We start from the raw sequence: 72089 nt of genomic DNA, 5'->3' as shown, positions 1-72089 counted from the left end.
ATTACACAATTGAGGCAGCCTCAAAATGGTATGTTCTTTTTGATTAGAAACCAGTTAATTATTCTAATATATTCATAATATAGGCATTCTTTTTGAGACTGTGTCAATTGTATTATAAGACTAGTATTTCTATAACAGGGCTAGAAAGCATAATTAAAATTATGATGTCAAAATGTTCGTTTTTCAATTAGATGCATAATGTATTGAAACGTGATTTATAAACTATTTAGCAACAAATTCAGACCACAGTCAAGAAAATCATAGAAAAGAATGAACTAATGATACATACAACAACATGGATAAATTTTATAAACATCATGTTGAGTAAAAGTAGTGAGACACAAAAGACTACATACTATATGATTCCATATATACAAAAATCGTTGTGAGAAAAATGGATCCATGGTCATGGATGTCAGGATAATTTTTCTGTGAGTACTGACTAGAAGAAGGCATAAGGGAGCCTTTGAGGAGCTTCAAATCTTTTCTGCCTTTATCTGAGTGGTTTCATATATAAATGTTCATTGAGCTATAAATCTGAGATCTGCCTACATTTATTTTTGGATGTCATGCCTCAAAAAACTTTAGGAAAATAAAACTATTATTTAAGAGTAAAGTAGTAAAGGAAGTAGTATATAAGCCAAAGAGTGGTGTTGCGCAGTGTATAGTGTACTTATTATTTTGGACTCATTTTGGTAATATACTGAAATAATTTCAGTTAGGGTAAATTCCACAGGTCTTAAATAACTACTCATTTATGCTTCTTTATTGCTTCTCCATCATATGTTTTTAGAATAAACCTAAACAATCGCATCCATGGATTACTGCAGTTTAACATGAATGGAATTTTGGAGCTCAGAGAGACAATTTGAAATGCTGAGCAGGACACTGAGACTCCTATTCCCTTCTACATAGAAATTGTTTTAGAACTGAGATTATATAGCCATATATTCATTAGTCAGTATATTATAAAGAGAGGAGAAGGAGTTAAAAAAGCTTGCAGACCTCTTCTGGTCGTGGTTTTCTTGATTGACCATGCTGTGTCATGAGATATTTGAAGTATAGATGTCTGAGGGAATAAAAACTGCATGTTCGGATATGTCAAAAAGATAATTTGGGAAGGAATAGAAAAATTTTAACATTGAATAGAAAAATTTTAACCTTTCAATGTATCATATTATCAAAGCAAAGACTCGAATAGCCAAATAAATGGTAGTAAAGGAAAATTACCCTCTCTCTTCTCCTGTATTTATTTGAAGAGTTCTTAAGCCATGGCCACTGGAAAGGTTGGGCCAAGATAAGCCAAAAATAAAGATATAATTGTGCATTGCTTTTTGTAAATATATGTGTACAAATAATAGCATAAAATAATTCTTTTAAATTTTTTACTATTCAAGCTTTATCTTTTTATTAAGGTTGGCAAGTGAGAGTGGACTCCTGGCATATGTCATACCTTATTCTATGAATAAAGTATTCTGTTGTTTTATACTGATATCTTATCCAGCTTTACCCTTCTGCATAATTTTATGAAAATCAAGGTCTCTTTGAAGTCAAGAGAGACCATTCAGGAAACAAGATGAAAATCTGGCTGCCAGTCTGTTTGCCTGTATAAACAAATATCTTCTGTTTTATTGTGTCTCTGTAAATTCTTGCTTAGAATAGAAACACCCAAAGCAAAGCAGAAAGGTACTATGATTTCAGTTTGACCTTGAATTGTAATCTATATAAAAAACTTTGGAGATGAAATTAAAGAGTCTTTTCTAGTTTTGGAAAAGTGAAACCTAAAATAAGAGGAAGTTCGTAAGGAGAGAATATTACAATGCACATACAGAACTGTTCTGAACACAAATCCCTGAATTAAATTTCCCCATGCAGTCTCCATAGAGAAGAGATTACTGACCCTTGGCTATGAATTCAAAAAGTTTACATCAAATTCAATTGTAGTAAAGCAAAGAAGTTTCATCTTGTAACAGGGGATGTTTTTAATTGCATTTTATAACCAACCAAAACAATTTTACCCAGATAGAATATGATATAACTTAGTTATTTCCAAGGAACATTTTATTCATTAGAAATTGACTTTCTCAAAATTACTGCCACCAGTCTTTCTATACTAGAGAAAAATAAACAGCAAGTATGTGTCAGTCTCAGTAATAAACTATAGTGGCAGCAAGCTTAATCTGGTGTTAATTAGGCTTGTAGAAAACTAAATCAAGCATCAAAAACCACAGATTATTTTAGGCTTCCTCTAGCATAAACAGAAAGCCTTGAGGGTCCATAACATATTATTTTGGTTGACAGTTTTCCACCTTTGGTCAATTGATTTCATGTTTCTGATAGATTCTGTCTTGACTTCCCTTAGCTCTGTCTTCTCTTGGACTGCAAACAGCAGTTTGTTAATTCTTCCTATTTTATCATATTTAATCAGAATTACAAACTTCAAATATATTGTAAAATGAGCCTGTATACAACATATCAAAACCTCTTAAGTGATACAGTGATAGAAATACTAGCCTCAAAAGTAAATACAGAACATTTCAAAAATCATTGCAAGTGTTTATTTACAAGCCATTTGTAATTACTAAGCAAGAATGAATGAAAGCTCTGGAAAATGTAAAACAGCAGAGCCTTTTACATTAAATTACAATTTACCCAAAACAAGGAAAAAAGAATACTGTTTTCATAAAGTCTGTTGTAATTGAGGAGTGTGATTATGTACTACAAGTTCACTCACAAGCAAATGAAGACTTAAACTGTAGAAACTTTAGCAGACGTGTAAAAGAAAAGAAAAACCACCACAAAAAGCAAGTAAACAGATATAAGCAATAATCATAGTTCACCATAACATTTTTTATAGTTTTATGTACCTAGATGATAAATACTCATGTAATAAACTTTTAATTTTGTCTCTGTTTTTTGAAGATTCCAACAGAAACTGCTTCCTCAGGAATTTCTTTATTTCTTCCTTTCTCCCTCCCTCCCTTTCTTTTTTCCTCTCCTCTGTCCCTCTTCTTGCCTGCTTTTCTTTCTGCTTTCTTTCCTCCCTATCTTCATCTACATTTTTCTACTCTTCAGCTTACTTGCTTTTTCTCTCCCTTCCTTTATTTATTCTCTTCCACGCCTCCTCTCCACATACCCATGGACATTTCTTAAGCAACTACTTTGTACCAGATCTTGAATATACAATGTCAAGTGAAACAAAGTTCCAGCCCTCGTGGAAGTCACAACTTGGAGAGAGAAATGAACATCAAATCAAAAAGTATAATATAGAGAAAGTCCCATAAGACACACAACAAAAGAAACCCTATACAGTAAGTGGTATAACAAAGATATTTACTAAGTGCTATAATAACAGAGAATGGACATATAAATCAGACTGGAAGAAGCAATCAGGAAGACTTTTTAGAAATGTTGATGCTTATTATATATTTCTAAAAACAGATAGAAATGTATAAATGAAAAATGAAAGGCACCATAAGAAGTAAAAAGGTCTTACGTAAAAGCACAATGACATCAAGAATCAAGATGCAGTCTAGAACCTACATGTCTGATTTAAGAGAGGAGTATGTGAAGTATGTCAGGGGATGAGAGCATAGAAATAGATATTAGTCAAAATATGAAATATTTTATATGCTAAATTAAGAAAGTTGAATTGTATTCTGGAAAGTATGAACAGTAATTTTAAGGATGTTAAGCAAAAACATGGCTGAAACAAACTTTTGTTTGAAAAAGATTACTTTAGAATTAACATGAAAGAAGAAGGAGTGAGCTAACTCTGGGCAGAAAGCCAGGTTGGGGGTTAAAGCTGCAACTAGGCAAAAATGAATGAGAGATTTAACTAAGTAAATGACTTTTGGACAAGAAAGGAAGGAATAGATTTGGCAGTTATTCAGAATGAGTTCTCATCAGAATGTAGTTATATTCTGTAACTAGCCTGATTTGGTTACATCCTGTACTTTTTAAATCGCATGTATGAAAGTTGTAACTGTTATTCACTGTACCTTCAGGGTCTAGAAAAACAGATTTACATAGAAAGAACCCAATAAATATTTTTGAATAAATTAAAGTGTTCTAGAACTACAGGAAGTTGTGGTTCAAAGAATGAGATACTGGAGGTTTTTATTATTAGTAGTATTTTAGAGATGCGATGATGCTATATTACTGTGAAGTCCACAGTGAGTGCCCGAAAGTAGGTGGCTGAAGTGAACAGTGGTTGAAAATCAAGTAACTGTGAGACAAACACACTCAATGGATTATCTAGATAGATATTAGGCTGATTCTCTTGAGTGTGGATTAAAGATCCTGTGCCCCTGGTAGCTTCCAAAGAGCCATAATCTTGATGGAATAAAATGTCTTGATTTGTGGCCTCTACAAAATTGATTTCTAGTGAGGTATTCATTCATAACAACCATGAGTAAATATACATCAACAGAAGTGACTATTAATATGATTAAAAGTAATATTATTCTGAGATGTGAAAAATTACTGAGAATTGTTTGAAAGTTAAAACTTAGTAATAGAGAAAACAAGCTTATAGTGATATTGGCCAGATCTTGATGGTGTGAGATTTATATAAACATATGAATGTAATGAAAACTATCTTGTCCTAAGTAAACAATCATTTTATATAGATTAAATGCACCTTTTAAAATAGATAACATTCCACACTTACATGTTTCTTTGTCAAACCTCAGTAATTCAAATCACAAGAAAAACTATTTTTAAGTCTGAATTTTTGAATATTTTGCAGTATATTCAGTAAGCTGAATTAACCAAGTGTTCCCTTCTAGTGCACTGATTCTCATGGTTTTTATGTCTGGGGGATACATAGAAAATAATAATATTTGAACATCACATTGGGGGAAACAGATAAGGCTATTTGTATTAGTTCACTATAACACTGCTAATAAAGACATACCCAAGACTGGATAATATATGTAGAAAAGAATTTAACTGACTCAGAGTTCAGCATGACTGGGGAGGCCTCAGGAAACTTACAAACATGGCAGAAGGGGAAACAAATACATACTTCTTCACGTGGCAATAGCAAGGAGAACTGTTGAGTGAAAAAGGGAGAAACCCCTTATAAAACCATCAGATCTCAGGAAAACTAATTAACTATCCTGAGAACAGCATGGAGGTAACTGCCCCTGGTGATTCAATTATCTCCTATCAGGTCCCTAATATGATATGTGGAAATTATGGGAACTACAATTCAAATGATATTTAGGTGGAGACATAGCCAAATCATATCATTTCATCCCTGGCCTCTCCCAAATCTTCTGTCCTCACATTTCAAAATACAATCATGCCTTCCCAACAAAGTCTTAATTCTTTCTAGCATTAACTAAAAAGTCCAAGTCCAAAGTCTCATTTGAGACAAGGTAAGTTTCTTCTGCCTATAAGTCTATACAATCAAAAGCAAGTTAGCTACCTCCTAGATACAATGGGGGTACAGGAATAAATATACCCATTCCAAATGGAATAAATCAGCCAAAATGAAGGGGCTACAGGTCCTATGCAAGTCCAAAATCCAATAGGGCAGTAATTAAATCTTGAAGCTCCAAAATAATCTTCTCTGACTCTATGTCTTACATCCAGGTCATGTGATGTAAGAGGTGGGCTTCCATAACCTTGAACAGCTCTGCCCCTGTGGCTTGGCAGGGTACAACCCTTCTCCATGCTGCTTCCATGAGCTGGTGTTGAGTGTCTATGGCTTTTCCAGGCACATGGTGCAAGCTGTTTGTGGATCTGCCATTCAGGGGTCTGAAGGATAGTGACCCTCTTTGCATAGCTCCACTAGGCAGTGTCCCAGTGGAGACACTGTGTGGGGGCTCCAACCCCACATTTCCTTTCCACATTGCCCTAGAATAGGTTTTCCATGAGGGCTCTCCTCTGGCAGCAAAATTCTGCCTGGACATCCAAATGTTTCCATACATCCTCTGAAGTCTAGGTGGAGGTTCTGAAACCTCACTTGCTGACTTCTGTGCACCCACAAGCTCAGCACCATGTGGAAGTTGCCAAGGCTTGTGCCCTCTGAAGCCACAGCCTGAACTGTACCTTGGTTACTTTTAGTCAGAGCTGGAGCAGCTGGGATGCAGGACACAAAGCCCCTAGGATGCACACAGCAGGGGGAACCTGAGCCTAGCCCACAAAATCTTTCTTTCTCCTAGGCCTCTGGGCCTGTGATGAGAGGTGCTGCTACAAAGTTCTCTAACATGCCTTGGAAACATTTTTTTCTATTGCTTTGGTGATTAACATTAGGCTCTTTGTTATTTATGCAAATTTCTTCAGCAGGCTTGAATTTCTTCTTAGAAAATGAGTTTTTATTTTTTAGTGCATTGTCCGGCTGCAAATTTTCCAAATTTTTGTTCTCTGTTTCCTATTGAATACTTTGCTGCTTAGAAATTTCTTCCATCAGATACGCTAAATCATCCCTCTCAAGCTTAAAGTTTCACAGATCCCTAGGGCAGTGGCAAAATGCTGCCAGTCTCTTTAATAAAGCATAGAAAGAGTCACCTTTATATCTTATATTTCAGAAGATCATAAAATTGGAATTCCAGGTCCCAAAAAGTTCCTCATCTCCATCTGAGACCACCTCAGCCTGGACTTCACTACCCATATCACTCTCAGCATCTTGGTCAAAACCATTCAAGTCTCTAGGAAATTCCAACCTTTCCCTAATTTTCTTGTCTTCTTTTGAGCCCTTCAAACTGTTCCAACCTTTGCCTGTTTTCTAGTTCCAAAGTTGCTTACACATTTTCAGGTATCCATATAAGCAACATCCCACTCTCTGCAGTACAAATTTATTGTATTAGTTAATTATCACACTGTTATAAAGACACATCCAAGACTGGGTAATTTATAAAGGAAAGAGCTTTAATTAACTCATAATTTAGCATGGCTGAGGAGGCCTCAGAAAACTTGCAATCATAGCAGAAGGGAAAGCAAACAAGTCCTTCTTCACATGTTGGAGGCAAGGAAAAGTGCTGAGCAAATAAAGGGAAGGTCCCTTATAAAACCATAAGATCTCATGAGAACTCACTCACTATCATGAGAAGAGCATGGAGGTAACCAACCCCATTATTCAATTATCTCCCACTGGGTCCCTCCCATGACACGTGAGGATTATGGGAACTACAGATGCAATTTGGGTGAGAACTCAGCCAAACCATATCACTATTCATGGTCAGAGAATATAGTGCTAGGTTGCCCTGACTCTGTAGCACCATGTTGACTGCTGAGGAGATCAGTGTCTTAGCACTTTATTAACCCATTTTTGGCATACTATTTGGGAATCTCTGCACTAAAATTCTTGGCTTTTAGAATGAAGAAAAATATGTGTGATTAACAATGAAAGTTCAATTCAATGCTGGAGAATATACAAGTACTGTACTTAAAGAATTGGTGTGAGTAGTACTGGGCTTTGACTTATGTTACAACTCTAGTAGTTCTATGTAAAAGAGAGATGTCTAAAATGTTTTAAAACCATTTGGCTAAAAACTCTCTTTTTTGCACTATCACTCTGCTTAAAACTCACTTCATTTTCTATTGACAAAAGAGCTCCAGATAAATTTTCCCAAATGTCAAATAATTTTGCTTCGAGGTAACAATATTTGACACCAAAAAACTCGCAAATTTTCTGTTAAGAGGCACAGATAGGGTATTAACATCTTAGGGTGCATAATTGCTTCTAATCACTTTTGATTATCAGTCCTTTATTCTTGAAAAATTGTTCTTGAACTCAAATTAAAATTTAATGAATATTCATGTCTGCAATTATTTATTTTTACAAATTTTTCTGTTACAGCTATGAAAAATATGTGAAAGAAATTTTAAAATACAGACTCTGCCATTAACAGTATGATGTGAAGCAGTGTGGCTATTGGAAAGGGTCATGTAGTAGAAATTAGAAAACTTAGGCCCAAGTGCATTTACGCCACTGTCTAGAAACTTGAGTCATTCACTAAAGCACGGGATTAAAAAATAGTGATGTGTGTAAAATAATTTGTAAAAGTTAATATGCTAAACGAATAAACTTAGGAACAAAAATCCAGTGAGAAATAGACACATGCATATAATTAGATGTAGAGGAGGGCTAATGTGACATATGTTATAATAGAGACAGAAACAAAATGGCAGAGAGATATGACTTGAAAAGACTTAGACATAAGAAATACCTTTCAAAAGAAACAAAAAAAAATTGAAATCTTTGAGGCAAAAGAATACACTGAAAGGTCTTTCCTAAAACTTTATATTCATTAAAGTGGTGATTAGTAAAATCTGTTTCCAGTGCTATCAAGCCTCAACTAGTTAGAACACAGCTTTAATGCAGAGATTTTCTTGTTGTTATATTATTTTATTGTGTTTAAATAAAACAAATAAGTCATAGAAAAACACATTTATATTGAAAAATTTTTAATAAAATTTCCTGGTTCATTTTCTGGGGTATAGTACATGTAAAACTTACCCTCTGGTGTGTTATCCATATCTGTAATCCTTGACAATTATTTTTCAGGCAGGTGAAACTCAAGACTTATCCTCAGTCAAAAAATGTTGTTTTATAAAAGACATTCAGTTATGATCATTAAACTACATGATATCCAGAAATGGGGCTCCAGAAATTTGTTAAAATCTTCAGAATTTTTTTTTAATTCTAAAGCTCCATCTAACCGGATCATTTAGTTATACAGAAATGCCTACATCAGACATTCAAGTTAATTGAAATTGTGTTGTATTTCAAAGAGGTGCTCTGATCTTTTCTATAAGATAAAGAAAGTATTATATATTTTAAAGGACAATAGTTATGAGAACCTATTGAATGAAATCATTTTCCTTCCAACTATCTGGAATGAATTAAGTGTGGTACAGTGAATTAGACATAGCTATTGGCCCAAACAAGAACAGAAAAAAAAAATCCTATATGGTAAGTATAAGGAGTAGGCACTTGTGAAAACTGAGATAAATACAGAGAGCTGTATTAGAAGTGTGTGTGTGTGTGTGTGTGTGTGTGTGTCTGTGTGTGTGGGTAGTAGTGCAAAAAAGTGGTGAAATAATTGAACTAAGTTCTAGTCCCAGTTCTGCTAATAGCAATTTTGAGCATTTCATTTCTCTGGATCCCAATTTCATTATGTAGAAAATGAATATTTATATTAGATGATGTCTAAGATTCCTTACAGACCTCATTTTATATGAGAATTATTTTCTAATACTTTCTATTAGGCGTGATTTTCAAATATCATTAAATTGAAGAACTGAATAAAAGAATATATTTTAATTTTCTTGTTTTGATATTATTATACCTCTAATCATGTATTTAGTCCTTTTCTTAACATAGTTATATATTATTTCTCTTAATAATGAATATTATATTTTATATATAATCTCAGAATTTAAAAGATGGTCACAAAATTTTCATGTTTTGGAGCATTTCTAATATTGCAGAACTTATCATAAACTCTAAATTTTTGAGTCATGCATTTTTATATATGCGTGTTCTTATTTTAGCCATTAGTCACATATCAATGATTACAAGAGATTAGTTTTACGATCAACTCACTGGAGGAAAGAAGCCACAAAAGTGATTGCTAAAAAAAAAATGAGCATTCATGTTTAGTCAATTTGTAGCGAGGTGATGTTCCTGCCAGACTTACTACATTTATTTATTCATATATCATTATATCTATCAAACACTGGTTAAAAACATCTTCCACCCTACACAAAGGAAACACTGGAGCTAAGCACATTCCAAATACAGGACAGATTGTGTGTCTGTGTGTGTGTGTGTGTGTGTGTGTGTGTGTGTGTGTGTGTGTAAGGGAATAGGAAGAGAGAAAAGGGCTGGAAGAAGCTAAAATAGAAGATTGTGAGTGATTGTGTTTTGCTTTCTTCTTTTTCATTTTTTCCACATTTTATGCATTTTTTTTTGTTATAAGCAGGTAGTGAATAGAAAGGACAATATTGTTCCCAGAAAAAAAATTATAAATGCAGATATGCTATCAACTTGCATCAATTATGTCTCATAAATGGCTCTATCCTCTTTCTAATTTGATTAACAGTCTCCTAACTGTTCTTCCTATCTTTGCACTTGGCCCTATGCCAATCTATTATTTACATAACAGATTTTTATAAAATCAAAATTAAATAGTCGCTAATAACTATTAACTAATAGTTAATATTTCTGGGGCTACTGGGGTAGAATAAATTTATTTTGCATGTGAGAAGGACACATTTGGGGTCTAGGAGCAAATAAAATTTGGGGTCTAGGAGCAAATAAAATGATTTGAATGTGTACCCTCCAAAATTCAGGTGCTCATGAAACATCAGGGTTTGTTGCCCAACGTTGTCTCATCTCTGTTTCCCCACATCGTGGCACAATGCTCTTGAGCTGCCCCAGCTGTAGTTCAAGCAGGCATACATGAGCCTCAGGCCACCACTTTCCTAGGGTACAAAATAGGGCCCTTGGCAGTGTCCATGTAGTCCTAATTCTGCAGATGTACAGAGTGCATGAGCTGCAGAGGCATGATTAACTCTACCTAGATTTTACAGTATGCCATAGACAGTCTTGGGGCCCAGGCAGGGAACTATTTCAGGGATGGGCATGCTAAAGGAAGTCCCCATTTAGAAAATAACCAGCAGATCTGTGGGACTGGAGTCACTGCTGAGAGCCATCACCAGAGCATTGCCTAGTAGAACTCTGGGGCTGGAGCTCTGCAGAGATTTCTCACTAGGCCAATACTTAGTGCAGCTTTCCTGGCAGGACCATTCCCAAGACCCCAGTTCTGTAAAGTGATCAGCATGCAGCATCAGCATTGGAGAATCATAGGCTAAGTCTTCAACCCATGAAAGTTGCATCATGGGCTATTCCTAGAATATCCACGATGGTGTGGTCACCAAGAGCCTGGGTGCTCAACTCCTATCTTAGTTTGTGCAAAAGGAAAGACATGGTGTCAGGGAGGTCTATTCTTAGGATTCACTATATGGTGTTATTTACCTTGTATCAGTACTTGCTTTGGACCTTTTACATTTTTTAACCTATTTCTCACCTTTGAAATTGAAATGCATATTCTAAAACTGTCCCAGAATTTTCTTTTGCAAGTACATAACTGCTTTAACTTCACAGGCTCACCAACAGAGGGAAATTTTTCTCATGATGAATAATGTCTTGAATCTCACCCAAATATGATTTAGATGAGACTCTGAACTTCAGACTTTTGAGTTGATGCTGAAATAAACTAAGAATTTTTGGGGTACTAAAGTGGAATAAATGTATTTTCCATGTGAGAAGAACATGAATTTTGGATAACCAAAGGCAAATGCTATAGTTTGAGTATGTCCCCTTAAAAATACAGGTGTTGAAAGATAATGGTCAATAGTATAATATTACAAGATAGGACTTTTAATAGTTGATTAGGTCAGGAGGGTCCCTCTCCTTGTAAATTTTATTAGGATCATTATAAAAGAGACTTCACTCAGGACGTGGCTAGCTTGCCCTTGCTCCGTCCACCGTATGAAGACACAGCAGAGAACAGTTCTTACCAGACAGTGAAACCTATCTGCTCTAACTTTTTGTTGCCAGTTCCCAGAATGGTAACAAATATATTTATATTCTTTATGAATTATCCAGTATAAGGTATTTTGTAAGGACAATACAAGCACACTAAGACATCACCAAAAGGACACAGTAACCTTCCAGTAGTTGAGCCCTAAAATGGAGACATACAAACTGCCTGAAAAATAATTAAATAGTTATCTTAAGAAAAACTTCAAAACTTCAAGAAAATAAAAAGAAACAATAAAATTAGGAAAAATAATAAATGAACAAACCCAGAAATTTAACAGAGAATAAAATTATTTTAAAAACTCAAACAAAATCTAAAACTGAAAAATACAAAAAATAAAATCACTAACTTAGTACACCACTATCAAAAATTGATATATCATGGAGACAGAAAATCAATAAGGGAGCATTGGAATTAAGCTACACTTTAAATCAAATGGACTTGACATATACATAACATTCCATTCAGAATATGCACCAGCATATGCATTCTTCCTAAGTGCACATGGAACATTCTCCAAGTTGGATCAAATTTTAGTCTGTGAAAAAATTAGCAAATTTTAAATGATTGAAACTATATCAACTAACATTTCTGATAACAATGAAATAAAACTAGAAATGAAATACAGAATAAATTTTGAAAAATTATAAATTTGGAAAATTTACAAATTTATGAAAATTGAACAATGCTTCTGGACAACCAATGAATCAATTAAGAAATTTAAAAAGAAATTTACACACCTGGATGGAAAAGCAATCCTAAGTCAAGACAACAAAGCCAAGGACATCACATTACCTAACCTCCAACTATGCTCTAAGCCTACAGTGACCAAAACATCATAGTTCTGGTACAAAAACAGACACATAAGCCAATAGAACAGAATATAAAACTTTAAAATACAGCCAAACATCTACAATCATTTAATCTTCAACAAAGTAAAAAAATAAGAAACAAGAAAAAGACTCCCCATTTTCATAAATGGTGCTGGGATAGATATGCAGAAGAATAAAACTGAACACCTACCTTTCACCATATGCAAAAGTTAATTCAAGATGAATTAAAGTATTAAATCTAAAACCTAAAAGTATAAGAATCTTAAAGAAAAGTCTTAGAAACACCATTCTGGACATGGGCCTCTGGGAAAGATTTTATGACTAAGTCCTCAAAAGTAATTGCAACAAAAGCTAAAATTGACAAGTGAGGCCAAATTAAAATAAAATCTTCAGCACAGCAAAAGAAATAATCAACAGAGTAAACAGACAACTTGAAGAATGAGAGAAAACTTTTCAAACTATGCATCCAACAAAGATTTAATATCCAATAGCTATAAGAAACGTAAATCAAGGATAAAGCAAACAACAATATTAAAAACTGGGTGAAGGACATAAACATATATTCCACAAAAGAAGACATACAACCAGCCCACAAACCTATGAAAAAAATGTTCATCATCACTAATCATCAGAGAAATGCAAGTCAAAACCACAAGGAGATACAATCATGCCAACCAGATTGCCTGTTATTAAAATGTCAGAAAGCAACAGATATTGATGAGGCTTTAAAGAAATGGGGATGCTTATATATTGTTAGTGAGAATGTAAATTAGTTCAGCCACTGTGGAAAGCAGTTTGGAGATTTCTCAAAGAACTTAAAACTGAACTATATTGTTTGACCCAGCAATCCCGTTACTGAGTGTATATCCAAAAGAAAATAAGTTATTCTACCAAAGAGACACATGCACGTGTATGTTTTTATCCATGCTATTCACAATAGCAATGAAATGGACTCAAATTAGGTGTCCCTCAGTGGTGTATTGGATAAGCAAATATGGTATATATTCACCATGGAATATTATTCGGCCATAAAAAGAATGAAATTACGGTGTTTACAGCAACATGGGTGGAGCTGAAGGCCATTATTCTAAGTGAATTCATGCAGGAACAGAAAATGAAATACCACATGATCTCACTTTTAAGTGGAATATAAATATCAAGTGCTCATGGACATAGAGATGGCAACAATAGAAACAGGGGACTGCTAGAGAAGGGAGGGAGGGAAAGAGGAAGGGAGAGGTGCAATGGTTGACAAACAAACTGGTGGATACTATGCTCAGTACTTAAGTAACAAAATCGTTCATATCCCAAACCTCACCATTACACAATATATCTAGGTAATAAACTTATACATGTACCTTCTGAATGTAAAATTTAAAAAGTGAAAGTATCTGGAGGAAACAAAATAAAACATAACATATCAAGACATGTGGGATGCAACAAATACAATTCTAAGATGGAAATTTATAGCAGTTACCATCTATTTCAAAAAAACCAAAAAGATATAAAATGAACAGCCTAATGTTATATCTCAATAAACTAGACAACAAAGAACACCTAAGCCCAAAGTTAGCAGAAATAAACAACTAATAAAGATTGGAACAGAAATAAGTAAAATAAACACTACAAAAAGAATAGAAAGAAATCAACAAAATTGAGTTGTTTCTTTTAGAAAATTTAAACAAAATCGACAAGATTTTAGCTAGACTAAGAAACCAACAGAAAATGCTCAAGTAAACTCAGCAATAAAAGAAGATATATTACAATTGCTATGACAGAAATACAATGAATAATGCAAAATTATTAAAAATTATATGCTAACAAACTAGATAACTTAGAAGAAATAGAAACATTACTAAGAATATAACCTGATTCACGGAGAGAGATCCAAGATGGCTGATCACTAGCAGCTCGGGATTGTAGCTCCCACTGAAAGCGCAAAGAACAAGAGGACGCCACACTTTCAGACCAATTTTTGTTGCTCACTCACAAGGAGATTCCCAGCGGAGGAGCCCCACGTGTGTCTCCAGCGCGACTCTTGAGGCTGGTGAGGCAGTTTTGCCGCTGCCTTGGAGCGATGGTTCTTGGTGTAGAGTCAGAAAAGCACCATCAATGTTAAAGCCGCTGTTTTGGCCGGCACAGTGGGTTGCTTAGATTCTAGTGCCGGGAATCAACAAGTTGGACGTCCATTCAGAAACCCAACTATAAAGACGGTAATTATAAAGACCACAGATGGATAAATCTATAAAGAAAGGAAGAAAACAGCCTAAAAAGGCTGAGAATACCCAAACTCAGAACGCCTCTCCCTCCACAGGGGATCACAGTTCCTCATCAGCAACAGAACAAGGCCTGATGGAGAAAGCCTGTGTTCCATTAGCAGAAGCAGACTTTAAAAAGTGGGTGATAAGAAACTTCTGGGAATTAAAAGAACTTGTTCTAACCCAATGCAAAGAAACTAAGAACTTTGAAAAAAGGTTTGAAGAAATGTTAAAAATAACACATAATTTAGAGAGGAATATAAGTGAATTAATGGAGCTGAAAAATACAACACGAGAACTTCGCGAACTATGCACAAGTTTTAACAGCCGAATTGATCAAGCAGAAGAAAAGATATTAGAGGTCCAAGACCAACTTCATGAAATAAAACAAAAAGACAAGATTAGAGAAAAAAGGATAAAAAAGAACGAGCAAAGTCTCCAAGAAATATGGGACTATGTGAAAAGACCTAATCTACGTTTGATAGGTGTACCTGAATGTGACGAAGAGAATCAATCCAAACTGGAAAATACGCTTCAGGATATTGTTCAGGAAAACTTTCCCAACCTAGTAAGGCAGGACAATATTCAACTCCAGGAAATACAGAGAACACCACAAAGATATTCCTCAAGAAGACCAACCTCAAGGCACATAATCGCCAGATTCACCAGGGTTGAAATGAAAGAGAAAATACTGAGGGCAGCCAGAGAGAAAGGTCAGGTTACCCATAAAGGGAAGCCCATCAGACTCACAGCAGATCTCTCAGCAGAAACCCTACAAGACAGAAGAGAGTGGGGGCCAATATTCAACATCCTTAAAGAAAAGAACTTTCAACCCAGAATTTTACATCCAGCCAAACTAAGCTTCATAAGCGAAGGAAAAATAAAATCTTTTGTGAACAAGCAAGCACTCAGAGATTTCATCACCACCAGGCCTGCTTTACAAGAGCTTCTGAAAGAACCACTACAAATAGAAAGGAACAACCAGTATCAGCCTTTCTAAAAAATGCCAAAAAATAAAGAACATCAACATAATCAAGAAATTGCATCAATTAACTGGCAAAACAGCCAGCCAACATTAAATGACAGCATAAAACTCATATATATTGATATTAATTCTAAATTTAAATCGACTAAATTCCCCTATCCAAAGACACAGACAGGCAAAAAAAGCCAAGACCCATTGGTATGCTACATCCAGATCCATCTTACATGCAAGGATACGCAAAGACTCAAAGGGATGGAGAAAAATTTACCAACAAAATGGAGAGCAAAAATAAATAAATAGAAAGTAGGAGTTGCAATTTTTGCTGATAAAATAGACTTCAAAGCAACAAAGATCAAAAGAAGCAAAGAAGGATATTACATAAAAGGATCAATGTAACAAGAAGAGCTAAAGATCCCAAATATATATGCACCCAATACAGGAATACCCAGATATATAAGACTTATAAAGAGACTTGGACTCCCACGCAATAATAGTGGGAGACTTACAGATCAATGAGACAGAAAGTTAACATCGATATTTAGGACTTGAACTCAGATCCGGAACAAGTAGACTTAATTAACATTCATAGAACTCTCCACTTTAAATACACAAAACATACACTCTTATCAGTACTACATCACACGTATTTACAGGTTTAAATGAAATATTGGTTGGCTGCTTGTTAATTATTTTCTTCCTGTCTCTATTATTAAACATAATTACAGGCATATCCATTTTTAGACTGCATTTTAGCCCGGGCAAAAAAGCAACACCCCTGTTCTCTCTCCCTCTTCCTCTTCCTCTTTCTTTCTTTCCTTTATTCTTTTTTTTCTTTTTCTTTTATTTTTAATTCTTTTTCTTTCTTTCTTTCTTCCTCAAAAAAAAAAAAAAAAGAATATAACCTAAGAAGAATGAATCACAAAGAAATAGAAATTGTGAAAATAACAATAATTGATAAAGAAATTGACACATTAATAATATATTTCTCATGAAAGAAAAACCTAAAACCTGCAGAGGCCTCTATTAATTTTGACCAAACATTGAATAACTGATGCCAATTCTTAACTGTTCTAAAAAATAAAAAAAGAAAATACTTTCGAACTCATTTTACAAGGCCAGCATGACTCAGATACCAAAGCCAGACACAAACACTACAAGAAAAAAAAAAAAAAAAAAGAAAACACTACAGGCTAATGACACTGATAAACATCTTTTAAAAAACTCAAAAAAATGTGAGCAAACCAAATTTAACAGCGCATTAAAATAATATTTCACCATCTCATGTGGGATTTATCCCAGGAATGCAATAATGTTTTAGCATACACAAATTAATAATTTTGAAACATCAGATTAACACATTATTAAGAAAGCTCATTTTTCACAGTTTTTGAAGTCTCATGTCCTACGAAGAGAAAATAGGGGAAGAAAGAACAAATACATTGTTTGAACAATATCTTGAGCAATCTTGAAAAATCAGTATAGATCATATTGCTCTGAAGTTTATACATTAGTAGGAAGGTAGGAAGGTGGTTTGTGTATGTTAATAGGTTGCTGTTATTTTCTTTTGAAGTTTAAGTTGTTTAGTTTCAGTTCACAGAACGTTAAAGGCACATGCACATGTATGTTCATTGCGGCACTGTTTACAATAGCAAAGACTTGGAACCAACCCAAATGCCCATCAATGATAGACTGGATAAAGAAAATGTGGCACATACACCCCATGGAATACTATGCAGCCATAAAAAAGGAATAGTTCATGTCCTTTGCAGTGACATGGATGAAGCTGGAAACCATCATTCTCGGCAAACTAACACAAGAACAGTAAACCAAACACTGTATGTTCTCACTCATAAGTGGGTGTTGAACAATGAGAACACATGGACACAGGGAGGAGAACATCACACACTGGGGCCTGTTGTGGGGTGGGAGGGGAGCAAGAGGAGGGAGAGCAGGGGGTAACATTAGGAGAAATACCTAATGTAGATGACCAGGGGATAGATGCAGCAAACCACCACGGCATGTGCATACATATGTAACAATCCCGTACAATCTGCACATGTACCCCAGAACCTAAAGTATAATTTTAAAAAAAGAAAACAACCACAAATAAAAGAAAGCACAATTTCATTTTATTGTGATTTTAAATCAAAAACAAATGGTGGAAATAAAGGAAAGAAGGAAAAAATTGAAAACATTATTTTGGAGACATAGACATGAAAATTTTAGAATTTAGTCTAAACTGTAGAAAATAACAAAAATGAAAAAAATAGGCAAGAAAAAATCTAATAAAATGTGTACTGTTGTTTATTTTGAAACATAATTTTCTCTCTCTGGACCCTGTTTTCACCAAAGACATGTCATGGAACAAATTTATTTGTAAAATAAGTGTTAATTGTATTATACTTTGCCTAAATCGTTGCATAAAATCAGCAAGAGTCATCTACCATATAGGCTTTCTTTCTTTTTTTACAATTTTTTTTTAGTTTTTCTGTTTTTTATTTCAATAGCTTTTTGGGTGCAAGTGGCTTTTTGTTTCATAGATGAATTATACTCTAGTATATACTTTACCCAAGTAGTGTCAGTTGTATCTAATGTGCAGTTTTTTGCCCCTAGTCCCCTTCCAACTTTCCCTTTTCTGGGTCTCTAAAATCCATTATATCACTCTGTATGCATCTGAATACTCAGAGCTTACCTCCCACTTATAAGTGAGAACATATAATTTTTGATTTTCTACTCTGTATTACTTCACTTAGGACAATTGCCTTTAGCTCCATCCAAGTTGCTACAAAGGACATTATTTCATTCCTTTCATGGGTAAGTAGTATTCTCTGGTGCATATATAAAACATTTTCTTTTTCACTCATTAGTTTATAGACATTAAAGTTGGTTCCACATCTTTGCAATTGTAAATTGTACTGCTATAGACATATGTGTGCCTGTGTCTTTTGCACATAATGATTTATTTTCTTTGGGGTGGATTCCCAGTATTAGGATTGCTGGATCAATTGGTAGATATATTTTAGCTCTTTAAGGAATCTCCATACTGTTTTCCATACAGGCTGTACTAATTTACATTCCCACAAGCAGTGTATAAGAATTACCTTTTCCTCACACCCACACCAAAATCTATTTTTTTTTTTTTTTACTTTTTAATAATGGTAATTCTTGCAGGAGTAAAGTGGTATCTGTTCTCATTGTGGTTTTAATTTTCATTTCTCTAATGATTAATAATGTTGAACTTTTTTATATGTTTGTTGGGCATTTGTATACCTTCTTCTGAGAAATGTCTGTTTATGTCCTTTGACTACTTTTTAAATGGGATTATTTGGTTTTACTCTTGGTGATTTGTTTGAATATTTGCAGATTCTGGACACTACCTTTGTCAGAATGCATAGTTTACAAAATTTTTCTTCCATTCTGCAGGTTGTCTGTTTACTCTGTTGATTATTTCTTTTACTGTCCAGAACGAAGCTTTTTAGATTAATTAGGTCTCATTCATTTATTTTTGTTTTTGTTGCATTTGCTTTTAGGGTCTAAGTTATGAATTCCTTGCCTAGGCTGATGTCTAGAAGATTTTTTTCAACATTAATTTCTAGAATTTTTATAGTTTCAGGTCTTATATTTAAGTCTCTGATTCATCTTGAGTTGGGTTTTTATAATGGTGAGAGATAGGCATTACATTTCATTCTTTTATATGTGGCTTGCCAGTTTTCTCAGCACCATTTATTAAATAGGGTGTCCATTCCCTAATTTATGTTTTTGTTTGCTTGGTCAAAGATCAGTTGGCTGTACGTATTCAGCTTGATTTCTGGGTTCTCTAGTCTGTTCCATTGCTCTACGTGTCTACTTTTTTACCAATTCCATGTTGGGTTGGTAACTATAGCCTTGTTGCATACTTTAAAGTCAGTAATGTGATTCCTCTAGATTTGTTCTTTTTGCTTAACATTGCTTTGGCCATCTGGGTTCTGTTTTGGCTCCATACAAATTTTAAATTTTTTTCTAATTCTGTGAAAAATGATGTTGATATTTTGATGGCAATAGAATTGAATCTGGAGATTGTTTGGGGCAATATGATCATTTTCACAATATTGATTCTTCTGATTTATAAACATGGACTGTATTTATATTTGTTTGTGTCATCTGTGTTTTCTTTCAGCAGTGTTTTGTAGTTCTCCTTTCAGAAATCTTCTACTTCTTTGGTTATGTATATTACTAGGTATTTCATTTTTGTGCAGCTGTTGTAAAAGATATTGAATTCTTGGTTTGTTTCTCAACTTGGTCTTTGTTAGTATATAGCAGTGCTACTAATTTGTGTGCATTTATTTTGTAACCTGAAACTACTGAATTTGTTTATCAAATCTAAGAGTCTTTGGGAGCAGTATTTAGGATTTTCTAGAAATACAATCATATCATCAGCAAATAGTGATTGTTTGACTTCTTCTTTTCCGAGTTTGATGCCCTTAACTTTTTTTTTCTTGCCTAATTGCTCTGGCTTACTGTTCTTCCCAAACTATGTTGAATAGAAGTAGAGAAAGTGGGCATCCTTGCTTTGTTCCTTTTCTCAGGGGGAATGGTTTAAGCTTTTCCCTAGTTAGCATAATGTTGACTGTGGGTTTGTCATATATGCCTTTTATTACTTTGACCTAGATCTCTTCTATCCTAGTTATTTGAGAGATCTTATTATAAAGGAGTGTTGGGTTTTGTTGAATGCTTTTCTGAATCTATTGAGATGATCATATGGTTTTTAGTTTTACTTCTGTTTAGATGTTTGTATCACATTTATTACTTGAATATGTTAAACCATCCCTACATCCTTGGGATAAAATCCACTTGATCATAATGAATTATCTTTTTGATGTGCTGTTGAATTTTATTGGCTAGTGTTTTGTTTAGGATTTTTGCACCTATGTTCATCAGGGAAAGTGGTCTGTAGTTTTCTTTTTTGTTGTGCCCACTTCTGCTTTGGGTATCAAAGTGCTACTACCTTCATAAAATAATTGAGGAAGGATTCATTCTTTCTCAATCTTTAGGATTAGTTTCAGGAGGCTTGGTGCCAATTCTTCTTTAAATGTCTGGTGGAATTCTACTGTGAATCTATGCAGTTCTGAGCCTTATGGTTGTTGGCAATTTTTAAATAACTGATTTGATCTCAATGCGTGTTATTAGTCTATTCAAGGTTTCTATTTCTTCCTAATTTAATACAGGAATTTATCCATTTTTATTTTTTTATTTTACTTTAGGTTCTGGGATATATGTGCAGAACATGCAGGTTTGTTACATAGGTATACATGTGCCCTGGTGGTTTGCTGCACCTATCAACCAATCATCTAGGTTTTAAGTTCGGCATGCATTAGGTATTTGTCCTAATGCTCTCCCTCAATTTGCTCCACTGCCACAGCCCAACAGGCCCTGGTGTGTGATGTTCTCCCCTCTGTGTCCATGTGTTCTCATTGTTCAACATTCACTTATGAGTGAGAAGATGTGGTGTTTGTTTTTCTGTTCATGTGTTAGTGTGCTGAGAATGATGGCTTCCAGCTTCATCCATGTTCCTGCAGAGGACATGAACTCATTCTTTTTTATGGCTGCATAGTATTCCGTGATGTATATGTGCTAGGTTTACTAGTTTGTGTGCATAAAGGTGTTCATAGTAGTGTTGAATGATCTTTTGTCTTTCTGTGGTGTCAGTTGTAATGTCTTCAGTTTTATTTCTATTGAGCTTATCTGCATCTTCTCTCTTCTTGACAAATCTAGTTAATGGTCTACCAATTTTGTTTATTTTTTCAAAGAATCAGATTTTTGTTTCATTGATCTTTTATAATTTTGTTTGGATTTTATTTAGTTCTGTTCTGATCTTTATTTCTTCCTTTCTTCTAGTTTTAAGTCTAGTTTGTTTTTGTTTCTGTGGTTCCTTGAAGTATGACATTAGATTTCAATTTTGCTCTTTCAGACTTTTTGATATAGGCATTTAGTGCTATAAACTTCTCTCTTAGTACTTATTTTGCTGTATACCAGAGGTTTGATAACTCGTGTCATTATTATTCAATTCAAAAACATTTTTAATTTTCATCACAATTTTGTTTTCTTTTCTCCAAATTCCTGGTTTAGTAAGGACTTGTTTAGTTTGAGGAAAAAAGGTCCCAAACACAAGGCTGTTCACAAAAACAACCCACAGTATCTTTAGAAAACAAATATTAAGACTCTAACACTAATTATTTTTCTAGAGGATTCATGTGACATGCCAACTCTCATTCATAAAAATACATTGTTACATTTGTGTTGAACTGCCCCACACAGCACACTAATGTTGGGGTGTAACACACAAACTTCTAACTCAAAGCTGCTTTCAGGAGCTACTCAATGAGATTGCCTTTGCAGTTAGGGAAGCAACTACTGAACTTATGTATGAATTAAAAGAATTGTACTCCCTGCATAACAAGAGATTATTTTGGAGACAGTTGATAAAAACCATACAACCTTTTGATGATTAAGTCATAAAGAGGTATAAAAATTAAAAGCAAAAATTATAGGCTAAGACTTAACAAAAGTACTAGAGTGTCAAAGGAAGTGAAAATGGGACTAGATGCAGGGAAATATGAATTAATGAACATGGAAAGGGCAAGGATGGGGAGAACAGTGAGCATGTGCTGAAGATACTAGGGGAGAGGATCTGGTGAAAATTTTGATCTTAGACAAGTGCCTAGGTAAAGAAATAATGGTAAAAGATTTCTAAACCCCACTATGTACTTAAGAGTCATCCTCACCATTGGGTACTGTCTCTGTCATCCTCTCCTTCCTCAGTCTCTTTTTCATCATCCTTGATCAACTTCGGTTGTGAAAAACAGGCACAAATAAAGTGGAGTTAGAGGCATTCCATGTGTCCGTGAGCCCCCTTCCACCACCTTTTTCTTCCCTTTCCCTTGGTTTTCACCTGTTCATCCCCCTGATCTTCATTATTGTTATTATCCATTAGGTTTTCCTCCTCAGCAGAGATATTTGCACCCCCTTCAGACTGCATCTTCACATTAGTCTTATCTTTCTTCATGGAGCTGCTGCTCTGCTCCTCTTCTGACTTATCATTCTTCATCTCTACTGCTTTTTTACTCTGTTCCTTTTTAAAATTTTCCAGGTTTTCCAGGAGAGAATCCACTTTTTGTTTTATCTGGGTCAACTCCTTTTTAATGGCCTGAAGGTCATCTCCTTTCAATCTTCCAGACTTGGAAGATCCCTGCTGTCCACTCTTAAAATTGAAGCCACTTTTGCCCCTTCATGAGGTGTTTCCTGATACATGCTGATGTTTCAAGGGCACTACAGCCCAAGCAATAGGAGGAGGAGGTACATGTGCTAGGCAACTGTACAACCTATCGTAATAATCCCATTGAAAGTCATAGTCCAAGTCAAAAGAGGAGCTGTACATCTCCGCTGCAGATCGTTTCACACCTGCTTTTCCTCGGTTCACTTTTGGCTCTGCAGCCAGGTTAATATCTAAAACCTGGCCAGCAATCATTCTGCCAACCTCTCCTGCTACAGCAGCCCGGGCATTTCTCTCATTAACATACTGAACGAAGGCAAAGCCCTTATGAATAGAGCAGCCCACAATTTTCCCATGCTTCGAAAAGATTGCCTCCACATCAGATTTCTTGACCACAAGAGTGTTGAGATTTCTTATGAACACACGGGAGTTCATGGAGCGAGGATCTGTCTTGTTGGTAACGTTGCTGGCCATAGAGTTTGATAAGAAGGTTTCTCACAAAGCAGAAAACAGGAGGAGGGAAGTAGAAAAGATTTGATTCTGAGTCTTCTACTCCCTAGTTCTACATGGAGAAGCCAACTACTGCTCGAGGTGGGAGATCGGCAATGCGGTCACAACCGCTCAGTCTTCGTCTCTTCACAAAATACATAATTTTATTTTTAACCCAGATATTATTATTCAGGATCAGATTATTTAATTTCTATGCATTTGTATAGTTTTGAGGGTTCTTTTTGGAGTTGATTTCTAGTTTTATTCTGCTGTGGTCTGAGAAGACACTGATTTTTTAAAAGTTATTAAGACTTGTTTTGTGGCCTATTTTATGGTCTATCTTAAAGAATATTCGATGTGCTGATAAGAAGAATGTATATTCTGCAGTTGTTGGGAAGAATTTTCTGTAAATATCTGATAATTCCATTTATTCTAGCATGACATTTAAGTTTATTGTTTCTCTGTTGACTTTCTCAAACATCTTTATAGTGCTGTCAGTAGTGTATTGAATTTTACTGTTATTGTTTTCTATCTATTTCATTTCTTCAGTCTAGTAGTAATTGTTTCATGAATCTAGGAGCTCCACTTTGGGTGCATATAAATTTAGAAATTCAGTATCTTCTTGTTCAATTGATTCTTTTATTATTGTATAGCGACTATCTCTTTCTTTTTCATTGTTGTTGCTTTGAAGTCTGTTCTGTCTGATGTAAGAGTAGCTACTCCTATTTGCTTTTGGTTTCCATTTGCATGGAATCTTTTTTCACCCTTTTACCTTGAGTTTATATAAATTCTTTCATATAAAATCCAAATATATGAACCTCTTGAAGACAGCAGATATTTGGATTTTAATTTTTTTATTTACTATAATGGCATTCTGTGGATCATTTAGGCCATTTACATTCAACGTTAATATTGAGATGTGAGATGCTATTCTCTTCATCATGTTAATTGTTATCTAGTTTTCTTATTGTGTTATTTCATAAGTCCCGTGAATTTTAAGCCTTCAAGATGTTTTATTTTGTAGTATAATGTGCCATTGTTTGAAGATTTAGAATTTTTTTAGCATTTATTTTTTAGCTCTGGTTTGGTAGTGACGAGTTCCCTCAGCATTTGTTTTCTCAAAGTGAATTTATTGCTCCTTCATTTATGAAACTTAGTTTTGCAAGATACAAAATTTTTATCTGATAGTTGTTCTGTTTGAGGAGATTGAGGATGAGACCTAATCCCTTCTGGCTTGTAAGATTTCTGCTGACAGGTCTGCTAACATCTGATAAGTTTTCCTTTGTAGGTTACCTAATACTTTTATCTTACTGTTCTTAGTAGTTTTTATTTCATGTTGACTTTAGATAGCCTGATGACTATAGGCCTTGGAGAAAGTGTTTTTGCAATAAATTTTTTGAAATTTTCTGGATTTCTTGTATTTGGATATCTAGATCTTTATCCAGACCAGGAATAAGTATTCCTTCAAATAAGTTTTCCAAACTTATTATTTTCTCTTATCCCTCATGAATGCTAATTATTCTTAGGTCTGGTCATTTAACATAACCACATATTTCTTGGTGATTTGTTCATTTCTTTTGATTTTTTTCTCATATTTGTTTGATTAGGTTAATTAAGGACCTAGAAATAGAAATTCCATTTGACCCAACAATCCCATTACTGAGTATATATCCAAAGGATTATAAATCATTCTATTATGAGGACACATGCACACGTATGTTCATTGCAGCACTGTTTACAATAGCAAGGACTTGGAACCAACCCAAATGCCCATCAATTATAGACTGGACAGGGAAAATGTGGCACATATACACCATGGAATACTATGCAGCCATAAAAAACGATGAGTTAGTGTCCTTTGTAGGGACATAGATGAACCTGGAAACCATCATTCACAGCAAACTGACATAGGAACAGAAAATCAAATCTGCATGTTCTCACTCATAGGCGGGTGTTGCACAATGAGAACACATGGACACAGGGAAGGGAGCATCACACACTGGGGTCTGCTGGGGGGAAATAGGGGAGGGAGAGTGGGGGGTGGTGAGTTGGGGAGGATAAAATGTGGAGAAATGCCAGATATAGGTGATGGAGATGGAGGCAGCAAAACACATTGCCATGTATGTATGTATGCAACAATCCTGCATGTTCTTTACATGTAACCCAGAACCTAAAATGCAATAAAATATATATATATTTTTTAAAAACCCTTGTCTTCAAGCCCTAAAATTTGTTCTTCTACTTGTTCCAGTATTTTTTTAAAACTTTCCACTGCATTTTGTACTTCCCTCAGGCTGTCTGCTATGTTCATTTTAACAGTGGACTTAGTCGTTCCTCAGTGTATCTTTCATTTCCAGAAGTTTTGACTGGATTTCCTTGATGATATCTAACTTTCCAGAAAATTTTTCATTTATATCCTGAATTACTTTTAAAATTTATTTTTGATAGTTTTCATCTTTCTCTGATATCTCCTGGAGTGGCTTAATAATTGATCTTCTGAATTTCTTTTTTTTATTATACTTTATATTCTGGGGTATATGTGCAAAACGTGCAGGTTTGTTACACAGGTATGCACATGCCATGATGGTTTGCTGCATTCATCACCCTGTCATCTATATTAGGTATTTCTCCTAATGCTATCCCTCCCCCATCCCCCCAATCCCTACTATCTCTCCTCTATCCCCTCACCCCTGACAGGCTCCGGTGTGTGATGTTCTCCTCTGGGTCCATGTGCTCTCATTATTTAGCACCCACTTATGAGTGAGAACATGTGGTGTTCAGTTTTTTGTTCTTGTGTCAATTTGTTGAGATGATGGTTTCCAGCTTTATTCATGTCCTTGCAAAGAACATGAACTCTTCTTGATTTATGGCTGTATAGTATTCCATGGTCTATATGTGACCTTCTCACTTTCTTATCTGATATTTCAAAGATTTCCTCTTGGTTTGAGTCCACTGCTAGAGAGCTAGTGTGATTTTTCTGTGGGAGTTATACTAGTCTGTTTTGTCATGTTACCAGAGTTATTTTTCTGGTTTCTTCTAATGTGCATGGACTATTTCTTCTAATTATTATTGAATTTTATTTTACTGTGCTTACTTGGTTTGTTTTTAAATTTGTTATTTTTCTTTAGGGATGAGACTATAATGCTTATAGATAATTATAGCCTAATGTGGTTCTTGGTGTTTTCAGTGATGAAGAGTCTGTAAGAGACTCTTCATTATAGACAGTCATTGTAAGTTGGCTTTCTCATATGCTGGTTTTAGTAGCAATGCGTTTGGTCTGTAAGTTCACCACTTCTTATGGTTTTGGAATGTTAGAGGTCCCCATGGTGTGCACTTTTAATGTATTTATTTCCCACATGGTGTGTACTTTTGATTTAATTATTTTTCCTCAGTAATTTATTTACTGGTTTGATGGTTTAGGCTTCAGGCCATTAGGGGAGTTGTCCCTGTGTGGAAACCAGTTGTAGCTAATGCAGGTGGATAAATGAGGTCCCAACCTTGACAGAGGTGGCTGGAGCAGCTCTCCATGAGTCGCACAAAGGTATTACCAAGGAGAAGGGTTGGAGCAAGGTCAGCTCCCCTGCCAGGTTAGCAGGAAAGCTATTTGCTTCTCAGACACACTCCTGTACCTGTGCTTTGGCTACTCAGATTATACAGGTACCTCTTTTCATCTGTAGGAATGTTAACGTTACAAATACAGAGGAATTGTGACTCTGTACCTTACCAAAGCCTGAGCCTAGAGGGAGCTCCTCCTGTGGGGATGTAGTCCCCTGAAGTGTTCCAGAAAGGCTGTTTATAGTTGCATCCATGCCAAGCTTCCATGGCAGAAGCCCCAACTGTGCCTACAGTGACAAGAGGGAAATGACTTCATCTTCTCCAAGACCCTTACTGTGCACCAGGGCTGGGTAACTTTTGGGACTGGGCTGAAGACTTACCCTGGTAAGTCCAGCGCTATACCTGTGCCTCTGCTGAAAGAAGCTTCCTACCATGAGAAGAATCTGGTGCTCAAGGCCTGACATCCAGATTCTTTTGTCTTACAGGGTGTTCTCTTGATGTGGTGTACTCCCCTTTCCTCTAGGAGTGAGAGTTCCTAGGAGCCAGACTATTGTAAGAGTTGCTGCTCCTCTGGGTCACGTGCCCAGTAAAATTGACATAGTTTAGTCTGTTATTGGAGAATGCCTGCAAGGAATCCAATGATGTGATCTCTGCAAAAGTTTTCCAGCAGTGGGTAGCAGCTCTTATGGGGGGGGGATGGTAACAAGGGAATGACACAGACTCTGAAATTCCCTGGTTATTGATAGCCACAGTATGTTTGCTTTCTTGACAGTTGGTTATTGTAGTAAGGAACTGGTCACATTGACATATTCAGAACGTCCTGGTTAGCCAGAGTGGTGCAGGCAGTGGTGATAGTTGAGATCACACAGACATTTTATCCGTCCTGGGTGCAGTGTTATTTTACCAGGAGATACTGTAATGAATTGTGTTGGTTGGCCTTTAGCCAAGAAGTAGTACTTGCAAAGGAGAACCAGCTGCAGCAGTAGCAGTGGGATGTCTGCTTACCCTATGTTGTCTGGCAGGATGGGGGTACTCTTGTTTACCAGGCAATGGGCAGGGCCCTATAGCTTCCCAGAGATTCTGCCTTTTGTGTTAAGCTACCAAGGTGAGTTGCAGCGCAAAGTCAGGGCTGGGTAAGGTGAGTTTGTGTTGTGAGTCTCCAAGTGCAGGGCAAGCAGTAGCCCCTTGGGGGATGGGAGCAGGTTTCAGGATAGTTGGTTGATGTCCTAGAGGGAAGCACTGCTGCTTCTGCTGCACAGAAGAGTTGGTGTAGGAAGTGGGAAATAGCAGGTGGTGGTAAGCCCCACACAGTTCCCATACACTTGGCAAGGTATATCCACTCCCACAGTGTTCTACCGGCAGCAGCAAGCTGAATTCGTCAGCCTGCAATCCAAATTTGAAACTACCAGGAGTCATAAGCTTTCCCTGCGGAGCCAGAAACTTCAGCTTTCCGGCCACACACCTCCATGTCACCTGCAAAGTTGGGCACCTGGCTTTTGTACCTGCAGCTCTTGCATTTGGAACTCCTCCATTCTTTCCCACCCCAACCCTGGTGAAAGGAGTTCGACCCTACCTGATGTTATGTTGTAAAACTGCACTGGGAGTTTCTTTAAACCTGGGATACAGCCTGAACTTTTTGGTTGTCCTCTGCAAGGTTTCCTATGAGAAACAGTAAGGAAAGACTACCCTCAGTTTGTCCTGGAATCTGGGAGTGCATGCAAGGGTCTTCCCATAACTGTTCCTTCTTTTATATTTCACAACTCTCCACAAGTTGGTTCTTGTGCTCGGTGGGGTTAGTGCCTTCCCCAGTGGTCTGGACTTATTGGCTCTCCAGTAGGGCTGTATGTCCTAGAGGTAAATTCTTTGCCTCTCACACTCTGGGAACTAACATCCCTTCAAGTGAGTCACAGTGCATGCTGTAGACTTCTGCCACTTTCCAAGGGTCTGTGGTTTCCTTCAGTTTTCTTATTCATTTTTTGTATTACTTTTTGAGAAAAAGTTCACAATGGGATTTGTTATACATTATTTTGTCCTTTCCAAGTGGGAGAGGTATGACATAATTTTTTTGATCAACCATCTTGAAAAATAAATAAATAAATAAATAAATTTATTTATATAGGCTTTTAAAAGATTGGCTTTACTGGACCTTTATTCCAAAGAAATAAAGTTAACTCCACTAAGCACAGTAACTAACTTGGGGAGAGTTGAAAAATATAAAAGTGAGAGCAGCAATGGGAAGACATTTGCATGCACTCCCAGATTTCAACACAAACTTCATTCCTTGAAGTCTAGCCCTCAGATTAGACTTTAAAGTCTTGAGCCCAGCTACAGATTTATCTGTGCCTACAAATATCTGAATTAATTGGTTGCTTTCCTCACCCTGAAGTCTTAAGATAATTTAGGGCCCCTAGGCCAGTTAGAAAGTGACATTCTGTACTTACCACAGGTAGAACTTCAATGAAAAGCAGAAGACAGGTTTTCCCAAGGGTCTTTCACTGGCTCTATAAGTGAACTTTGATTTCTTAAAGCAGTCTGAAAGTATGCCATTCCAGTCAAAGATTTGGTAAAATAAATAGTGTTTCCAATGGTGTCCTGTTACAAAAGAAAATAGATTCTTTATTATTATTATTAATATACTTTAAGTTCTCGGGTACATGTACAGAATGCGTAGGTTTGTTACATAGGTGTACATGTGCTATGGTAGTTTGCTGCATCCATTCTCCCTCATCTACATTAGGTATTTCTCCTAATGTTAGCCCTCCCCAGTCCCCCATCCCCTGCTATCCCTCCACTACCCTCCCTACCTCCCTGCAGGCCCTGGTGTGTGATGTTCCACTCCCTGTGTCCATGAAGAAAACAGATTCATATTAAACTTATGTAAATAACTATATTGCCATAAACTAAGTACACTTACAAATAGTTTTTATATTTTGGAGGAATCAAGTAGAGAGAGAAAAAATGTTCCAAATTTGCTCATAGGAGTGTATTTTACCCAATTGTTAAAAGCTGTAAATAGGTCAAAACAAAAAGCATTTTGTAGACTGAGATAAAAATATTTAGCAATGTTTCAAATACAGTCATAAAATAATTATTTCAATTGTTTGCATGATCATTCTATGTAATTAACTCCTGATCTGCTTGATGTTTATGAACACATTAGCTGTCTATGAGAGTCTTGGAAGATTTTCCTCTATTTCAGCATCACAGACTCCAAAATTGTCAGATATCTGCATTCAACAGCACCTGTCAGAGTTTTAAATCTCATTTTATGTAAACTACCTTTTGAAAAGGATAAAAGTAAAACAGCTGTGGATGACAAGAGTCTTAGAACGGTCATGGTAAAAGACACAAATAACAAGAAAATTTGACTACTTCTGTGGCATACAACAATTTTTCTATTAATAGTAATTACTATGGATAACATATACTAACACATGAGAATCATAAGAATCACAAAAAATTTGAAACACATCCTAAATTCAAATTTATATGAATATAATTCAAAGAAGGTTAACCACGATTTCATATTTGATAATACTTCCTGTATAACTTTTTATATCAAATAAGCTGAATATATCATTTTTGGACTTCAAGGGGCCTAACATCAAAAAAGCCATGAAGACTAAAGTTGGAATTTGGTTTTGGAAAGTTTGCAAAATGTAAAGATTTCAAAACTCTGGATATTACAAATAGGATAGCAGGACATTGTAAAATAAATCATCCATTTAGCCAAGGTGATAACTGAATTTTTTTTCTTTTCTTTTTTTTTTTTTTTTTTTTTTTTTTTTTTTTTTTTTTTTTTTTTTTTGAGACAGAGTCTTGCTCTGTTGCCAGGCGCCAGCCTGGAGTGCAGTGGCGCAATCTCGGCTCACTGCTACCTCCGCCTCCTGGGTTCAAGCAATTCTCCTGCCTCAGCTGGGACTACAGGCACATGCCATCACACCCAGCTAATTTTTGTATTTTTTAGTAGGTACAAGGTTTCACCATGTTGGCCAGGATGGTCTCCATCTCTTAACTTTGTGATCCGTCTGCCTCAGCCTCCCAAAGTGCTGGGATTACAGGCGTGAGCCACCTCACCCAGCCTCAAATTTTTTTTAAAGTCAAAAACCCTTATTCTTTGAAAGAGGAGATTTAATTTCCTACCAAAAAAGGCCTAATACAGATAGCATAAGGCTACTTAAATCTCACAAAATTTTATAAACAAATCAATTAAATTATAATCATCCTGACCATAAGATATAATTTCCATTAACCTTTTTAAAACTTTAGAATTTTTTTCAGAAGTGGGTTAATGCTCCAAGAAAACCTTGTTAATCTGACACAGGGTCCCATACACTGGTCTTGCATCAGTGTGCCTTTAATATTAATGGTTAATTTACAGAGAAACTGAACTAATTTTAATGTCTCAATATCATCCCTTACAATCTCATATGCCCACTTCTTACATGATAGTCCCTGGACCTTGAGTAATTGAATAGTTTTAATTTATAGCCCTGTGTCCCATAAATGCCATTTATTTTGATTAGCATCTTCCACTGAGTCTGAAGATGACACTTTAGCTGCAGTCACTGTTTAAGATTTAACATGACTTGGTGTCATTTTTAGACCCAGGAGTCAAAGCCCTGTAACTAAATGGTACAAGAATTTTAAAAGCAAATACAGAAAGTTACATGAATATAATAGCCTTAATTTAAAAATAATCATCTCACTTTATTCTAAGGAAATCAAAACTTAGTGACATAAGAATCATTTTGATGAAATATAAAATCTATTTGTTAGATCAGTTACCAAAATGTAAAAGAAAAAATACTTTTACTGTGATATTGCAATTCCTATAAGGAGTCCATTTAAATAACTGGCAAGTCAAACCTAATAGAAAGGGCACTTGTATTAGTTAGACATAGGAAGAGTATTTCCTGGTAATGAGCGAAAATTTTCAGATTCTGAAAACCATTTAAAGCCGAGAACACAGAGTGTTATATCAGAAGAAAACAATTATTTTAAACCATTCAAATAAAACATTTTTTAGCATCAGGTAACAACAAACAGTAAGAACCTGAGGAGAAAAAACTGCAGGAGCTGAAAATGAGTTAAAAGGGAGAGTTAGTATCTTAGGCATTTTCAAAAGGGAGAGAAAGCTGAAAACAGTGAGATGCAAATAAAAGTTGAACTTTTGGTTAAAAGAAATTAAAGCCTTTTGTAATTTTATTAAGAGTAAATTAATACCTTAAGAAAACGTTGTCATTCTAGCCAATTCTTTGGTGTATAAGTGATTTTTTAATATCAAAACCCAATCTCTAGAATAGTATTGTGAATAATTTCTCTTTAATTACAGACAACTTGATGATATAAAGTTTTCTTTGTTATAAATCTTTCCTGTGCAAACTTTATCACAACTTACACAGACAATTCCTGATGTGCTTGGATTTTCCAGGTTGTCCTCAATATCCCGCTTCCCTAAATAACTGATCATTTTATTGTAGGACAAAAATTTACTATACAAGATCCTTTTTCATTTAAAATTATATTCCTTTTAACTTTTCTTGCCAAAAATATCTCTTCATACTTATAACCTTCTTTTCATTATTATTATTTTTTTTACTGTAATTTACACTCTAGGGTATATGTGCAGAACATGTAGATTTGTTACATGGGTATACATGTGCCATAGCATTTGGCTGCATCCATCACCCCATCATCTACATTAGATATTTCTCCTAATGCTATCCCTCTCCCACTCCTCACCCCCTGACAGACCTATACACCAATAAAAGATAGAGAGCAAAATCATGAGTAAACTCCCATTCACAATTGCTACAAAGAGAATTAAATACCTAGGAATACAACTTACAAGGGATGTGAAGGACTCCTTCAAGGAGAACTACAAACCACTGCTCAAGGGAATAAGAGAGGACATAAACAGATGGAAAAATATTTCATGATCTTGGTTAGGAAGAATCAATATCATGAAAATGGCCAAACTGCCCAAAGTAATCTATAAATTCATTGCTACCCCCATCAAGCTACCATTGACTTTTTTTTACAGAATTGGAAAAAAACCTTTAAATATCATATGGAACCAAAAAAGAGCTCACATAGCCAGGACAATTCTAAGGAAAAAAAAAAAAAAAAAAAAAAAAAAAAAAAAAGCTGGATGCATCACAATACCTGACTCCATTAATCTTATTTATTGGTTACTTTCATATCATTTTATATTTAAATAACTTGAATTAAATGAAAATTATTTTCTTTAAAATAAGAACATACAGTTTAGAAATTTTTTTCTATATTTTTTGAAAAAAGAAAATAAGACATTCAATTAGTATCTGTTATTTAACTTAATGTAACTTTGGATTCTAAATTATATGACAAGTTTATTTACAAGCATTTGTTTTATTATATTTACCTAATCAATTAATTTTTAAATAGTTTGCCCAGATTACTTATGAAAACTCTGATAGTTATCATTTAAGGTTATTTCTCTGTTAATTATTGTTACAGTCTGTGAATATTAGTTTTTTCTAAGTAACAACCTTAACATTAGATAAGTGGGTTTGTTTTTGTTTTTGTTTTTGTTTTGCCAGTAACTCAAGATTTAGCTCTTCTCAATAAACAGCATTAAATACTCATTTATCAATTTTTACATAAAGATAATTATATTTTTGGGCTGCATTCATGGTTTTATAACCCTCTTGCCAAATGTTGACATCTAGCAAAGATAAATATAAAACCACTTGATCAATAAATCTAAACAATAATGTATGTTGACAGTTCTGAAGCCATTTCTAATTCAATTTCACAATGCTTTTATAACCAGCTTGTCATTAAAAATTTGCTTAAATCATGTGAACTTGGAAAGCATTTGGCTTAGGGTCTCTATTTTACTGTAACAAAGCATTTGACTAAAAGCCTTTTTTTTTTCTTTAAGCCAATTAATTAGAGTTCCAAAATATATATTTTAGTGGTGCAACATTATACACAAGACACATAAATAGGCATATCAGACATGCAGGTAAATGCAGATCTTATAGATTCATAAAATCTTTTTCTTCCTATTTTAGACTTCCAATTTCTTGATAACCTGTTTTATTATTTTAGGCAGTTATAAACTAGATAGCCTTGAATTTGCACATTAAAGGAACTTGTAGGTGAAAAATCAGATGGCAAAATTTATATCTCAAAGTACAGATTCCCCTGTGCTAGATGGAGATTAAATATGGATGCCAAATCAGACATAAAATCATATAAATCTATCAAAGAATTGTATAAGGAGACCAATTTTATTAGATATGTAGTTCTAAATTTAGCCTTTATAGATCTCTTTTAACCCTATCTCTGAGCTCCGGGCAAAGTCCACACTGAATCCTGAGTCTCCAAAAAAGAGAGAATTATCCTCAGGATAGATCACATGATGCTTTTACAGTGCACTTAAAAAAAAAAAAAAGACATTTCTCTAAGTATCTAAACTACATTCTTTCTTATTTTAAGCACCCAGGAGTAGTCCCTGTTGTAATAACTATTTCAGTAAAAAATAAATCAGGTAACAATGCAAAATCAAGCAGTTTAAAATCTGAGAGCAATTTGTCTGTTTCCATTTTTGGGGTTCCATAAGGAAAAATAGAGATTTATTCCCAGAAGGGAGTTTGGCACCTTCTCTATTTTCTTTAAGAAATCCTAGGGTGTTAGAAACTCTTTTAGGTCCCTCATGCAGCAAAGGGTGGCAAGACAAAGGTGAGAAAGTCAACAATAAATGGAGAAAACAGAATTCCATTGACTGAGAAGGAAAAACGCAAACAAAACCTTTTTTTAAGAAAAATATCAATGTCCTATAAGATTTTTAAAAAAGCATAAAGACTGTAAAAAATAAAAATACACCACACACACACACACACACACACACACACACACACACGCACGCACATATATCTTGGATATTAGCTTTTAATTAAGCTGCCTTTTAGCATTGAAGTCCTTAAAAAAAATCATTTTAGGCCGGGTTTGGTGGTTCATGCCTGTAATCCCAGATCTTCTGTAGGTGGGTGAATCATTTGAGATCAGTTGTTTGAGACCAGCTTGGCCAACACTGTGGAAATCTATCTCTACTAAAAATACAAAAATTAGCTGGGCGTGGTGGTGTGTGCTTGTGGTCTCAACTACTCAGGAGGATGTGGCTTGAGAATCACTTGAACACAGGAGGCAGAGGCTGTGGTGAGCTGAGATTGTGCCACTGCACTACAGCCTGGGCAACAGAGTAAGACTTCATCTCAAAAAAAAAAAAATCATTTAAATCCCATTACCATATTTTAGCTGGGACAAATTGCTGATATTTCAAAAGTAACATAAATATCAATCAAGAAAGGACTTGATTTAGAAATCAAACCCAGGATGCGATGGTGGAAAAAAAGGGCAGAACCTTAGAAACAGAAGCGCACTTCAGGGCAGGCAACAGACATTGCCCTTTCTGTTTGGCTTGGCTAATGAAAAGGTAGCTTTGTTATGTAAATAAAGCCCTTTAGGTAGTAAAAATCTTTTCTTTTTCTTCTTTTTGCTGGTCATTTTCTCTTTTCCTTTTTTATTATTAGTTGCAAGAATTAAGCCAATTCAGAATCCTTGTTCCCCATAATTCGGAAATCTCCTTTGGATTTGACCAAGCTGAATAAAGTTGATCAAACCCAATAGGACCAAGACTGAAACCACAACAAAAACAGAAAAACAGCAACAAAAAAGCTAAGCAAAACAAATGATTGCACAATTTATAGGACTAGTGAGCACCCTAATAATAAGAGAAAATTAAGACCAGCTATTTGTCAATTTTAACTTTTAGTCTTTAAAAAGAATTTCCTAGACAAAAACTCAAATTTAGCTACATAGCTGGGAATGGGGCCCTGGCTCAAGACTTCTCTCTAGCGTCTTAGAAGCAGAGAACAAAAGCCTCAAACTTGCCTTTCCCGTTGGAAATTATCCGAAACTCCAAAAAGGAGTTGCCTGCTCTACATTATCATGGAAACAGGAAAACTTGCCTTCCTTGTTGGAAGCAATTAAAACTCTAAAAAAAATAGTTGTACAGCAAAATAAACTTTAGATCTCAATCAAATTTGGGGAGATTAGGGATTCTCTGGAAGCTGGGATCTCCTAGGTCTCAGCAAATTGTCCTATTAGTTTGAGTCACAAGGATAGCTCAAACTACTACCAAGCACCAAAAGGAGATTTGTCAAAGGTCAGGGGCACCTCCACTCAGAATTTTTTTATGATAATGGATCTGTGAACCCAAAAGTATCTGAGACAGGTCTCAATCAATTTAGAAAGTTTATTTTGCCAAGGTTAAGGATGTACTTGTGACGCAGCCTCAGGAGGTCTTGAAGACATGTGCCTAAGGTGGTCAGAGCATAGCTTGGTTTGATACATTTTAGGGAGACATGAGATATCAATCAATATGTATAAGCTATATATTGGTTCAGTCCTGAAAGGCAGGACAACTCAAAGTTGGAGGGCTTTTATGTCATAGGTGGATAAGAGACAAATGGTTGCATTATTTTGAGTCTGTCATTAGCCTTTCACTGAAAATACAATTTACATGTCGGGTGGGGTAGAGAAATACTGATTTATGCTTTAGACTGGCTTAGTGAATGTGCATTTTTACATAAGCAATAGAACAGAAGAACCAATAAAATGTGCAATTTGTCTCAGGTGAGCAGAGGGATGGCTTAGTTCTGTCTGTCCTTTGTCCTCCATCTGTGAAGATAAGTTATTAATTTTCATTGCCAGGGTGAAATACAACAGAACTGTTTTAGGGTAAATATCTTGAGGCCCACAAGAAATTCCCTTGTTAAAAAATTGTGAAGGAGGTATGTAGCTTTGTTATCTTTGTAGCTATCCTATTTAGGAATAAAATGGGAGGCAGATTTGCCTAACACAGTTTCGAGCTGGACTTTTCCCTTTGGCTTAGTGATTTTGAGGTCTGGAGACTTTTATCTTTCACACCTAGGACCACTCCATAGCAACTACAGCCTGGCCACCACTGACATTTATTTAGGACTCAAAGCTACTACAGTTTGCAAGTGGTAATGTGGGCCAGAATTTTAGTCTATCCCACCAGGGTCATGCATCCCCATCTGGCAACAGGACATGCCTAAGGTCCATGGCAGCTATGGCATACCTTATGATGAGTTTTATTCACACCCCAAGACTGCTGTAGTTGGTCAGCAGTGATGCAAGCCAGAACTGAAATCCATTCTGTCAGAGGCACAGGCTGATATCTGTCTCTGGGTCATGCCTAAAAGCCTGCAACATCTACAGACTACCTGCTGCTGAGGTTTATTTGGGGCTTGAGTCAGCTGGAGTTGGCTGGCAGTACTATGGGCCAGAACTTCAGTCCTTCCTGCTGGGATTGTTGGTTGTTCTCTGGAACCATGGAAAGTGTAGAGGTTCTGTTCAGGGTATTGGCCTGGTGTTAGGGTGTGGCAGGCCAGGTCTCACTAACACAGACCTCCATAACAACTGTTTCAGTATGGACTGAGAGGTTAAGTTGAATATGAAAAGCCAGTGCCCTCATAAAAAGTCTGGGATGTAACAAAAGCTCACCAAGTTTTGCCTAAGCCTTTCCTGGGCATTAAAGCACAACAAAATAACAAAAGAGTTCTTAATAGGACCCATTTAGGATTAAACAAGTTTTGTTGTGGGACTGAAGAAACTCCCTAGCATCCACAAACAAGTTTATTGGGGATCTGAATGAACTCCCCAAAACTCCATGATTTAGCAGGAGACAAGATAAGGGTAATCACCCCAGTACCTGAACCCATTTAGATTAAGTAAATTTACTGAGATTTCAGAGGAAGGTCTTGAGGACTCAGACCCTGGTTACAGATTTAAAGAAGTTAATCACATGTCTTAAGAAGAATGCATACTTACACGTAGACATATAACTCAGAAGGTATATAAGCTCCAAAAAACTTTGTAATTTTGAGTTGGTCTGGCGATAATTTCCAGGCCTTCTCCCTGTAGCCAGTTGCAGAAATAAAAACTCTCTTCCTCTGCAATTCATCTGCATCTTTACTGGGCAATGAGAAATAGCAGTCCGACACTCAATTTGGTCCAGGAACAGGGGACATGGGATTCTCCCTGGTGCTGGGCTTTTTTGTGTCAGGCCTGGTACTGGATTCTAAGGCATAGTCTTGTGCTTATGTCCCTCTCCTTCAGTGAATGTTGTCCCTCTCAGTGCTGTGCTGTCTGAGGTTGGGGGACGGGTGACGTAGGTAATAAAAGTGCCCTGTCTACCCTCTTCGATGTATCTTTTAAATTATTATGCTAAAACCAGGTGTAATTATTTCTCACCTGGTATCCTGAGTCTTGTGAAGATTTTCTCATGTGTGGATAGTTGTTCAAATTGATGTTTCTATTGAGGGATAATCCCTACTGAGGGATGTTTCAATTGAGGGAGAGTCCTACTCTGCCATCTTACTCTGCCTCTCTTCTCTTGCTTCACCAACTGACTTCGGCAGGCTCAGGCCCTGAATAAACTTCAGTGGCAGGCAGGCTTGCAGCTGCTGTATACCTTAGGATGTCTTCCTCTATCTACCCTTATCTTGTCTCCTGCTAAATCATGGAGTTTTGGGGAGTTCATTCAGATCCCCAATAAACTTGTTTGTGGATGCTAGGGAGTTTCTTCAGTCCCACAACAAAACTTGTTTAATCCTAAGGTATACAGGATGTAAGTTAGAGCTAACAATAGTATCTGCCTCTGAGCATTGCTGTGGGAATTAAATAAGATGTATGTAAAGTGATTAACACATTCCCTAGTATAAAGTTATTGCTTGATTTACATTAATTGTTATTATTATGAGGTCACTATGATAGTGGTAGTAGTAGTAGTTATCTTCATTGTCATTATGGTAATAGTAGTAGCAGAAGTAAAAGTAGAAATAATAGTATATTCATAGAAAAAATAAATAAGAGTTGCCATTTTTGTTTTCTTTCTACTCACTGCTATCTACTCTGATATTCCTGAAACTATCAATTTCTATGTCAATGAAATATCTTTCGCTTTCTTATAAGTAAGCAAAAGGAAAATAAATCCCCATCAACAGAACGAATAGTTTTGTTCCCTCAGAGATTGTAAAAAATAGGATTTACTTTAATTTTATTACTATATATTCACATTTTTGTTCTTTTCATCTTCTCTTGATCTTTTTTTTTTTTCCTTTGGTAAGATGTGATCTCCTCTGACATATACAACCTAGAAGGATAAAATATAAGAAACAGTATTAGAAGTAGAGGGGTAAGGCAAATATTATTGTTTTTATCTCAAAACAATTTTATAATCCTAATGGGCATCCTTTAAAACTATGTATATCTTTTAAGTTATTTAGTTTCTTTATAAATTTGTCAATAAAGTTTAAAAATGTATCTGATGTTGAATTGATGAAATTTCTATGGTTTTTGTCTCATTATTTCATTGCTAGTCTCATATATATATATACACGTATATACTTATAGGATATCATAACATATATGATGTATATACATACATATGGTATATATACATATATAATACAAATATGGCATATGTAATATACTATAAATATATACATATATATACACATATTGTGAAAGAAAAAGAAATCTTGGGGCTCCCAAATCACTAAGCTAAAGGGAAAAGTCAAGCTGGAAACTACTTACAGACAATCTGTCTATCATTCTGTTCAAAGTCACCCCTCTGCTCACTGAGATAAATGCATATCTGATTGCCTCTTTTGGAGAGGCTAATCAGAAACCCAAAGTAATGCAACCATTTGTCTCTTATCTACCTACGACCTGAAAGTCCTCTCCCCGCTTTGAGTCTTCTCATCTATGCTTGGAGTTGTCCCATCTTTCCACACTGAAACAATGTTCATCTTGCATGTGTTGATGTCTCATGTCGCCCTAGAATGTATGAAACCAAACTGCTCTGACCATCTGGGGCACATGTCATCAGGACCACCTGAGGCTGTGTCAGGTATGCATCCTCAGCCTTAGCAAAGTAGGTTTTCCAATTTAAATGAAACCTGTCTCAGATTTCTGAGGTTCACAATGTATACATACATATGTATGATATATATAAGACACAAAAATCATATATATGATATACATCAAATATATACACATATAGATCATATATAAACATATATATATATATATGTTTGTGTGTGCATACATATATATACGGCTAGCAATGGAGTGATGAGATGAAAACCATAGAAATTCCATTAATTTTACACAGACACGCACACACACACACACACACACACACGTTTGCTAGCCTCATATACATATGCAAACATTGGCCACTAGAGGGAAGCAAAAGATCAGAACAAACAGAAACATACCAGACAGAATCCATTTTGTGGGAGCAATTGAAAAAATCACTCCTTGACATATTGCTTTGGTCATGAGGAAAAGATCCTGGACTGTCCTGAAGCACAGCAGAGAGTAGATCACATTGCAGGAACATAATAAAATTGCTATAACTCAAAGGTTCTGAAATAGATGAAACAAGGAATTGAGCAATGTAGTTCACAGTTTTAAGAAGCAAACAGAAGACAGATCGAGGAAATTCAGTCCCAGCCCAAATTAGGTGATTAATCATGTTACTAAAGTCAGAGCTAAGGTCATAGTAAAATACAAGTACAGATAAGGTCAATAAATATCTGCATCTTTCATGAGGTTGCAAGTTTCATAAGAGTCTTGTTTTAGTCAGATGAGTAAAGATGAGAAAAAAATGGAATCAGGACAGAGATGAGGAAGTAAATAAATCACTATGCTATGCAATGTTCTTCCAATATGGTATGAGAGAATTCCATCTGTGTTCAATGCAACATCATTTTATTAATGACCCCTAGGTAGATACAGTTTAAAGAGCGCAGCAGCCAGAGAATTTTAGGCAATTTGGTGTTCTTTTGTTCTCAGGTTCATGCTTGGAAAATAGTAAAATTGTTAGTGTCTTTTTAAAAAAAAAATCTAGTAGAAGAGGAACAATATTGAAGTGGGATGCTAATATTATGTTTCTTATATTTTATTCCGTTAATATCTCCTTCTGTTAACCAAGATAGTGTACTTGATTTCAACAGTATCAGGGACATAAAACTACAAAATCAGTTTACATAAGAAAAGATGATGTGCAGTATCACAAGTGAGAAGTAGGTAATGCAAGTGGAACCCATAATTGACATGAAAGAGAGCTTCTAGCAGACATTACTCAAATTGAGGGATTTTTGACTGCCAGAAACCACATCCTTCCTAATAGCATTTCAGTTTACTTTTGGGGATTTACTACTTCTTCATTACGTGTGGTATTGGCATAGTGATGATTCCCTGTACCCATCTGCCACTGTTTCATTTCATGACTCTGACTATGGCGCTGAGAGGATCAGGAGATTGGACGCATGACCTAATCTCAGCCAATGAAACACTCTTTCTGTGGACTTTAAATTTTAGATAAAGTATTAAATCAGGACACATATTTTGATGTATCTATTACCATAGCAGCTGTGGTGGTAATGGCAGAAACCCTGACAAGCCAGCAATATCTACTAAATGGGTTGGCCCTTCTAAAAGACAGAAGCTGTGTTTTTTGTTTTCTACTCCTTGCTTTCATAGATCCTCCTGATCTTTTATCATTTCTGTGAGCCTTTTATCACTTCTGTGAGCCCTCAGTATCTTTTGCTAAATTTGTTTTTGCTTAACTTGTTAGAGTCGCTTTCAGGTGTTTGTCACCAAGGGGCCTAATTAATACAAGAATATTTGGAAGTGAAGTATATAAGACATTACTATATGTAGATTCAGGTGTGGACAAGTAAGACATTTATTATGTTGGTAACAGAGGACATAATGAGCAAAGTATTCGTTTTAAGTTTCTGTGATTAACGTATGGAATTTCTTCACTATTTATGTATGAATAAGAATGAGAAGATGATACTTCACAATGTATGGCCTCACAGGCTGTGCACTATGAAACTCCTTAGGAATCATTTATATAAACTAAAGTATAGATTGAGACCCCTAGAATTGCACAATATGGTGATTATAATTAAAAGGCAACACATAGTTAAAAAACACAAGCAAACCGTACTCCTAATAGTGCCACTTAATTCACACATTTATAAAAGTCAAAAGACACCCTATAGCTCCTAATAGGGAATGAGTCTGTCATCATTAATATGTTGAAACAACATAAATATGATACTGTAGTATGAAATTCAGGTTATTGTGCAGCTCAGAAACAAAAGCATCTATCAATATTAAGAGAAGGCATACACTGTGAAAATAGTACCAAAACTACTTCAAATTTTCCTGGGTGCTGAGTAAGTCAGTCAGTATTTCACACATCGACCTAAGACCTGATTTATTAAATGTAATGGAACAGTGTTTTTCAAAACCTTGTATTATATTGGAAAGCATTATACATTGTAATGTTAATATTTCTTGCATGAGGTGATGTATATGCCAAAATATATGTATTATATGTGAAATACAAGCACTAATAGGAAAATAGAGGTTTCATTCGACAGAAAATGGCATTTATATGTAGGATTTTTCACCTGCTTAAATGAATCACTGAAAAACAAACCTAAGGCTTCCTAAAAATTTTAACCAGTAATATGTAGTAGTGACCTCCTGGAAATGAGAATATAAGACAACATTTTGTATTAAGGCTTGTGATAGCAACCAAAAGTCCAGATAAACTATTCTGGCAAAGACAAACCGGAAGAGTTTGAATTTCTAATAAACACAAACTTTGGAGCCTAATAGAAATAGATTTAGATTGTTTTTCTGCCTTTTACTAGTTACGTAAATTTGAGAAATATTTTTGGATTATTTAGGCCCAGTGTTCATTATCTATATAAAATAATATAATAATAGTACTCTCTTCATAAGATAATTGAGATGATTAAATGGGATAATTTATGTATAACACTTTCCAAAGTTCCTGGAACATGATGAATGTGCACTTGTTGCTAAAAATTACTATGGCATTCTATAATTCATTTAATAATTATTTATTGGATGCCTCTTGTGTATCAGGTATTGTACACAATAGACTAAAACAAGACTCTTATGGAACTTACAACCTAGTGAAAGATGCAGATATTTATTTACCTAATTATTTTGAAAATGCAAAATGTGGCAGCAGCAAGTAATATGAAGAATAGGTGCATTGTGTTCTGAAGTTTCACACAAAAAGAATGATTAAGAGAGATCAGAAAGGGTTTCCTTCAGAGAGTGGAATACTGGAAAGAAATATAAATTATTCTACGAAAAAGTCACATGCATGTGTATGTTCATCGCGGCACTATTCACAATAGCAAACTCATGGAATAAACCTAAATGCCCATCCATTAACAGTGGACTGGATAAAGAAAATGTGGTACATATACAACATATAATACTATGATGTAGCCACAAAAATAGAACAAAATCATATCTTGAGCAGCAACATGTATGGATTTGGAGACCATTAGCATAAGCAAATTAATGTAGGAACAGAAAACAAAATACCACATGTTCTCACTTGCATGTGTTAGCTAAATATTGAGCGCACATTGACACAAAGAAAGGAACAATAGACACTGAGGTCTACTTGATGATGGAGGGGGTTAGGAGGATGAATATTGAACAACTGCCTTTTAGGTACTGTGCTCATTACATGAATGATGAAATAATCTGTACCCTCAACCCCCACAACATGCAATTTACCCATGTAACAAACCTGCATATGTATGTTCTGAACCTAGAATAAAAGTTAGGAAAAAGTAAATAATAGAAGGAGCAATAAAATACACAATAAAAACAGTGCTGCATACTGGTAACAGAAATGAAAAGTATTTTATCTATTTGGAATGTATTTTGTAGGATTTATCTACAGAGTTTGGTATTTCACTGAACATAAAAGATAAAAGGAGGTATAAATAATGACCCCTATGTTTATGAAGTGAAGATATTTACTAAAATGGAGAATAATGATTGAGGGACAGGTTTAGCAAGTGGATATCAAATGTTCAGTTTGGAACATCTTCATTTTGGCTTGTCTGAGATACACTGAAGTGTCATTATTAAGTAGGTAAATAAAAAATTCTGGATTTGTGGTACTGGAAGAGTAATCAGCATATAGACAAATGGTAATGTCATAAGAGTGAGTGGAATGTCCATGAAGATGTAAAACAATAAAGAAGAAAAGAGCAACCAGAATGAAGTCCTGAGGAATTCCAATATTTACAGACTATATTAAGAAGGGAAAGAGGCAAGGATACAAGATGGCCGTTTAGGAACAGCTCAGAATTGCAGCTCCCAGTGAAAGCGCAGAGGGTGAGTGGACGCCACGTTTTTATTGCCCACAGACTAGGAAATTCCCGGGCGGAGAAGCTCCACGGTCGCCAGCATGGCTGTTTCGGCCAGCGCGGCTGCTATGTCGGCGCCCCGGAGCCGCGGTTCTCCGTACAAAATACACTGGTCCGGGTGCCCTTTTGGCTGGCGATTGGAGCCACAGGAAGTCACCCATTCGCCAGTTCAAAAAGGGGACTGAGCAGAGAACCAGGACAGTAGATTCCAGGGCAAAAAAAAAAAAGCGCCACAAACCTCAGTGCCGCTGTTTAAGCCAGCGCAGTGAGTGGCCGCAGGGGAAAACAAACAGACCCCGGCGCCTCTTCAACAGGCGACTGGAACACCAACTTAAAAAAGGTTCTGAGGCAGGGAGCCAGGCGATCAGGCTCAGCTGGCCCCACCCCCACAAAAGAACAGCAACCAGAAACTCTGGATTGAGAGTTTCACAGCAAGCGCAGCTGAAACCGGGACAGTCCAGCTCTGTGGGGGAGGGGCGTATGCCATTACCAAGGCAGCGCGCCATTGCCAAGGCAATCCGCCGCACCAAAGAGACTCCGCCTCAACAGAGGTGGGCCACCATCGCCAAAGCAGTTCTAACTACACCCATATAAACAGGACTGCAGGGACGTTCACTCGGCAGCGGGGCGGAGCCCACAGCAGCTCAGCAAAGCTGCTATAGGCCACCAAGGCTGCCTACTTGCTGGGCTGGGCAGGTCTGAAGGAAAAAAAAAAAAAAAAGAAGGCGGCAGCATAACGGAAACTCATAAATAAAGCCCTAAACCCCTGGAACAGAGCACCTAGGAACAAAAAGCAGTTTATGAGTTCTGCTGCAGCAGACCTAAAAGTACCTGCCCAGCAGCTCTGAATGAACAACAACAGAGCTCACAGCTCACCATTTGAGCTCCTATAAAGAAGAGACCGTCTCCTCAAGCAGCTCCCTGACCCCTATATATCCAAAAAGACACCTCATAAAAGAGAGATAAGATTGACACTAGGCGGGTATCCGTCTGGGACAAAGATAGCAGAAGAAGAAAACTGGTAACAACCCTTGCTGTTCAGCAGCTGCTGCAGGTGAACCCCAGGCAAGCAGGGCCTGGAGTGAACCTCAGCAGACCTACAGCAGAGGGGCCAGACTGTCAGAAGGAAAACCAAGAAACAGAAATAACCTCATCATCAAAAAAAAAGAACGTCAATCTGAAAGATTTGAGACCCAATCTGAAAGCCAGCAACTACAAAGTAAACAGGTGGATAAATCCTTAAAGATGGGAAGAAACCAGCACAGAAAGGATGAAAACACCCGAAACAAGAACACCTCTCCTCCTAAAAGGGATCACCACTCCTCACCAGCAAGGGAACAAGGTTGGATGGAGAACGAGTGTGATGAAATGACAGAATCAGAATTCAGAAGGTGGGTAATAAGAAATCTCTGTGAACTTAAAGAACATGTTCTAACCAAATGCAAAGAAACTAAGAACCTTGAAAAAAGATTTGACGAAATGCTAATGAGAATGGACAAAATAGAAAGGAATATAAGTGAATTGATGGAGCTGAAAAACTCAACACGAGAACTTCATGAAGCATGCACAAGTATCAACAGCCGAACTGACCAAGCAGAAGAAAGGATATCAGAGGTCGAAGATCAACTCAATGAAATAAAACGGGAAGGCAAGACTGGAGAAAAAAGGGTAAAAAGGAATGAACAAAGTCTCCAAGAAATGTGGGACTATGTGAAAAGACCTAATCTACGTTTGATAGGCGTACCCGAATGCGACGAAGAGAATAAATCCAAGCTGGAAAATACTCTTCAGAATATTATCCAGGAAAACTTCCCCAACCTAGCAAGGCAGGCAAACATTCAAGTCCAGGAAATACAGAGAACACCACAAAGATATTCGTCAAGAAGAGCAACCCCAAGGCACATAATCGTCAGATTCACCAGGGTTGAAATGAAGGGGAAAATACTAAGGGCAGCCAGAGAGAAAGGTCGGGTTACCCATAAAGGGAAGCCCATCAGACTCACAGCAGATCTCTCAGCAGAAACCCTACAAGCCAGAAGAGAGTGGGGGCCAATATTCAACATCCTTAAAGAAAAGAACTTTCAACCCAGAATCTCCTATCCAGCCAAACTAAGCTTCATAAGTGAAGGAAAAATAAAATCCTTTGGGAACATGCAAGTACTCAGAGATTTCGTCACCACCAGGCCATCTCTACAAGAGCTCCTGAAAGAGGCTCTACACATATAAAGGAACAACAAGTACTAGCTCAACTAAAGGGCAAAACACCCAACTAGCACCAAAATGGCAGTATCAAATTCACACATAACAATATTAACCATAAATGTAAATGGAATAAATGCCCCAATCAAAAGACACAGACTGGCAAATTGGATAAAAAGACAAAACCCATCGGTGTGCTGTATCCAGGAAACCCATCTCACATGCAAGGATACACAAAGCCTCAAAATAAAGGGATGGAGGAAGGTTTATCAAGCAAATGGAGAGCAAAAAAAAGCAGGAGTTGCAATTCTCATCTCTGATAAATTAGACTTTAAAGCAACAAAGATCATAAGAGAAAAAGAGGGACATTACATAATGGTAAAAGGATCAATGCAGCAAGAAGAGCTAACGATCCTAAATATATACGCACCCAATACAGGAGCACCCAGATACATAAGGCAAGTTCTTAATGACTTACAAAGAGACTTAGACTCCCACACAATAATAGTGGGAGACTTTAACACCCCATTGTCAACATTAGACAGATCAACCAGACAGAAAATTAACAAGGATATCCAGGACTTGAACTCAGATGTGGACTAAGCAAACCTAATAGACATTTACAGAACTCTCCACGCCAAATCCACAGAATATACATTCTTCTCAGCACCACATCACACCTACTCTAAAATTGACCACATAATTGGGAGTAAATCACTCCTCAGCAAATGCAAAAGAACGGAAATCGTAACAAACAGTCTCTCAGACCACAGTGCAATCAAGTTAGAACTCAGAATTCAAAAACTAGCCTAGGACCGCACAGCTTCATGGAAAATGAACAACTGGCTCTTCAATGTTGACTGGATGAACAATGAAATGAAGACAGAAATAAAGATGTTCTTCGAAACCAGCGAGAATGAAGACACAACATAATAGAATCTCTGGGACACGTTTAAAGCAGTCTCTAGAGGAAAATATATAGCAATAAGGGCCCACATGAGAAGCAAGGAGAGATCAAAATTTGACACCCTATCGTCAAAACTGAAAGAGCTACCGGAGCAAGATCAAAAAAGCACAAAGTCTAGCAGAAGACAAGAAATAGCTAAGATCAGAGCAGAACTGAAGGAGATAGAGACACAAAAAAACCCTTCAAAAAATCAATAAATCCAGGAGCTGGTTTTTTGAAAAGATCAACAAAATAGACAGACCACTAGCCAGATTAATAAAAAAGAAAAGAGAGAATAGCCAAATTGATGCAATAAAAAACGATAAAGGGGATATCACCACAGATTTCACAGAAATTCAATCCATCATCAGAGATTATTACAAACAACTCTATGCACACAAACTAATAAACCTGGAAGAAATGGATAAACTCCTGGACACTTGCCGCCTCCCAAGCCTAAACCAGGAAGAAGCCGAAACCCTGAACAGACCCATAACAAGGTCTGAAGTTGAGGCAGCAATTAAGAGCTTACCACCCCAAAAAAGCCCAGGTCCAGATGGGTTCACAGCTGAATTCTACCAGACATACAAAGAGGAGCTGGTACCATTTCTTCTGAAACTATTCCAAACAATACAAAAAGAGGGAATTCTTCCCAAATCATTTTATGAGACCAACATCATCCTGATTCCAAAACCCAGCAGAGACTCAACAAGAAAAGAAAACTTCAGGCCAATATCCATGATGAACATAGATGCAAAAATCTTCAATAAAATACTGACAAGCCGATTGCAACAGCACATCAAAAAGCTTATCCACCATGAACAAGTTGGCTTCATCTTGGGGATGCAAGGCTAGTTCAGCATACGCAAGTCTATAAACGTAATTCACCACATAAACAGAACCAAAGACAAAAACCACATGATTATCTCAATTGATGCAGAGAAGGCCTTTGACAAAATTCAACAGCTCTTTATGCTAAAAACACTCAATAAGCTAGGCATCGATGGAACGTATCTCAAAATAATAAAAGCTATTTATGACAAACCAACAGCCAATATCATACTGAAAGGGCAAAAACTGGAAGCATTCCCCTTGAAATGTGTCACCAGGCAAGGATGCCCGCTATCACCACTGTTATTCAATATAGTATTAGAAGTTCTAGCCAGAGCAATCAGGCAAGAAAAAGAAATGAAGGGCATTCAAATAGGAAAGGAGGAAGTCAAATTGTCTCTATTTGCAGACGACATGATTGTATATCTAGAAGACCCCATCGTCTCAGCCCCAAATCTCCTGAAACTGATAAGCAAGTTCAGCAAAGTCTCAGGATACAAAATCAATGTGCAAAAATCACATGCATTCCTATACACCAATAACAGACTTAAAGAGAGCCAAATCAAGAACAAACTTCCATTCACAATTGCCACAAAGAGAATAAAATACCTAGGAATACAACTAACAAGGAATGTAAAGGACCTCTTCAAGGAGAATGACAAGCCACTGCTCAATGAAATAAGAGAGGACACAAACAGATGGAGAAATATTCCATGTTCATGGTTAGGAAGAATCAATATCGTGAAAATGGCCATATTGCCCAAAGTAATTTACAGATTCGATGCTATCCCCATCAAGCTACCAATGACCTTCTTCACAGAACTGGAAAAATCCACCTTAAACTTCATATGGAACGAAAAGAGAGCCCACATAGCCATGTCAATTCTAAGTAAAAAGAACAAAGCGGGGGGGGGAGGCATCACACTACCAGACTTCAAACTATACTACAAGGCTACAGTAATCAAAACAGCATGATACTGGTACCAAAACAGAGATATAGACCAATGGAACAGAACAGAGGTCTCAGAGGCAGCACAACATGTCTACAACCATCTGATCTTTGACAAACCAGACAAAAACAAGCAATGGGGAAAGGATTCCCTGTTCAATAAATGGTGTTGGGAAAGCTGGCTAGCCATGTGCAGAAAGCAGAAACTGGACCCCTTCCTGACACCTTACACTAAAATTAACTCCAGATGGATTAAAGACTTAAATATAAGACCTAACACCATAAAAACCCTAGAAGAAAATCTAGGCAAAACCATTAAGGACGTAGGTGTAGGCAAGGACTTCATGACCAAAACACAAAAAGCATTGACAACAAAAGCCAAAATCAACAAATGGGACCTAATCAAACTCCACAGCTTCTGCACGGCAGAAGAAACAATCATTAGAGTGAATCGGCAACCAACAGAATGTGAAAAAAAAAATTGCAGTTTATCCATCTGACAAAGGGCTGATATCAAGAATTTACAAAGAACTAAAACAGATTTACAAGAAAAAAACTAACAAGCCCATTCAAAAGTGGGCAAAGGATATGAACAGACACTTTACAAAAGAAGACATATGTGAGACCAACAAACATGAAAAAATGCTCATCATCACTGGTCATCAGAGAAATGCAAATCAAAACTACATTGAGATACCATCTGACGCCAGTTAGAATGGCGATCATTAAAAAATCTGGAGACAACAGATGCTGGAGAGGATGTGGAGAAATAGGAACACTTTTGCACTGTTGGTGGGAGTGTAAATTAGTTCAACCATTGTGTAAGACAGTGTGGCGATTCCTCAAGGACCTAGAAATAGAAATTCCATTTGACCCAGCAATCCCATTACTGGGTACATATCCAAAGGATTACAAATCGTTCTACTATAAGGACACATGCACACGAATGTTCATTGCAGCACTGTTTACAATAGCAAAGACCTGGAACCAACCCAAATGCCCATAGACGATAGACTGGAGAGGGAAAATGTGGCACATATACACCATGGAATATTATGCAGCCATAAAAAACGATGAGTTTGGGTCCTTTGTAGGGACATGGATGAACCTGGAAACCATCATTCTCAGCAAACTGAGAGAAGAGCAGATCAAACACCGCATGTTCTCACTCATAGGCTGGTGTTGAACAATGAGAACACATGGACACAGGGAGGGGAGCACTACACACTGGGGTTAGTTGGGGGGAAATAGGGGAGGGACGGTGGGGGGTGGGAAGCTGGGGAGAGATAGCAAGGGGAGAAATGCCAGATGCAGGTGATGGGGAGGAAGGCAGCAAATCACACTGCCACGTGTGTTCCTATGCAACAATTTTGCATGTTCTTCACATGTACCCCAAAACCTAAAATGCAATAAAATAAATAAATGGGAAAAAAAAGAAAAAAAAAAAAAAAGAAGGGAAAGAGCCCTGTGAGAGAGTGGATAAAGGTAGAAGGAGTTAAATGTCATTAATACCAATAGAGTGGTTCAAGGAGAAAGGAGTCAAGTGTTTAATGACAACAGGCCAAGTACATTAGGACTTGCTCCATATAATTTTCAAACTAAAGGTCATTGATAACCTTAGCAAAATTAGTTTTTGTGAATAGGGTGCAGGTGAATGACTACAGTGAGTTCAACTCTTGTTCATATGTAGATATCTTTTTAAAACATAGCTTTAAAGGAGGAGAAATATATAGTGAGGTAACCGGAATGGAAAATCTAAAGGGTTTTCCTTTTTTAAAAGAGAGAAAATAGACTGAATAATAATGTAAATTATCTATGTTTATGGATAAAAATATACAAGGATGTGAGCAGAAGTGAATCTGTATTTTAATTCTTTGAAAGCTTTCGTGGACATAGGAGCTCACTGACATGTCTAGTGTTTATCTCAAAAGATTGGTTAGAGAGATACTCAGGGCCAAAAATGGGAGGAAGCACCTCATTTAATTATCAATGGAATGTGAAAATTATTAGCAGTTGTTTTAGAATTATATTTGTGTCCTTTTTTAAGGTTTTATTTTTACGTTCAGGGGCACATGTGCAAGTCTGTTATATGGGCAAACTCGTGTCACAGGGGTTTGTTGTACTGATTATTTTGTCACCCAAGTACTGAGTCTAGTATTCAATAGTTATTTTTTTCTGATCCTCTTTTTTCTCCCACCTGTCACCTTCAAGTAGATCCCAGTGTCTGTTGTTCCCCTCTGTGTGTCCATGAATTATCGTCATTTAGCTCCCACTTACAAGTGAGAACGTGGTATTTGACTTTCTGTTCCTGCATTAGTTTGCTAAGGATGGTGAGCTCTATCTCCATCCATGTTCCCACAAAATATATATTATTTTGAATATATATCTTATTCTTTTTATGGTTGCATAGCATTTCATTGTCTATATGTACCACACTTTATTCAATCTGTCATTGATGACAATTCAGGTTAATTACATGTCTTTGGTATTGTGAATAGTGCTGCAATAAACATTCACATGCATGTATCTTTATAGTAGAATTATATATATTCCACTGAGTATATAACCAGTAATGAGATTGCTGGGTTGAATGGTAGTTTTGTTTTTAGCTCTTTGAGAATTGCCACACTGATTTCCACAATGGGTTAACTAATTTACACACACACCAACAGTGTGTAAGCATTCCCTTTCTCTACAACCTCACCAGCGTCTGTTACTTTTTGACTTTTTAATATGAGCCATTCTTACTTGTGTGAGATGGTATATCATTGTGGTTTCGATTTGCACTTCTCTAATGATCAGTGATATCGAGCATTTTTTTTTCATATGCTTGTTGGCTATTTGTATGTCTTCCTTTGAAAAGTGACTGTTCATCTTCTTTAATCAGTACTGATATGACTGTCCAGAAGTTCATCTTAATTCCATATGAGGAGATTAGAGAAATCATGAACTTGACTCGGGCTTCATAAAGTTCATACTTCTACATTTTAAGCACAAAGGTGATTCTATTGGAGACAGCCCAGGACAATCTGGACAATACTATCACAAGCAAACTAAAACATTGTCCAGATATATGATCATAGTTCAATCCAGGAGAGTCCTAAACATCATGTTTATAAAATATTGGAAAATCACCCAGACATAATAAAATCCAAAAGGCATAAAGGTACATAAACATGCCAGCCATGCTGAGTGCAACAAGGTATCTTCCTGTTATCTCACCCATCAAAACTCTGGGGCTGGATGGCTTCAGTGATTAATTTTACAAACATTTAGAAAGAACTAACACCAATCTCCCTCAAACTATTCTAAAGAATAGAGGAGAAGGGAATATTTCCAAACTCACTCTATGAGGTAAATATTACAATGATAACAGAACCAGATAAAAACACATCAGAAAAAGAAAATGACTCATGGACACACAGAGGGGAAAAACAGACAATGGGATCTACTTGAAAGTGATGAGTGGGAGAAAAAAGAGGGTCAGAAAAAAATAACTATTGGATACTAGATTCAGTATCTGGGTGACAAAAATAATCAGTACAACAAACCCCTGTGACACGAGTTTGCCCATATCAACAAAATGAAGGAAAAAAAATGATCATTTCAACTGATGCTAAAAAAGCTTTTGATAAAATTCAATATCACTTCATTATGAAAACCTTCAAAAATGAGTATAGAAGAAACAATAATAAAAATAATAAAAGCCATATAAAACAGGCAGAAAGCTAGTGTCATACTGAATGGAAAACAGATGAAAGTCTTTTCTCTAAGATCTGCACAAGACAAAGGTGCCCACTTTCACCACTGACTGAACATAGTACTGGAAGACCTGGTTAGAACTTTCAGACAAGAGAAAGAAATAAAGGGCGTCCACATTGGAATGAAAAAAGTCGTATTATTCTTGTTTGCAGATAATGTGATCTTATGTTTGTGAAAACCAAAAGATTCCACAAAAAACTATTAGAGCTGATAAACAAAGTTTCAGGATACATAATTGACATATAAAAATCAGTATTGTTTTTATATATCAACAGCAAAAAATTTGAAAAATAAATTAAAAAGTAATCTCACTTAAAATAGCTACAAATAAAATCCAACACTTAGAAAATAAATTAACCAAAGAAGGGGAAAATATCTACAATAAAAACTGTAAAACGTTGGCAAAATAATTGAACAGACCACAAAAAATTATTCATTTTCATTGACTGGAAGAATAAGTATTGTTAAAATGTCCATACTACCCAAAGCAATCTACCCATTCAATCAATCCCCACCAAAATGTGAATGACATTTTTCACTGATGTGAAAAAAAAATCTAAATTTTTTTATGGAACCACAGAAGATCCAGAATAGCCAAAGCTATTGTGGGCAAGAAGAATAAAATGGGAGGAATCACATTGCCTGACTTCAAATTATACTACAGAGATATAGTGACCAAAATAACGTGGTACTGGCATGAAAACATACACATGGATCAGTGAAACAGAATAGAGAACCCAGAGATAAATCTGTTCATCTACAATAAACTCACTTTGACAAAGGTGGCACGAGCATACATTGGGGAAAATTGTTGGTTCAATAAATAGTGCTGCGAAAACTGGATATCCATATGTGAAAGAATAAAACTAGACCATTCTTCTCATATTCAAAACTTGTCAAAATGAATTAACAACTTAAATCTAATACCTCAAACTATGTAACTAGATTAGGAAACTCTCCATGACATTGGACTGGACAAATATTTATTGAGTACTATCCAAGGCACAGGCAAGCAAAGCAAAGATGGACAAATAGGATCACATCAAGTTAAAAAACTTCTGCACAACAAAGGAAAGTGAAGAGACAACCAACAGAATGGGAGAAAAGATTTGCAAGTATCCATTTGAGAAGAGATTAATAACCAAAATATATAAGGAACTCAAACAATTCTGTAGGAAAAAATCAAATAATCTAATTTTAAATGGGGAAAATATCTGAATAGACATGTCTCATGAAGAGATATACAAATGGCAAACAGGTATATGAAAAAAATGCTCAATGTTATTGATCATCAGAGAAATGGAAATTGAAACTACAATGAGATATCCTCTCACCCCAGTTAAGATGGCTTATATCCAAAAGTCAGGCAATAACAAACTCTGACAAGGATGTGAAGAAAAAGAAACCCTCTACACTTTTGATGGGAATGTAAATTAATACAACCACTATGGAGAACATTTGCAGCACAGTTTGGAGTTTCCTCAGAAAACTAAAAATATGGTTACCACACAATGAAGCAATCCACCTGTTAGGTATATACCCAAAAGAAAGGAAATCAGTATATCAATGAGATATCTGCACTCCCATGTTTATGGGAGAAGTATTCATAATAGCCAAGATTTAGAAGCACCTCAATATCTGTCAGCAGATGAATGCATAAAGTATATGGGGGCACATATACACAATGGAGTATGATTCAGACATAAAAAAAGAAATGAGATCCTCTCATTTGCCGCAACATCATGGAACTGGAGGTCATTATGTTAATTGAAATAAGACAGACATAAAGACAAACTTTGCATGTTCTAACTTATTTGTGGAAGCTAAAAATTCAAGCAATTTAGCTCATGAAGAAAGAAGAAGCATGGTTACCAGTGACTGTGAAGCGTTGTTTGAGGGTAAGAGAGAAGTGGACATGGTTAATGGGTACAAAATCATAGTTAGAAATAATAAGTCCTAGTATTTGATAGCACAACAGGGTAACTATATTCAATAATTACTTAATTGTATATTTTTAAATTACTAAAAGTACATTAGATTGTAACACAAAGGTTGCATGTTTAAGGTGATGAATACCACCCATAATAATAGAACGTAGCTTTTTTAGGTGATACTGGAATCATGTCTCTCTCTCTTTGAGAAACATGGAGAAATAAAATATTGTTTAATGGGCAGTGTCAGCCACATAATATGATACTCCACATAGGATCTGATGAGGATTATGCCTATCAGCAGTGTCCATTATTACAAGATTACATTTAAGTTGGTGACTGGGTCCACTAGATTGACATTTGGTTGAAAAAATATTTTGTGTTGAGCCTACCATGATGTATATATAACAGTAGGTTCATGCCATCTTTTGATTCATGGACATACAAAACTGACCAAGTTTGATTATTCATTGTGTCACTGGTGCCCAATATAAAACCTGGTACATACAATCTACTCGATAAATGTTTTTTGAAAGAATATGCACACCTTTGTATCCCAACAGAAAATTGTTGGGTCATGCTTTTCCGATATCTAATGGTGTAAGTTTAATGGAGTGATATCTAACATTGGGATTATATATTTTGCTAATTTATTCAGTAAGCATTACTTAGCCCAGATGTCAATTTAATTCCCAGATACAAAGTAGAATTAAAGACAAGATCTTTTTTTCCTCTAATTAAATGATTCTTCACACACAATAAAACTACCAACACAGCACCATGAGAAAAAATATAGGACGTTTGAATGCTACTTTCCACCGTCTCTAAGCACAATGAGAAGGAACAAGATGATTTCTAAGGTAGGTCAGAATCAAGGTTAAGGTGCTCACCACTCCAGAAAAAGAATGGTACACGCTGTTGGCAAGAAGATGAAACAAGTCAGGACCTACAGGTCTTTCCTGTATAAATCTATATTGTCTTCATCTTATCAAAGAGGGGACAGAAATTTAATCAACAGTTTCCACCAGGTGTAATGGCAATGGCATAGAACAGTTAATGTCAGGCTAGTCTAGAGAGAGGGACAGAGAAGCTACTCTTGTAAGACGTTAACTGGATATAATAATAATTATTATTGAGAGTTGTCCATTATTTATAAATTGAGTCACATATGAACAACCTAGGAATTTCCTCAAATTATCTTTTTGAAAAGCTAACTGTGCTGTTTAACTTCACACAGGCAATTTGTTTCTAATTTCAATGTACTGCACTGTAGTAGTGTCATATATAAATTAAAGTTAACAAATTTCAAATAATTGTAAGACAGTCTGATAATGAAAGGGAGACTGTGTTGTAGAAAGAAAGGTGAGTTTTATTTTTTTGTTATTGTATCACCCTTACAACCCTACCACCACCATCCATCTTTTTTTCCCCCACCCTCTCTCCCACCACCACTGCCACCATCATCTTAATTGGCAGTTAGGATAGGCCCTGTTTGTTGTAAGTCAATATCTCAAATATGTATCCTGTCATCCATGACTGAATCTATTTCTCACAGTTATAAATTAGAAAGTAAAAAAAAAAAAAACCGAAAAACAAAAAACAAAAACAAAACCCAAAACATCATTTAATTGCATTTTGTTTGGCCCAAACATAATGAATTTTGTCCCAAATTAAGCTGGGAAACTAGGGGCTATTAAATGTAGCAGAGCACCAGAAATCAAATCCTTTAAGAACAAGCAATTACTGAGAGATTTCATCAGCACCAGACCTGCCCTACAAGAGCTTCTGAAAGAAACACTAAACACAGAAAGGAACAAGTACCAACCACTGCAAAAGCACACCAAATGGCAAAGACCAAAAATGCAATAAAGAAAATAAGTCAACTAATGGGAAAGAAAACCAGCCAGTAACAAAATGGCAGGATCAAATTTACACATAACAATATTAACATTGAATGTAAATGGCCTAAATGCCCCAATCAAAAGACACAGACTGGCAAACTGGATAAAAAGTCAAGACCCATCGGTGTGCTGTATTCAGGAAACCCATCTCACATACAAAGACACACATAGAATCAAAATAAAGGGATGGAAGAAGATTTACCAAGCAAATGGCGAACAAAAAAAAGCAGGGGTTGCAATCCTAGTCTCGGATAAAACAGACTTCAAACCAACAAAGATCAAAAGAGACAAAGAAGGGCATTACATAATGGTAAAAGGATCAATCCAACAAGAAGAGCTCACTCTCCTAAATATATATGCACCCAACACGGGAGCACTCAGATACGTAAAGCAAGTTCTTAACGACCTAAAATGAGATTTAGACTCCCACACAATAATAGTGGGAGACTTCAACATTCCACTGTCAATATTAGACAGATCAATGATACAGAAAATTAACAAGTACATCCAGGGCTTGAATGCAGAGCTGGAACAAGCAAACCTAATAGACATACACAGAACGCTCCACCCCAAATCCACAGAATATACATTTTTCTCAGAACCACATTGCACTTACTTTAAAATTGACCACATAATTGGAAGCAAATCACTCCTCAACAAGCGCAAAAGAATGGAAATCATGACAGTCTATCAGACCACAGCACAATCAGATTAGAACTCAGGATTAAGAAACACTCAAATCCACACAACCACTTGGAAACTGAACAACTTGCTTCTGAGTGTCAACTGGATAAACAATGAAATGAAGGCAGAAATAAAGATGTTCTTTGAAACAAATCAGAATGAAGACACAACTTATCAGAATCTCTGGGAAACCTTTAAAGCAGTGTTGAGAGGGAAATTTATAGCAATAAATGCCCACATGAGAAACAAGGAAAGAAAGATCTAAAATTGACACCCTATCATCAAAATTGGAAGAGCTAGAGGAGCAAGATCAAAAAAACTCAAAAGCTAGCAGAAGATAAGAAATAACTAAGATCAGAGCTGAACTGAAGGAGATAAAGACACAAAAAACCCTTCAAAAAATTAATAAATCTAGGAGCTGGTTTTTTGAAAAGATCAACATAGTAGACAGACTACTAGCCAGAATAATAAAAAAGAAAAGAGAGAAGAATCAAATAAATGCAATAAAAACAAATAATGGGGATATCACCACTGATCCCACAGAAATACAAACTACCGTCAGAGATTACTACAAACAGCTCTATGCACATAAACCAGTAAACCAGGAAGAAATGGATAAATTCCTGGACACTCGTACTCTACAAAGACTAAACCAGGAGGAAGTTGAAACCCTGAATAGACCAATAACAAGGGCTGAAGTTGAAGCAGCAATCAATAGCCTACCAACCAAAAATAGTCCAGGTCCAGATGGGTTCACAGCAGAATTCTACCAGAGGTACAAAGAGGAACTGGTTCCATTCCTTCTGAAACTAAATCAAACAATACAAAAAGAGGTAATCCTCCCTAACTCATTTTATGAGACCAACATCATCTTGATACCAAAATCAGGCAGAGACTCAACTAAAAAGAAAACTTCAGGCCAATATCCATGATGAACATCAATGCAAAAATCTTCAATAAAATACTAGCAAACCGAATTCAACAGCACATCAAAAAGCTTATTCATCATGATCAAGTAGGCTTCATCCCGGGGATGCAAAGCTGGTTCAACATAACGCAAGTCCATAAATGTAATCCATCACATAAACAGAGCCGAAGACAAAAACCACATGATTATCTCAATAGATGCAGAGAAGGCCTTTGACAAAATTCAACAGCCCTTCATTCAAGATTGCAGGGCTCTACAATTAGCAGGTGGCAAAGCCACCCACGTTTGTGTCTCTCTCTTTAGAGCAGTGAGTTCCCCCAGGCACTGAGTGGGTCCAGAGATGGTGTCTGGGAGCTAAAGATTGGAGTCAAAAACATTAGAAGTTTACCTGTTGTGCCGTTCTACTGTGGCTGAGCTGTCCCTCAAACTCAAGACAAAGTCCTTCCCACTCTACCCACCCATTTCCACAAGCAAAGGAGTCTCTATCTCTTTGTGGCCACTACCACCACCAGCCAATGGGGGTTTCTCCCAGGCCACCAGTGATGCGGCCCAAGAGCTTTTCAATCTGCTTATAATGAATGTTGCCTGGCCTGGGACTCACTCTTAAGGGCAGTGTGTTTCTCTATGGGCCAGCAGAGGTCCAGATACCCTGTCAAAGAGTCTAGGCCTGGACTCAGGAATGCCAAGATCCCACTTAATTATTTAGCTTCTATGGCTGAACAGGAACCTAAAGTGGAAGACAAAGTCTCCGTTATTTTTATTTCTGCTATTCTCATACAGAAGGAGTCTTTTACTGCAGTTACCACAGCTGGGAATGTGCTGGGTCACACCTGAAGCAAGCATGTCCCAAGGCCCACAGAATGCTATCTGGCCCCAGGTGGGTCCATATACTATCTGTGTATTGCTGTTGGTTATTCATGACCCAAGAATTCTTTAATCAGCAATTGATGAATCCTGCCACAACTTGGTATTAGGATTAGAATAGAAGTATAAAACTGGCTTTATTTACGTATGTCATGTTTTTGTCCATGACCAAACAAAATAAGTTATAACAAACTATTAAATTAATTAACTTAGGCTGGGTGTGGTCGCTTACACCTGTAATCCCAGCATTTTTGGAAGTCGAGGTGGGCAGATCACTTGAGGTCATGAGATTGAGACCAGCCTGGCCAACATGGTGAAACCTTGTCTGTACTATAAATACAAAACTTAGTTAGGCCTGGTGGCGGGTGCTTGTAATTCCAGCTCTTCAGGAGGCTGAGGCAGGAGAATCACTTGAACCCGGGAGGTGGAGGTTGCAGTGAGTGGAAATCATGTCACTGCACTCCAGCCTGGGTGACAGAGCAAGACTCCATCTCTAAATAAATAAATAAATAAATTTGCCAGATAACTGGATAAAAGATCAATGTACAATAATAAATTTTAAGCCTATGTGTCAGTAGAAAATAATTAGAAAGTGAAATTTAAAGAATAATATAATCTACCATTTCATCAAAAATATCTAAGAATAAATTTAAAAGATATTTTAAAGATATCTATACTGAGTCAGTGGCCATAGACATAAGAACAAGTACAACATGTTAGATATATGTAAATGAAAATATTATTCAGCCTTTCTAAAGAAGTAACTGCTGCTTGCAACAACACAGATAAACCTAGAGGACACTATGCTAAGTAACATAAGCCAATCACAGGAAGACAAACACTGCATGATTCCACTTACATGAGGTAGCTATAATAGTTAAACTCATAGAAGAAATTTTAGTTACACAAAATAAATTATTTCTTAAGATCTACTGTAGACACAGTGCCTATAGTTACAACATAGTACTGTGTACTTCAACATTTTTTGGGAGGGTAGATCACATGTTCTTTTTTTGTTTTTTTTTGTTTTTGGTGGGGGGGACGGAGTCTCGCTCTGTTGCCCAGGCTAGAGTGCAGTGGTGCGATCTTGGTCTACTGCAAACTCCGTCTCCCGGGTTCCATCAGTTCTCCCACCTCAACCTTCTGAGTAGCTGGGATTACAAACGTGTGCTACCACTACACCCAGCTAACTTTTTGTATTTTTAGTAGAGTCTGGGTTTCACCCAGTTGGACATGCTGCTCTTGAACTACTGACCTCAAGTGATCCTCCTGCCTCAGTCCCCCAAAGTACTGGGATTACAGGTGTAAGCTACTGTGCCTGGCCAGATCACATGTTCTTACCACAAACAAACAAACAAACAAACAAATGAACACACAGAAAAGAGACATGATAAAACTTTGGAAGGTGTTGGATATGTCTATTACTTTTATTGTGGAGATAGTATCTTGGGTGTTTGCATATGTTCAAATTCATCAAATTGTACACAATGAATATGCATAGTTTTTTGTATTCAATCATTTTTCAATAAAGTTAAAAAGGAAAAACTAAATAAATAGATATATAAAGAATCAATAAATATATAATGTACAGGAAATAAATAACTCATGTTTAATACACTGATTCTTCCTTAAATGTTCTATAGATCAAATGCAATCTCAATTACAGTCTCTGCAGTTATTTTCATGATACCTTATAGGTGATTGTAAAATTTATTTTAAAATAAAGGAATGATAATTCTAGGATTAAAAGATTAAAGTGAAAAGACATAAAATATCAAGACTTATTTCACAGCTACATTAATTAAGATAGCATGGCATTAACATGAAGACATATTATAGGAAAAAAACCCTAAAATTTGTATATAAGTCACCATTTATATATAGCAATTTGATAAACAACAAATATGCCACTGCTTTTGGAAAATATAATATGTTTTCTTGAATAAATTGTACTAAGTCAATTGGCTATCTCCATAGAAAACAGTGAATTTTAATTTCACTCACACCACACACAAAAACTAATTTGAAATGGATCATAGATCTAAATATGAAAGAAAAAAATTATAAAGTTTATTGAAAAAAATGTAGGAAAATATCACAGAGAAGTCAATTACCAGTAAATATTTATATTTTTGCTTTCTTTAAATTACAAACATCTATTCCTTTAAAAAAATTTTAAGAGACTAAAAAGGCAAGCCACAGACTTGAAATCATTATTTGATATATAGCATTGATGTAGTTACAGATATCTGATGATGAACTAAAATTCTGAATATATAAATATAAAATCTCCTACAGATTAATCAGAAAAAGAGAATAGAAGTGGCAAAAGTGTATATCCTTGTCTTCTTCCTGATCTTAGAGGAAAAATTTTTAGTTTTCACTGTTGAGTATGATGTTATCTGTGGCCTTGTCATATCAGTTTAGTATTATGTTGAGGTGTATTTATATTATTACTTAATTAGTTGAGAATATTTATTAAAAATACCAAATTTTCTCAAAGGCTTTTTCTTTATTAAGTTGATCATATTATGTTTATCCTTTATTCTGGTATATCACATTTATTCTGAATTCCAGGAATAAATCTCATTTGATCATAGTATGTTATTCTTTTAATGAGCCAGTGAATTCAGTTTGCTAGTACTTGTTGAGAATGTGGCATCCATATTAATCAGGGATAGTGGCCTGTAGTTTCTTTTCATCACAGTGTCCTTTACTGGTGTGACGCTGGCAACACAGAATAAATTTTAAAGTGTTCCATACTCTTTCATATTCTGAAGGAGTTTGATAATGATTTACATAAATTTTTATTTAACTATTTGGTAGTATTCAACAGTGAAGTATTTGATCCTAGGAATTTTTGTTGGGAGGTCTTTGGTTAGTAATTCAATTCCCTTCCTCATTATTGATCTTTTCAGGGGAAGCCCTAGCCAGAGTGATTAGGCAAGAAAACAAATAAAAGGCATTAAAATTGGAAAGGGAGAAACAACATTTTCTCTGTTTTTAAATGACAATTTTATACACAAAATAACCTTATAATCTCCTGCAAAGATTGTTATAACAAATAAACAAATTCATTAGATTTGGATTCAGCAAATCAACATCTAAAAATCAGTTGTGTTTATATCTTCTAACAGTGAACTTTCAAAAAAAATTAAGAAAGCAATCCAGTTGATAATAGCATTAAAATAATAAACCAAGATAAATTTAACCAAGGAGATCCAAGACTTGCACACAAAAATCTGTAAAACATTGATAAAAAAAATTACACACAAATAAATGGAAAAATATCCTGTGTTCAAGCATTGGAGGAATTACTATTGTTAAAATGTCCATAATACCCAAATCATTCAACAGATTCAATACAATCCCTATAAAAATTCCAATAACATTTTTCATGGAAATAGAACCATAAAAGACTCTAACTAGTCAAAGTAACCTTGAGTGAAAAGAACAAAGCTGAAGGTATCACACATTTTTATTTTAAATTATATTTAAAAGCTATAGTAATTAAAACAATAGAGCCCTTGCATAAAAACCAAACACCTAAACCAAAGGAAGAAACTGAGAGCCCAGAAATAAACCCATTAATATGCGATTAACTAATTTTTGACAAGGGAGCCAAGAAAATGCAATGTAGAAAGTTCTCTTCAATAAATAGTGTTGGGAAAGCTGAATACCCATATTCAGAATAGACTCTTCATACATAAAAATCAACTCAAAATAAATGAGAATGAAATCTAAGGCCTAAAAATGTAAAACCCCTAAAAGAAAATGTAGGAGTAGGAGTAAAGTTTCTTGACATTAGTCTTTGCAACAAATTTTTTTAATATGATGCCAGAAACACACACAAGAAAACCAAAAATAAACAAGTGAAATTACACAAAACTAAAAAGCTTTCCGCACAGTAAAATAAAGTCAACAAACTGAAAAGGTAACCTGTAGAATAGAGAAACAAATGCAAATTCATACAACTGTATAGTAAAAAACCCCACAAGCCAATCAAAAAACAGCCGAAGAGCCTGAATAGACATTTTTTCAAGACATTCAAATGCCTAATGCAAACATGAAAGTGTGCTCAACATCCCCAACCATTAGGAAAATATAAATCAAATTACAGTGAGGTATTACATCACACCTGTTATTATGGCTATTTTTTTTTTAATGATATGAAAAAATATTTTGGCAAAGATGTAGAGAAAGTGAACCTTTGTGCACTATTGGTGGAAATGTAACTGGTACAGCCATTATAGAAAACACAATGAAAATCTCTTAATAAATTAAAAATTAGCACTACCATATAATCCAGCAATCCTTCTTTTGAATATATATCCAAAAAAATTGAAATCAAGATCTCAAAGGGATATCTGCACTTTCATCTTAATTGCAGTGTTATCCATAAAAGCTATGAGATGGAAACAACCAAAATATCTTTCAATGAATAAGTAAATAAATAAATTATGGTATAGAAATATAATGAAGTATTACTAAGCCTGTAAAAAGAAAACCCTGATATTTTCTTTATTCAACAAATGGATGAATCTGGGGAACATTATGTTACATGAAATAAATCATATATAAAAAGATAAATATTATATGGTCTTACTTAACATGTGATATCTAAAATAGTCAAACTCATAAAATTAGTGAATAGAATAATTGTTTCCACTGTCTTCATCTGTTTAGTGTTGCTATAAAGGAATACATGTGGGTCGGTATTTTACAGAGAGAAGAGGTTTATTAAGAGATTTATTTGGCTCACAGTTCTGCAGACTGTACAAGAAGCATGGCATCAATATGTGCTTCTCATGAGGACTACAGGCTGCTTCCAGTAATGGCATATGCAGTGATCACATGGCAAGAAAGGAAGCAAGAGAGAGGGAAGAAATGTTCCAGGTTCTTTTTAAAAACCAGCCCCCATGAGAACTAATAAAGTGGAAACTCATTTGTTACCTTGAACATGGCACCAAGCCATTCATGAGGGTTTTGCTCCCATTACCCAAACATCTCCACTTATTCCTTGTCTTCAACATTGGAGCTCAAATTTCAACATGAGTCTTGAGAATTCAAACTTCCAAACAGTAGCTTCCAGGGTCTAGGAGGGAGAAATTTGGGCATGATGAGTAAAAGATACAATGTTATAGTTATGCAAGAAAATAAGTTCTAGAGATCCACTACACAGCACAGTGCTTATAACTAATAACACTGTATTATATACCTAAATTTTGCTAAGTGGATATATTTTATGTCAAGTGTTTCTACATAAAAAAATCCCCAATAATAACAACAAAAGGGGATTGGAGGAAATTCTAAGAGGTGATGGGTGTGTTTATGACTTTGATAGTGGTGATGCTTTCACAGTTGTACACAAGCTCACTGAGATGTACACATTAAATATGTACAGCTTTTTATATGGCAATCATAGCTTAATAAAATAGTTTAAATAAAAAGGCAAAAGATATGCTTCCAATTTTAAGTTATACAAAAGATTTGAAAAAGCATTTCATAAAAGAATGTAAAATGGTAAAACTACCTTTGAAATTTCTTTTGTAGCATCTAATAAAGCTGTACATTCACTTTTTACACACAAGATTTACTCCTAGGCATCTAATAAAAGGAAAGGAGTATTTACGCCCACCAAATACTTATGTCAGAATCTCCACAGGATTGTCATTCAGAATCATCCCAAAATTAAAAATAATCCAAATGCTTATTATAAAAGAATGAAAAAATAAATGATACGTTAATATTAATCAAATATAGTACAGAATTAATCAAATAGTACAGAATAATAAAAATAACAAAATACTTATACATTTAAAAAACATAGTTGGAGCTCACAGAAGTAATTATTAGCAAATATAGCTATATCCAAAAGAATACATAAAATATGATGCATTTACAGGACATAGAGTGTGATTACATCTTTAGGGATATATTGACAGTGTGAACACAAGGAAGGCTTTGCAGAGATAATTGTTCTATGACTTACATTGGATTGTTGCTACACATATAAACATTTATTAAACTAAATATTTGAGATTTGTACCATTTCAACATGTGCTTTAATTTAATTTTTAAGAATGTGAAAAGAATGCAGAGCTTTTCTTGCAAGACTACTAAAAAGAGTTAATAAAGATAACATTGACACTGTTATTGGCATATAGCAGGGGCTCCACAAATATTGCTTTCTTTACCATGAAGGAAAATGCTGAAATATTAATGTTTGGGAACAATTCAATCATAATAAACCTTTGTTGATGTCAAAACTCAGGTCATCCACCCCTCAAGAAGTAAGATCTCATGAAGATAAAGCCAAGAACACAGATGAAGTGCTTAGGCTTGATAACTAACCCAATTGTAGCCTGACCTCAGTACCAGCTGAAGTATTGCGACCAGATATCTTGGGGAATAATGTAAATGATGCTTTCTCTATCTCAAAGTAGTCTGAAACCATTCCTTAGAGTCATGGACGTGTACATTTAAAAATAGTTAAAATGACTATTTGTATATTGTGTGTTTTTCATTATTTTAATATCTGTTGCCTCTTCATTATTTTTTCTCTGTGTTTACAGAATTGGCTGGTTCCAGAGAACAATACTTTAAGAGAGACAGACAACAGGGCCAACATATTTTATGAGGTATGGAGGTTGGACTCTCCTGAGTAGGGCAAGATCACTTCAATACATCAAAATTTTGTGATGACTGGTCTGAACAGCAACCCTTAATGAAAAGAGGAGGAGCATCACTGGGGGCTGTGATATATGATAGGACAGCATGCAAGCCCAAAATAGTAAAGATAAATGTCTGGAAAACAGAGGAGTTACCGAAGATGAAGACTCTACTTCCCTATTTTGCCAAGGGCTATCCATGGCAGGATCATATTCTGAAATTATTTGCCATTTCCTGAAAAACTCCCAAATATTGTACAACTCATTCCAAGTTAGAAATAGGAATTTTAAATCAACCCAAGGATTTATACACTCAGAAGTTTAGGATTCTGACAAGTATAGAGAAAGGAGAGATTTCTTTTCCTTTTCTAAATTTTTTTTTTTTTACAAATCATTCTGTCCTTGCACCCTCCGTTATGCCTTGTACTTTTCCTCTGCTAGATGCTGAAATTATTTTAAGTCTTTGTGAATTATTCTGCTGCAATTCACATCATTTTAATTAACATATACATAATGGTCAGTGCATCCTGAGACTCTTTTCTTGGCTTATATTTTAGTTGCTCTTTTCACGTTGCTCTTATAGAAATCCAGGTCACTGAATCAGTAAAGAATTCAGTTTCTAAATCTTGTTTGACTTGAGAGCTAGCTACCTTGGAAAATTCCAATATCCTAATGACTGCTGGACCTCTACATTAGGGTTTTGGTCTGTGATCAGACTCACGGGACTTTCATTTCTTATTACACATTTTGACATATGAAGGCAAAGAAAGCAGCAGAAGTGTGAGAATTTACGAACAAGGAGTAATGAGGGAATTAAGCCTAAGATAAATAAGATGTGGCGGTAATTGAACGTGCAGGAGGAGAAAGTGAAATTATGTGGAAACAAGTTCATAAACTCTATGTTTCCTTATTTAAGATAAATGCAAGCCCAATCTAACATTATTTTACTCTTTCTGTACAGTTATCTGAACCTAAAATAAAAAATCAATTAACTCAATCATTAAGAAAAGAGTAGAAAAATGTGCTGAGAAATTTATGTCGTTGATTATGTATTGATTTATGAAACTTCCATAGCAAATGAGTTGGTCCTCACATATCAAATAATAGTAGGGTAATATAATTTATAGGCTGAGAAGAGCTGATAAACATAAAGTGATTCAAGGGATACCAGGAAGTACACTATCCATCTATCCTGAAAATGCCTCTCATTGTAATTTTCACTTGCACGATTACCAAATTATTATTTTCTTTAAATTAGTGCTCTTTCGTGAGGTTCTCTTCTATAAGGTAAAAACAATATTTCAAAAGAAGATAATATCAGATGACAACTTATCAGTGGCGTGCTAAACTGGCTCTTAAAGATGCAAGAGTCCCCATTGTTTGTATACCTTACAAACTCTCCCTTCAGTGACTTCTCTTCAGTAGTTTTACATTACTTATAGTGGGACATTTATACAACAGAAATCAGCAGAAAATCAAGCTTACTTGAAAACTGGTTCAACGATTTTAGGTTCATATCTGTAATTTCAAAAATTATTTTATGTAGCCTATTTTGCATTTGTTAAAATATAATCTTACAGAAAAGCTTTCCTTTGCATTATATGTTGTTCTATACATATTTGTTCCAATTACTTGAATGTACTTTTTTGTGTGTTTATTTTTCCTCAAAAGAGACATGAAGATATGTGGGATTATTTTTGCTCAGAGTACACAAAATTATATCAGTTGTCAGTCTGTTTATTTTGCTTATAACAGAATAGCTGAAACTGGATAATCTATGAAGAAAAGAAATTTATTTCTTATAATTATGGAGACTGAGAAATCCAAGGTTGAGGTGCTGCATTTGGTGAGGGCCTTGTTGCTGGTGGAGACTCTGCAGAGTTCCAAGGTGGCACAGGGCATCACATCATGGGGGGTTGATTGTGCTATCTCAGGTCTCTATTTCTCTTCTTATAAAGCTACCATTACGACTCATATATATCTATTAATCCATTAATCTATTAATCCATAAATGAATTCATTCATTCATGAGTTCAGAGCCCTCATGACATAATCTTAAGGTTCTGACCTTTCAAGACTGCCATATTTGGGGTTAAATTTAATCATGAGTCTTGGGAGAAGGTACAAGTACTTAAACCATAGAGTAGACCAAATGTGGGTTATATTTGTAGAGGCCTTAGAGTAGGTGGTGCTTATGGAGTATGGTTTCAAAGACAGAGGGGGATTATTAAATGAAAGTAAAAACTCCCACGTATTCACAACTCCTTTTCCTATTCCCTATAGGCTTTTAAGGGTCCAGAAACTTCCCTCCTACTGTGAGAGATTAGGTTAACCATAACATTAACCTAACATCTCATATCCACAATATTTTCTGAAACTCAAATTCAGTAGAAATTTAAAGAAATCAGGGATGAGGGGGAAACATGGAGAAAAGGACAACTAGACCCATCATATATATAATCCTTACCATTTATTTTGATTTTATTTTATTTAAGGAAGACACTAAAGGCAAGAATTAAAATTGAAAAAGAATTCAACTTTTTACCTGTCTTTTAGAAATGGAATAACATTAGGGTTATTACATCTGCAAACATAATTTGGAAATTTTTTTTCTACCAACTTGCCTGTATGTTATTCTACACTCAAAGATTCCATTGCTGAGATCAATGGACACATTGCCTGAGTTTGATCACTTGGCATTTTTTGAGCCAAACCAAAGCCTCAAAGTAAATATTTCCTACATAGATCATTTAGGCCACAAATGAAAACGCAAGGAATAGCAGCAGGGAAAATACTGCTTTAAAGTTTCTTGCAAAGCATACTGCATGAATTAGTGACTAAAAATACAGCCTTCAGGAGACACAAAGAAAGGGAAAGGATAAGGAGCAGCATTTTAAAATTTTCATCATTTTCAAGCTGTTAAAAGTGTAAACCCTGCACATTGTCATATATCTTCACATGCTAACTAAATTAACTTTCTGCTGCTTCCCAGACTTATAAATTTCTCTTTAATAGGTTCCCAGGAACCACAGAGAAAGAATATGTAATATATATCCTCCCTATGTTTAGTTCCAAAGGGAAGAAATCAGCCGTAACTATCAACCTCTTCGTGATATTGGGGTGAAACATAAGTAGAGATGACAATTTTAGTAATATAATTATTTTTTTCTGAGTAAATTGCCTCTAGGTGACAGTTAATTGTGCAGACCACTTTAATGTAGCCATTATGTTTTAGAAGCTGTTCCTTTTTCTATTGCTCAACTGATTTAATCTGTACCTTTGGCTTTCAGAGAATACGCTCCATTTTGCTAAATTTATAGTCATTTCTGTTAAGCACACTCCATAATTGCTGAGAGGAGAAACCAAGACTTCTGGCTCTCCATGTCACTTCATTTGATAAACGTGAACTATTTTTGAAGGAGTTTTAAAGAATACCCTCCAGAAGTCATGATCTAATGAGGAACCATAGGGTAAGGCTGTTCAAATAGCCCCTCTATCAATGTGTGGTCAGAAAGCCATTCTGCTCCTTTTACAAATAAACAGTGATTTGATAGATTTCCAGAGGGAAACACTAATTTGCAAATTCTAAGTAAGCCCAGTCACTCATTTACTCAACTTTTCAATCACATTTATTAAGCACCTCCTATGTGACAGAAAATTGCATTAGACACACATGAAGGTAATGCTGTGTGGCAAGGTCCAGACTGTCTTTCTGTAGGCAATATCTAGGATATGGCTGTTTTCCTCACTGGCATTTTTAGAAGATATTTAAGAAGTGTAACATTTATATATCAAGTATGTACAGTCTGTAAATTACTATTAGAAACAACTGTCATAAAGTCTCACATAAAAAATTAACATAATATAAAAACTGTGCAATTAAAAGTATACTAAAATTGCAATTAAGGATATCATAAAAACAACACAACTAACATCAATAATTTAGTAAAAACAAAAGAAAAATAACTACTTTTCAGATTATATATTGAACTCAATACACAGCAGAGATGGCACACTTGCTTCTGCTTCCATTGCTATCTTCAGTTCTGATGAATGAAACTGATATTTAGAAAATGACTCTCAGGTCCTGAAAGTTTCCCAGTTAAAAATTCAACCATGGCCAACAGTCTACCTTGAATAAGCTAAGAAACGTATTTGTTGATTTTTTCTAACTTTTCAAAGAAAAACAGATTTTAGTAAACTTTTATTTAACCCAAATAGAAATTAATTCAAGCAAAATCACTTTATTCTCCAGGTACACTGGCTGACTATGGCACATTCGTTGTGATTGGTGCCACCCTGAAGGACCTTCTACCTAATTTCACTCATCCCTCAGGCTCATCCTCTGTTTGGGCCATTAGTTTGTCTTTGAGACTAGAACCTTGACAAGAACTATTAAAATGCAAATGCAAATAGAGGGATAACTCATTAAATCATTACTCATTCAGCAATTATTTAGTGAACATTACGTAATCTGTTAATTGTCATCTAACAGAACCCTGGGAGAATGTGATAATAAAAGCCTAAAGAGCTCTAGCTGATAAAAGTATTGGAGACTGGAACATTGGCCAAAGAAGGAAGGCTAATGCTGTTCACTTTAGTATGGATTTTAGGAAGTGGTGACAGGATCACTTGGAGTGACAGGAAAGCCCAGGGCATAAGAAGACCATGAAGGACACTACTGGGGGTTAATGAGTCATGAGAAAAGAGAAACTATATTAGACCAACAGTACTTAAAAAGTGAAAAGATATAAAATACAGTGAGCATATGGGAAAAATAGCACTTCAGTATGTTGCTGGTAGAGTTAAAAATTTATACAGCCAATTTGGAAAATAATTTATTAGTATCAATAAAATTGACAATGGGCAGAGCCTACAATCCTGCAATTACACTTCAGATATACATTTTATATAAATGCACTATACATAAGAATATATGTACTTGAAGGCTGATATCAGCATTGTTTCTAATGGAAAAAACCAGAAAAAAGTTTCTAGTCAACTGGAGACTAGATAAATATATTTGTATGATAGAAGGCTAAATAGCAATTTAAGGAAATAATATATATATATACACATACTATAAATATAAAAAATATATAAATTATATTGACTGCTATTTAGCATTCTATCATATCAATATTGAATATATTTATTCCATATAAATATATGTGTATATATATATATACACATACACCAAATAGGTATATATGTAAAATAATACATATGAAATCTGAAACACATAACTTTAGAAGTGAGATATGAAATAAATGATAAATCTGGCTTTATAAAAAACTAAATACATTATTTAAAGAAAGATTTTTTTGTGGATTGTTGGAAATCTGACCACAGACTAGTATTTGAAAAATAATACTTTATGAGAAATAGACGCTTTGGCAGAGCAGACACAGATCTTTAGATACCATTATACTATATATTCTATACTACTGTGTGTACTTGAGGACATTGTAAAACCTGTGGTTTGTCAAGGACCAGATATCTATTTTTATTCTTTTTTTTTTTTTTTTGCATGGCTTAATACGGGGCTCTATACAGCTGATGGTATCTGAAGAATAATTATTTCCAAACTATGGGTGAATTCACTTTGCAAAAAAGAAGATATTTGCTATTTTCATGCACTCATGAGTCTAGCTTCCCTTCCCAGGCTCAGAATCTGTTCCATTAATGCTATCACTTATCACTTCAAACATTTTCCTTAATTAATTCTCATTGCAACCCCTAGAACAATATAAGGTTGGTATCTCATTTTGGAAAATGTTAACGACTTTCTCTGGCATCCTACATACAATGCATTGGGAGCTCATTGTATATGTTGTAATTATCCCAATTTTAATTTAAATTATAAATGACACAAGAATGAGAATATCAACATATCTTATTACATTTATCTCTCTTGATTTTTATAGCATAATTTGCTGCAGTTCTATTACTGTTACAAGTGCATTTTTAAAATTTAAAATCGTGGGAAAATGTAAGAGTTTATTTCCATATGAACAACCCAGGATATCTTAGTTATGGTATAAATTTCTATAATATGATTATCTATTTACAAAAGTACCTGAAGAAATTTTAAAGTAATAGTTTTGACTTAAATATATAGACA

The 72089-nt window shown here is 35.5% G+C and overlaps 1 long non-coding RNA gene and 1 pseudogene across 1 annotated transcript; both read right to left on the bottom strand.

The window, feature by feature from the left end:
- Positions 1-21810: 21810 nt before the first annotated feature.
- LOC116532325 lies at positions 21811-23592 on the bottom strand (annotated as a pseudogene).
- Positions 23593-39127: 15535 nt separating this feature from the next.
- LOC116532324 lies at positions 39128-40534 on the bottom strand. Its single transcript, XR_004260821.1, has 2 exons — positions 40292-40534; positions 39128-39162 (listed from the first exon to the last, which is right to left on the bottom strand). It is a non-coding gene; the product is annotated as an uncharacterized LOC116532324 (long non-coding RNA).
- Positions 40535-72089: the final 31555 nt, after the last annotated feature.

The sequence above is a fragment of the Sapajus apella genome, unplaced genomic scaffold (genome assembly GCF_009761245.1).
Source record: "Sapajus apella isolate SASKATOON/1434 unplaced genomic scaffold, GSC_monkey_1.0 scaffold75, whole genome shotgun sequence".
Classification (NCBI taxonomy): Eukaryota; Metazoa; Chordata; class Mammalia; order Primates; family Cebidae; genus Sapajus; species Sapajus apella.
The sequence above is the reverse complement of the archived record's forward strand: the minus strand, read 5'-3'. Positions and strand labels throughout refer to the sequence as shown.